Below are 71,253 nucleotides of genomic sequence, written 5' to 3'. Positions count from 1 at the left end.
GGCCCGCGGGGAGGGGCCGCCCCGCAGCGCCCCCTGCCGGTTGCCGCGGCGGTTCCGCGGGGCCCCTGTCGCAGAGCCCGGCCCTTGAGCCGCTCCCAAACAGCAGCTCTAGGCAGGGGGGCACGAGGAGAGCAGAACTCACCACTGAACCTGGGGCAGCAGGAGAGGTCCCTTTGTCTCTGAGGTCCCGTAGCACCCAGGGGGGAGAGGCAGTATCTGCTGGAATCCATGTAGAAACAACCCTGTGGTGTTAGTGGTGCCCCCCACCTCCCATGCCAGTACCAGGCACCTCCAAAGCAATCACATGTGTCTGAGGGCTCTTCAGGATGGTTTTTACAGCTGTATCTTAACCCTGTCTTTTGAAATACTTAGCCATGGAGGAAGTTTCTTTTACAGTTGAAGATATCTGAAGGTGGTGTCGTAGGTGTTAACACTGTATTAATTGTTCAATACGTACTTCACTTATTTTAACTAAAACCAAACCATTGATATTGTTGTACTCTTGTGTTTGGCTGGTGACAGGTGGATAGACCTGAGTACCTGAGAGCCACTCCTGGGATGAGCAGTAGTTAGGATAAAAAGTGGGAAGTGCTACCATCAGATTATTCCTCCTTTCCTGTTGGCTTGGAACTACTTAATTAAAAACAGGAAGAACTAGAAAGGATGTTCTGGGATGGGTTGAGTTACCTTTCACAGCAGATGTTGCATCCCATAACTGAGTTCATAAACTTACCATGCTTCAATCTAAGAGATACCAGATTTTTTTCCTTCCACATGCATGTTCACATTCTTCTGTTTTGAACTGGCACATCTGTTAAGAGAGCCTAGAAAATGGGTCAGACCCTTTTAAAACTACACACTTATCTCAGTTTGTTACTGACTACACGGAGCCATCAGTAATTATCTGTAGTTGCAGTTACTTGATAAATACAGGAGCAATTTAAATGAGAATCCAAAACCAAACTGCTGTGCCTTAAATTTAATTTAGGAAGTCAGACTGGGCTGTCACATACAAGTCAGGTTCTAAGTAACAAAAGACAGTGGAGGAAAAGTTAATAATGGCTGTTGATCTTTATTTGAACTCTGTCTGGTTAAGATATTTAGTAGGTATTTATAATAACAACCTGAACATTTACAATTTGTAAAGTTTATTCTTGGTTATAAATGCAGAATTCATTATACATATTCACACAACTGTAAAAGCAATCTGTACAGAGAGACCATTTAAAAAAATCTTAGTCTTTGCTTTTATTACAGAAAGCACAAGAAAATATATTTTTGGAGGTCTCTAGCTAATGTACTGTCCATTACAGCTTTAAACTAGAAATACATGATGCAGTACTAATTAATACCATTTTAACATGTTAAAACAATGGATAAGAAATACTGTTATTAATGCCTTCATTTTTTAAGTAGTTGTTCCCCAAAGAAACGAGTAAATAGAATACTTCTCATGGCACATACAGGATTAAAAATCACAAAAGAGTTTGCAAATAAGAGATGTTAAGTACGTTTTCTGTAGTTTTAGGATCTCTCTATATATTTCTTTTTAAGGTGATAACATTTTACAGAGATGTAGTCAGCTTTGTGTAAAATACCACATAAATACATTCAAAACAAAGCTTAATTTCTGCGAAGTGTCCACACAACACACACACCAACAGCCCTTTCTCCTCTGACAGCCTTACTGGAGTGATGCAACCACTCCCATAAATAAGGGACACTTGCATAACACAGTAGGGGATTAAGCCCTATCTGCATCATTTCAAAACACAGACAGAGAAAGCACATATTGCATGTGTTTTTCTAAACGGCATATAATGTAATTTAGATTTTAGATGCCATCAGGTGTAAGTTTCTCAAATTGTTGTTGTTTGAGAAGAGCCAGAGTATGTGCCAGTTTTTAAATATTTCTATGTTCAAAGTAATTTAATGCAACAGAGCAGGAGGTTTTCAGTTTTGACTGATACTTTGTGCTGAACATTCATCATGCTGAATGTTTTTGATTATTATTTTTTTAAAGATACCAGAGAAAAAGAATCCTAGATAGTAATGCAAAAACTTGCCACCTTATGAAATGGTAGGTCAGACTGCACTGCCAGAGAGACTAACCAGCCAACACCACAGGACTCAGCTCTTAACCTAGCTATTGCCAGTTTACTGCCTCTTTTGCTTAACTTGGAAATCCAGTGGGTAACCTGGGTGCTTTTGTTTTGTGAAACCAGATCCTAATTTTTTAATTTAATTGCAAAAAATGCAAGTTTGATATGCACCCACCTATACTTCAATACTATCTAAAATGCACTGTTCAAAGTTAAGGCAGCAATGCTGTGCTTAACAGCATGGAGAAGAGCAGCAAGTGGTTTCAGTGTAATTTACAGTGTTGGGACATTTCCATTTTAAGTTTCTATTCATTAACATCTATGTTATATAAGAAACCACACACAGACAAAAGTGAACATGAAGCTGTGCAGCTATGAGGCAACTTCTACCAGAACTTAGCAAACAGGGACCGATTGTTGTCCAAAGACATGAGGAAACCACAAATGTTAATAATGTATTCCTTATTCTACTCTGATGTCAATAATGCCACTTCTTATGCATTGAAAACTCATGTTTCCCAGCTTTCCAGCCTTCCTGTGGTTTTCCCCTAGGCTGTCTACAGTGGTACAGGGTCATACAATCTATTAGGTCCTTCTTCCCATTCATTTCTAAGGGATAGGTTTTCTGCTTCAGCTGCAGATTAGACAATAGTTTAGACATCCCTTCTGTTGTGCCATCTAATGGGACAGAACCTATGGAAAATCTGCAGTAGTTCACCTGGGGACGTGAAAATACTAGAAGTAATTCTTAGCTTACAATCATAAATTATAATCAAGGAAGACAAAGTTTAGGAAATGGGTTTTTACTCACTGGTTTGCTTCGGTGTGCAGCAAATTCCTCAGAGTGGAGCTTTGAAGTATTTAATACTGTACTAATTACAGTCAGGTTCACTGCAGTCCCAGGAACACAGTCAAAAGGGAGGTCACTCAGTGAGGATGAACTAGACTGAACAGATGTTTTATTTCCTCCACTTTTTTTTTTTTTTTTAATCACTATTGCAAAAGGGGTGCAGTACATTTCCTTACAGAAATACTGCCCTGTAAGGTTGCCACGGTCAGGATGTGCCAGTGATTGCCTTGGCAGGCTGAAAGTGGCTTTGGCCTCTCAAAATCTATCCAGATACTTCACCTTTCACATGAAAATCATCTTCCTTCAACAATGGGAAGGCTGGCTGTGCTCTTAAGCAAGTCAGCAGATACTTCTCAGGTAAAACTTAGGGGCTTTAAATGAGGTCAAGCCTGAGGTTTTTACTCCATCCACCCTCCACCCCAGATACAGTATTTGGCCAGGATAAGTGGTTTGGGGACATTTACATTCTAAAACTCTTCATCATTTGTTGTTAATAATATTTTTGCATATCTTAAATACAAATCTGTTCCCTGTAAAGAGAATAATTCAAAGCTTCCATTCTACAAAATTTTAAAACAGGAACTTGAGTATCTGCTACAAATAGATTTTACTTGTATAACACTTAAATTGTCTGGGCAACATTGGGACTTAAAAAAATAATCCAGTATACAATGATGTTTCCAAAAAAATACCAGATTGGGAAAGAAAGATTACAGTTTCTATCTGTGCACACCCATTTTACAAGTATCTTTTCAAAGTGCATAGTTATGCAAAACATGTACCTATCCCCATGTGTGCTGTCAGTTAAGAGACAGTGTTATGGCATAACATTTGCATAATTTATCTTGGCATAAAGTTTGTTTTCCTCCATTAAAAAAAGATCTCCTCTAGAGGGCAGCATTAAATCAGTGTTCAATGACCAGAAAACCTCAACTTTAAGACTCCTTTATAATATATACTAAATTTACAGGCTAATAAGGCACAGTTATACTGACCAAGGATGGTTATTTACCATTACAGTAAAGCTGAAAAATTCTGGCATCTTTATATTTTAATTAAGCTACAAATGCATTACAATGGTTGAGTTCTTTCCTTCTGGCCCAAAAGTCTGCTCTGTTTGGCTGATGGCAAAACCATGTGCTACCTACAAGAATTCACAGATTGATTCTTGACTGACAAGACAATAAACACTGCAGACTGAAATCTTTGCTGGTGTGACTGGGCACAAGTGTTGGCTGTAACTTGAACCAGTCACACCAGCAAAATGGGATGCTGAGCTTGCAGGAGGGGTGGGAAGAGAAACAAGCAGGCAAACGAGAGCACAGGCTTTCTGGAAAGCCTTGGTCATCACAAACATGCTACCTGGATAGTGGGTTGCTATGACGATCTTAAAACCATGGGTAATGACCTGTGTCACTGGCCATGGAATACTTTTGAATCACTGCACAGTGTGTCAAACTGCTGAAACCTCAGACATGTTTTGCTGGTTTGCTTAAGAATTTTAAATGCTGAATTTATGACATTACGGAAGACAAAAGCACACCTAAATATTTCTTTTTGTTTGTTTGTTTCCTAAAAAGAAAACACATCAGAAAGTCCCTTATTGGTAGAAGAAACATTCTTAAATACACAGGAGAAAAATCCATATGGAAATAAATTCATCACTATTCTATATACAACAAGCCTCAGAAGCAGTGAGCACAGGAAAGGCAGCTCCCCATGAGAACAAAACAAAGCATGTGGCAATGTCTTGATTCTTTTTTTTTTTTTTTTTTTTTTTTTTTTAAGAGAAACCATTAAATCCCAGTGCATTAAGGCTTGGAAACAGTTTCAGTTTGGAATCAGACCAGGTCTTCTCTACCACCTGTTTCATAACCCAGAGAAAGAATCCTTGGACTCACAGGCCCAGCTCACAATTCAGCTGCAAAACTATTAATTGATCTCACCTGCATCCATCAGCACAGGCCAAATCATCAGGTTCACCCTCTGGCAAGAGCCTCTCTGGAGCTGCCAGAATGCTGTCAGCACTGGAGTTACAGACACAGGGTTATTTGGCCATGTTTCCTTCCCCCACAGCAGCTTTATGGAGTCCTCCTTATGCTCACAGTGGGGCTGCATCACCCTGGAGCACCAGGGGCTGAACCAACACAACCACAGAGTGCTTGAGCGTTAGTCACCTAATGGATTTGTCATGTGCTGGGGCAAGGTGGTCCTGCCTGCAGAGCTTTGTGGGTGGAAAACTTGGGGATTTCAGTGAGTTCTTATGCCCTTAGGACTCAATTTGGGAACTTTACTTCAGGCTACAGTACGTTAGAGAGAGGATGTTGGGCCTACACTGTTAAATCGAACAAGCCTCCAAGAAAGCTGCTTGTCCTCTGCTTCTGGGCAGCAGGCAGACATGGTTATCTTAACATGATGGAAATCACCATGTCTTCGTAGTCAGTTAAATTAGGCTGAGGAGTTTGATTTCATAAACTAGAAAACAAAATGAAACAAGTTTGTCTGGGCTTCAGATTCCCCCAAGACCAGTAACTTAAGTGTGTTAACCAGAATGTCTATTGATGAACTAAATATTCTAGTGATCAAGCCAGATCAATTGCTCAGTCTCCAACTGACCTACATTTCCTAAACATTAACAGCCTGCCCATCAGTCATCTTTATTGCTACTGACATCTAGTGGGAGCATTTTGCTGCATTTCTGAATTCCTGTAAAACAGTCTTACATTCTCACAAACCAGACAAAAAGAGAGTGGTTTCCTAGAGGAAAAAATGCACTATACTTTGAGAGATGGAGATAATGACTGAGTTTTGAGGGAGACTGCCAGTACTACCTAGAAGTGAAATTTATCTTCATGAGCTATTTGCAAACTCCGAGTATTTAAAAAGACCCACATAAACATTTTCATATGGAAGGAGAAAACAGGCAACTGATCTGGTGCAGATTTGCTGAGCAAAGCACATAGTTTTTTAACTCTTCCCAACAATATTACAACTGCTCTGAAACAATTTAGCATTTAGGAACCTACTTTTCTAAGTATGTTTTTGTGGAAAGCATGTGGAAGTCTTAAACAGACTTCCCCTTAGACTTCATACAAGCAATAAAAAAAACCAACAACAGTGGTTCCTCTGATGCAGTTGGTCGATCTGCTCGATGCAATCGATGGCATAAGGCTCAGGTGGGGACTGGGAGGGACTTCCAAGTGCAGATCACAACCAACCCCCCACCCCAGCAGCCCTGCCCAGGAGTCTGTACCTCTGTTCCCAGGAGTTCTGCTTTTCACAGGCAATGAAAAAAGGTTGGTAGAGTTAGATGTCCCACCAGAACATCCTTGAAGACCTACTGGTTAATTCCTTGTAGCTGAGGTGGGCACAGGTGCTGTGTCCAGCAGGGTCTGTACATGCCAGTGTTTCTGATGGAAATGAGAGTGGCAGAAGGCCAGAGAAGCTGCAGCACACAGGCTGCTGATTGGTACATGCTGCATTCACCACATTTGGGATGCAGAATAAGCCAACATTGAGAGGGCATTTGCCTGGGACTTTTCACAGACGATCCCAAAAAGAGTTGGCAGCTGAGGCAGGAGCACTGATGGGTATGGACACCAGCCGTGGGCCTGTGCCAGGAGGATAATCCCAGCCTTCCTTGGCTGGCATGGAAACAGGGCAAGTGCTCAGGCTGTGCCTTGGGGGTGGGGATGAACAACCCCAATTAAGAAGTTTAGTCAATTCCAGATGAGCTCTCTTCCTCTGTTCCAAACAAATGTCTTGGGTTCTGTGGCAGCAGAGGCGCTGTGCTGGGAGGGGGACGGTTGCCGTGCAGAGTGAGGAGGGCAGCAGGTAAAGCACTACTCTGGTCTTCTGTATCAATGTTTTGCAGGCCTGGCAGTGGTCACAGTTGATGCCTACAAGCACTGGATATTCCACAAGTTGAAGACGGAATACTGACTTGTTTACCTGAAGATAATAGGACTTCGGGGTATTTCCTCAGAGAAAATATAAATTTTAATATAATTTCATAAGCTTTGGAGGTTAGCTTGTCTTGTAGCTTCAGTGATATCAGACTTCAAGTAGGAGCTAGATAGAAAGCTGTTTAGTTTTTGCCAGCGTATGTAAAACAAGACTTTTCTATCTGCATTGTAGATTGTTTGTGGACACTTCCAGATTCTTGTGCTTTTCTGCAGTCATTCTGGGGACTGAACTCTCATTGATACAATAGAGGTTCCATGAACAGGACACGTACAGGAATTTTGAGTGTAGAAACCAGCAGTGTTTGTGATTTGGAGTAGTGAATTGCTTTTAGTTTGGAGATTACAGGGGGAGATGGGAAGAGCAGCTGTCCATTAAGGGAACAATTACAGATCTTCTTCCCAGTGACATCAATGAGAGATTTGCCTTCAACCTTCCACAGAAGATTTTTAGCTTTAATTTGAGACAGTAAAAGGGGTCTTTCAAAAGCACTAAAAGCCAGTGGGAGCTTGTTTGACTGCTCCTTATGCCTTTAAAGACCCCTGCACCAAAAGTGATAGCTAACAACATGAAATAGAAGTAAATAAAAATGCATTTTCATTGCTGTTTTTGAGTTACATAATTCTTGTTTTTTAATTTGTTAGTTGATCTGAATTTACATGGATTTAATCTATGTGGTGACCAAAAAAATGGTCAGTAACTGGTAAAGATGCAAAGTAGAACCACAAAGCAAGCAATGTGTAGGTGTAGACCCTAAGCAGCTAACAGGTAACAAGTTCACTGCCTGCAGCCCTAAATCTTTGTGTCCACATCTACTAAGCTAGATGGCCATTTCAGCATTTACCAGCAGGTAACAAATGCTCCCAGCTGACTGAGAGGATAAGCTCAAGGACACCTAGGACCCAGCCACAGATAAGAACTCAAAGACACCAGTCAAACATCACCCTACCTGTGTGGAGCACTGAGCATGTTCCCAGTGTTCTCCAGAGTGTCAGAGCAAGAACTACCTTAGCACTAGGTCATCTTCTGCAGGGCAGATCACCCCTGGATGGTCACATCCCTTTCTTAAGTCCTCTCTGGCAGCCGCTGCTGTAAGAGATGCAGTGGAACAAGCATCTAACAGGGTTCAGATCTACTCTGCACCAAAAATTACTCCCATTTGTGTTCTCCAAGATCAAGGCCGATCTCACCTGGTCTGATATGGTCAGGCTTTTAATTTCACCTAAGACTCCTACACAGAGCATAGCAACTGGTATTGGGCTGAAGTGTTTCCTCCAGAAATGGTCTAGATCAAAACCGTTAGGTTAGATCTAGATGGTTAGATAAAAAATGCATTAAAGTGATGGGTATTGCATCACTGGCCTGGTTAGGATTAACCAGTCTCACCATTAAAAAAATCCATCACTTTATTTCATTTTGTGCAGCTTCAGCTTCCATCCACTGGACGGGTATGTGTACATCTTTCTCTGTTCAGTTTAAGAACTTGTTAATACAATGTATCTCCTCCCTTTAAAGGAATCCAGTTGCCTCTTGATTTTCATTGTAAGCTGAACAAACTGGGCTGTGGGCCATTTTCCTCCTCCCTGAAATAATTTTTTATGGCTTTTTAGTGCACAATATATATATTTTTTTTTTCAACACCTTTAAAAATGTGGACAGGAATAGTGTGACATGTTTAACTGATCTCAATGCCATATGCAGATCTCAAAATTGTAATTCTCCTTGTATTCATTACCCTGCTCTGCACAGGTAATGAATCAGCCCAAGATAGACGATTTAAAGCAACCAAAAAAGGAGAGGAAGAGGAGGACAAGAGGAGTGTGCAGAGTTACAGTGTTTACAATTAAAACCACATAAACCAAGAAAAAAACCAAACACAGATGTGCCCTACAAACCAAGACAATTAAATACTCCAAACTCCCAAGCTTGGGAACCCCAACAGCAACTTCATGTGCTCTGTTGTTTAAGAACAGACTTCAGCAGAGCCCTCCCTGTCCTGCAACTCTACACTGAAACCATTACTATTTTTTGTGTTCTGTAATTTTGCAGTGGAGGTTTCTTGTGGAATTGGGGTTCCACAGTAACAAAGTGCTTGCACAGCTTCAGCCACAAACCCCAGGACAAGACCCAGAGGTGTTTCCACTTGAGGGAAAAAAGTTTTTTGTGATAGTAGCAGAAATACCCACAGGTAGTCAAAGTTGTTCTGTTCAGAGTGTCTGTTTCCATTGTATTAACAACAGGTAGCAATGAATGGAGCTTGGCTTTGTTTCCTCTACAAGTCCTTGTTTGACCAGATGGTACGTTCAGCAGCTTCTCACTCCTAGGGCTGCATCCTTTTTTTTCTTCGTTTTCAGCCAGGTGTTTTCACTCTTTTAATGTGCACATGCAATGCAAATACAGGGTTGAGAGCCAAACGAGGACAGAGGTTTCTTCCTCCTCCATGCAGGGAGGCACACAGGGAACACACTGTCTCAGCACTCTTAGTTCACACAGCAGCAACCTTAGCTGTGAACACTGTTAATTCCCAGCCTCTGCCATTGGTTCCTTTATCAAATCCTGATGTTATCATGCACATCTAATGGGTTTGGGAGCTTTACAGTGTTTCCCAAGTCCATAAATGACAGAATCCAGTATAAAAAAAGGTCAATATATTACTGTTGAAAGTTTTTTTTCCTCCTTTTTTTATACAAAAATTTAAAAAGATCAAAATATATCACATTATTTACATATTGTGCATCATGCTTAGAGATCACTGAAAGAGAACACACAGACAAACATTTTCATCAGAGAGAAACGTTCCATTCATTACTTTTACTAATCTTCTTAATATTATAAGAATTGGCATTCAGATTTCTTATAGTATTAACAGTATATCCAAAGAACTTAAAACCTTGTCTGTGCTAAGGGTGTGCTCACATTCTAACAGAGGGTTAGTAACTGGTTAGTAACATGCTTGCTAGTAACTGCAGCTGTGTCCACACACCACATGTTTGAAACAGGGTCAGTAATTTCACTCAGCTTCAGTGTCATATCCTTGTTGGAAAATGAAGTTACAGCTTCATCCTCCATGTCTGGATCAAATCCTCATCTTAAGGGGGTTGCACACAAGTCTTTTCTCATTCTCCTGGGCTGCCTTTGGCACTTAAAGCCCCTGTTCTGAGTGCCTGAGATGGTACAGATTACCTGACCAGGTGCACCCAGACTTACTGATTTGGGCATAGAAGCAGTGCAGTGGTTGTGGATTATCACAACAATAGCAGGAAAGTCTTTGGAAATAAAGAGTTAGGTGACTCTGTGATAAAGAGATCACCCATTGTAAAATTCTCAGCTATGGGCTGAGTTAAGTCACACGAGCACATTTTGCAGTGGTGCAGTTTTGTTTTTTTGTTGCATGAGTGGTTCCTAAACTGCCTGGGCCATAAAGAAAGCCTAGCCTGAGCAAGCCTGGGGAAAAAAAAGGCATTGCTAATGGGAATCATCTTTTGTACTTAAGAAGTTTTTTGACTACAGCTGTGGGGAACAAGATAGGAAGCTAGATGGAATCCTGCTCTCCCATATGACTGCCAGGCATGTAACCTGTTGTTTAAAGGAAGTGCAGCAGTACAAACAACCACCAGGCAGCAAACAAAATTACTCAGGACATGCTCAAGGATATAATACTGTTATTATTACTGTACCTTATGCCAACATCCTGCTACTGGCAGTCCGTCTGGTCCCTGCAAATGAAGAAGTCACAGATTTAATTTCTGTTGACAGTGACTTAAGTGTCAGACCCAAAAACCTGAAGCACAGTCCTCACTACACTGAAAGGTTTAGCAGCACCATTAATAACCATGCAAAACCCACTTGCACAAGAAGAAATATGCAGGCAATGTAACGTGCACAACACAAAATCAAATACTCTCCAGGTTAAAAAAACCCCCACAAAATCTACCACTTTCTTTTTCCTTTGAACAAAAAAGAAAATGTGAGCAAAGCATAAAAATTTGGAACCACAGTTAATTAACTTTTATAATCTGCTTTATATGGTAGTTATTTTTGCAATCAGACATAAATGTGGAAAGCATGCTGTGGAAATGTATTTTTTGTTAATATGTGCTTTTCAGTCTGGTGGAGTTGATGTAATTTTTCTTGGGATGATAACCTAATTGTGTTAAATTTGATCCTGCAGTACTTAGTTTCTTTAAGAAATCTTGTGTTGCTGAACTGAATGAAATAGGATGAGTTGTGGACTATGCAAAGGGAGTGAAAACATTTGTATTTTTCTGATGGAGATAAAGAAATGTAGAGAAACCAGAAAGCCAGAAGAGTTACTTACCAGGAGGAAAACACTGAGAAGGAAGGAGCCCCTTAGAAGAGGAATGGACTATGTATGACCAACTCTTTCAAGACCCTTTAGGAGAAATAGCTGCCTTCAGCTGCCTTTTCTAACACTGGATTTTTTTAAGGCTTTGGGATCTCTGTTTGCATGAGTTGCTGCATGTAGAGCTGCAGAGAGCACACGTGCCCTGACCCTTCCCCAGAGCGACCTCCAAGTTACTAGGGCTGGGAAGCCACGAGGATGTGTACACAGCTGAGATAACTGCTCAGGCAAATACAGGTCAAAATGCATTTTTACATTTTTTACTGTAAATGTCAGTCATCACATTTTTTTGTATTCTGTATTGATTTTGTATGTAAAATAGCCTATGCCCAATAAAACAGATGCAGTGAAGTAAGGTGATCCCCTCCAGCTACTCGTAGTGTAACAGGTCAAGCTATTTTTCACATGCTTTCCTATAACATTCGTTAGAAAACAATGCATTTTCCTGCTGGCACCAGTCAATAACTAATTTATTAAAAAAAAAAAAAGAGTTGCATGTTTGCCAGAGTTGTCTGGGGGTGAAGGGACAAGGCACAGAGCAATTATTTGAGCAAGAAAGATCCTGACCTGCTGTCAAAGCACGTCCCAACACTGACAAGCCATAGAGTTGATTTCTACCCTGGGCTTTTTCTTCTCAGACACTCAAAATACTTTGGCCATCATAAAACTCCATGCCTTTCTACTACATTTTGCCGAAGTGATTCCAAAATGACTTGTCAATTTAAAAAGAGCTTTGCAACCTGCTTGCAAGGCTCCTGCTCCCAGACTGAAAACCATGGCTGAGAACCCAGCAAGGTTCTGCTGCTCTGTGAGGTGGAGAAGGAAGACAACACTCCCAGCCAGCAAGCAACCACCCCACACCTACATGAGCAGGAAGATGTGCAAGTGCTTTCCTAACTACTCGTGTAGTAGAAGTCATCTTGGAGATTGGAGAAATCAAGGCTCCTGCGGCATAACAGTGCCTTCAGCAGAGACAGGTCTTACATTTTTTATATAGTGAAGATGAGAAATGGTTGGTAAATATAACATCTCTGGGGAGTAAATGCAGAGAGTTGAAGTGGGTCTGCTGCTAGTAATTGGTTTCTTTGACACATATGAAAGTCATTTAACTTCTTGAGAGAGGGACAGCTCACTGCCCTTTTGTTTCTCTCAAGGCAACTGCAAATCATCTAACATGCAGCATTTTCTATGGTAAAAAACATGAAAATAAAACAATGACCTCCTTAGCTAGTCGTGCAGCACCGCGTTGGGGAGCAGAGCAGAGCACGAACCTTCCTGCACAACTGTGTGATCTCCCATTCCTTATTTGCCTTATCTAAGGTCATTTGAACTGGGAGGAGGAAGGCACAATACCCAGTGTCTTTCTGAGTGCCAAAGCAACACATCTTGTCCCAGCTCTGCTGCCTTGTCTCCTTCCTCTCCCTGGAGGGATTTGCTCCTCAATAGGGCTTGGCCACAGAAACACACACACAAGCCGTGCAAGAGAGAGAGAACAGATACCGTACCGAAGGGCAGGGCACCCTCAGCCTGTCCAGGTCTGGTAAACCTGGGTCCCCTTTGCTACCTCCAATGCTATGATCTCCCTGTTTGGAAAATAACTGCTTGTTGAGAATTATAAAGGACAAGAGGGTTCCTCAGACAGACACCCATATTTCAGCAGAGAAGGAGAGATCCAGAACTTTACACCTCTGTTTCTGATGACACAGCAAGTCAGCAGAGCTGTTTTATGGTAGGGAATTCACAGACACGTAGAATCTGTCATCTGGGAAAGATCTGCTATACATGAACCAGATACACACGTTTGTAACAGTGCAGTGAAAAAGATGAGTTAAATAATCTGGCATGTTGAGGAAGGAAAGGCAATCCATTAGAAATTAAATAATTGTATTTCACATTCAATCTCCAAGCAAAATAAAGCATATTGACTGAGGGAGCTTTTTGCTGGTATGGCAGAGCTGTGTGACAGCTTTGATAGCCATAGCTGTGCTGGTGGGGTGAGAAAAAGTCACACATTTAGAAGGGAAATGGGTTTTTTGGAGCAGGTACCTGGCACTACTAGTTCAGTGCAGCTGAACTGGCTTTAACAGCTTCATTTCAGTAGTTGAGCTCAACAGTTAACACAAAACACTGATCCTGCAACCTCAAAACATTAGAGGGAAAGGCTCTCTCTGCTTTTTACCAGGCCAGATAACTTAGGAACCAGTATAGATAGTTTTGTTGGGTTTTTTTTGGCCCTAACAAAGGAATGAGAGGTTTTGGAGATCGACTTGGGAGATCCACCCTTCTCAGGCTCAGACAGGAGGTTTCCTGGAAAGCCCTTCTGTGTACCCACAGCACGGTGGTGGCCCAGGATGTGTCTGAGAAGGGACTGGTCTGAGCCATGAGCTGCTTTCAGGTGGAGAAACTCTCAGGGAGGTCTCTTCTCCCAGAGGCACTTCTTGGCAGCCTGGGGAACTCCAGCTCCTACATCACTCCTCTTTGCCAGTACTAAGATGCTGTTGGCTCTGCCCCGCTTGCCTAAGTGGGACAGCTAAGCCAGGCTCCTCCCTCACATGGTTTGTGGAGATGAAGGGATGGAGCTGACCTGGTTTTCCAGTTGCTTCCCCTCCACTGCACTGAGTTTCTCCCTGATTTCAGACGTGCTCCAAAGCCAGGCTGGCAGCTTCCCAGGGCACACTATCTCCTGAAGAGCATTACTGAAGCCCATTGTTCCTGACTACAATAAGAAGGTCTTTACACAAAGATTCTTTATTTTTACTGCTGTGGCTCACTCCCATCTGGCCAGAGAGGAGCCCTTACAGCCAGCAGTGAACTTCCAGCAGTGCAGATAAAACAAACCATTAAGAAAAGTGAGAAAACAATAACCATCTGCTCTGATTTACTGTGAAATGAACTCCCAAATTCTTCCTCACTTTCCCTGGCTGCAAAGCTGTGTCCCCTTCCAGTCCCAACACCATGTACTTCCAGTGGGTGAAATGAGACCTACCACAGGGCAAGGCTGATCCAGTCCTGGAGGGCCTGGTTCCCCCTTCTGCCCTTTGGCTCCTTTTCTCCCTGGAATTCCTCGCTCGCCCTGTTGGCACAACAGGAGAAGTATCAGGAACTGCAGGGGAAGCACCTTGGCTTTATCTCACACGGCACTTGCAGGGTCTGACACCTCACCCAGGATAAGGACCTTTGCACAAGTGTAACTGCAACTGAATAATTAAATTACCAAAATTACTAATTTAAATCTGGGGGGAGATAATTAAATAGATAATTTTATAACAGAATGACTGACTGGTTTCTGCTAGAAACCAGGCTGGTATCTGACAGTAAGTGGGAGCACCAGTTTCCAGCTGCTCTTGCCTCCAAGCTGGGCACTTAAAATTTAAGGATCCCTGTAACAAAACCTTTGACTTGGATCCATTTTTACAGTTTATAAACCAAAACTAATTATTCCTCACAACCTGGAGCTGTCAGGCCACTCCCATTTCCCCATGGTAGTTGTGCCAGGGGGTGTAGGAATTGTTCCAAGTGAGTAGGAATTAACTGCACGAGGGCTGTGCAAGTAGCTGTGCCACAGAGGAGGCCCTGCAGCAGTGACCTGGGCACTGGGGCCAGGCTGGAGAGGGAACCAGCACCGGGGCCAGCATCGCTGCCAGTGCAGAGCACACCCAGTCCTGCCCCCCCAGCATCTCTGCAGCCACAACCCACTCACCTTTTCTCCTCTTTCACTCCTCTCTCCTTTCTCTCCTCTGAGGCCTGGGAAACCCTACCACGATGATTTTTAGGTGGAAGAAAAAGGTTTGTAAGTTCAGTGTGTGATTGTTCTGACATCTCAGTTCAACATCAGCAACCTCCAGTGATCAACCCATCCTCCCATGGTGAAGAATATAACCTTTTCTTCCTGTTGATTTGGTACCTCAGCAATTTCTTGGGAAGGCTAGTGCTTTACCTACCCCAGTAACATTTCATCTGTTGGAGATTTTTGTTTCCCTGAATCCAATACAAATATTTTCAACTGGAAAGGGAAACCCCCATAGCACCGTTAGCTGAGCAGTTACTGCTGTGCAGCAGAAGCAGTCTGGCAACTGGCCCTTTCCTACAGCCACAGTTCCATGGGCAATATGTTTAAGGGTCAGTACAGTGTTAGTGACATTTTTCTGACCAGCTCAAGCAATTTGATGGCCTTTATGTACATCTTGTTCATGTTCCTACATATCAAATAGTATTTTCTATACTCACATCCAGTCCTGGCTCCCCCGGCTTTCCCTGCAGTTGTAAAAATAAAAAATTAAGACATGTCATACTGGGTTTGATATTGCAGGCAAACTTGAATCCAGTCTGGGGAGATACTACAGGGTAGTGACAGGATGAGCTTGCCCACCAGCCCCTGGGACTGATAGGAGCTGCTCACCATGCACTGGGATAGTACCAGTAAGCCCAGCTCTACAGTTCTGGCAGGCTCTGCTGCAGCAGGGATTTTCCCAGCCCCTATTTTAGGCTTACAGCAGTGCCACCCCTCCTTTCCCACACTGGTGGTTACCTTCTCTCCTTTGGTGCCGGGTAAACCAATGAGCCCTGGAGCGCCCGGGAGACCCTTTCAGAGAAAAAGAACCAAGGCACTGAGATAGCTGCTCTAAGGCAGGTTTCTGTCAACAGCCAGAAATAAGACAACAGGAAAACAACTCACAGCAGGTCCAGTGTCACCGTGGTCCCCCTTCTCACCACTGTCACCTTTTTCTCCCTTTGCACCATCCAAACCCTGCATAAATGAAAGGGCAATCAGCCAAGAAGACATGGCAGCTCTGCCCAGGACAACCACCCTGTGCATCGCCCCCTCCTCCCACATCTCTGGGGTGCTGATACCCACGCTGCCATTCACATTTTCCTCTTAACCAGATCATAGAATAAATAGTTGAAAATAGATGTTTAAGCCTGTGGATTTGGATCCCCTGACTTGCATGTGCTACTGACCCTCAGGACTCCAGGCGGGAGGAGGATTTAAGATTGTAAATGTGTTTGGAAGGAAAAATGGCTTGTTCTCCCAAAACGTCAACTGCTGAACAGCACAACCAAGGGTTGTGTTGTCACAGTGACAAAAAAAATCAGTCCCCATAGCTGACAGGCCTTTGTGAGCCTGTAAATAATGCACTGGCAGCCTGGAAACAGCGGGTGACATTTAATTTACTGACTTACTTTAGGCCCCTGGATTCCTGGAGGACCCTGTGGGAAAGACAATGGTGCATTTGAATACCAGAATTTAGAAAACAAACCCTCAAGTTTGCTTCCCAAATAATTTCTTGCTCAAATTAAAGGCTGACAATGGCCAAATATTTCTTTTCAAGACAGGTGGCAGTTAATTTGGTTCTCCGACACCAAACTGGGGGGGAAGAGGAAGGGAAAAGGAGCACTTTGTGTAACATGCAACAACAAAGCTCTGCAACAGGAGCTTTGGGGAGCAAGGGCTGCAAGAGCTTTGCTGAAGCAAGTGACAGCCAAAGCCCCAGAGGGCAGCACCCTGCCACCACAGCCCTCAAGCCCAGGTGGGACAGGAGACACTTCCCAGGTTATGAAAGCCACCTGGTTTTGAAGCACAGTCTCAAGGTGTCTCCTGGACACACCGGAGACATCCTGACCTTCCCAGCGCCCTTGAGAGCTCCTCAGCCTTTTGGAGCATTGTAGGTACCAAACACCTCAGGTATCTACACCAAAACTGCACCATGGGTTCATCACCACCCACTTTATTTCCCACTGCAACTGATGGCAAAAAACTTACTGACTTGGGCAAATGTGAATACAGACACCAGCACAGTGGGGAACAAGTATTCCCATCCCACAAAATTTTATCTTTCCCCCACCCAAAGAAACAACTTAGATATTTGCAAACTGTGCCACAAACACTGATACAGGCTCCAAAATCAGGTGCTTCCATCTCTGAAGACTGCACAGAACAATGTAGGTTTTCCCTGATCTTTTTCCCAGATTCACAGCAGCCCACAATGATAAAGCAGAGCAAACCACCCTCACTCTTCACTAATCACATATGATAACAAATCAGCAATGCTCCACAGCACCAGCTGCTTTCCAGAGTCCTACCATAGGGCCAGGTAATCCGGGGGGTCCAGGTTCAGGTATGATCTGCAGAAAGGAATTAAATGGCACATTAAGAGGGCTGGGCACAGGCAGAAGACACTTCAGGAATGGAAACCTTTCAGAGCCCAGAATCATGATTTAATGCCTTCTGATTTAATGGCTTTCATCAAAATACCTGCTATTCAAGTTGATTGTAGGATTTATAAATAAATTAATAAGGACAGAAATCAAGCTACTAGCCTCTGAAACAAGGAGGGGTGACCCACACCATTCAGGGTATTTGTCAGGCATAAAATTGAAGTAATGCAAAAAGATGCAATTTTCTGCATGGACCAGAGGGAAACAGCCTTTTGATTAAAAAAAAACAAACAACCAAACACAAAAGAACCCCGAAAAACAACAGACAAAAATTAAGAATTCTCATATTAATAAATGAATAAAAAGCTATCAAAATTTAATTTCTTTTTTTTTTCCCTAAGCCAAATGCCTGGCTAATGACAAAACAATGCAGAAATCCTATAAAACTGTAAAGGGCCCTTTTAGAACAAAACATAATTATACCAGCAGCATCCAAAATCTCAACAGGCAGTGCAGAATCTGAAGTAACTTTGCAGTGCCAAGAGTGCAGAATGTTCTTCCTTAGCAAATAAACCCTGTTTAGATGCACCTGAAAGTTCTTGTAGAAAACAGTTTGGCTTTGGATGCAGAGGGATGCAGAGCTGGCAGCTCCAGCTTGCACACCCTGATTTCACCTGTCTTGGAAGAGGCTTTATAGTGCCAGCATCTTACATGATTATTCTGCAAACAAGGTGAGCCCGTGTCTCCTTTTTCTCCTTTGTCTCCTTGTGGCCCTTCTGCTCCCTAAAAGATAAAAATGTAATGCTGATGTGGTGCCTCTTCCAGGAAAGCAAAAACGAGAGAAAAATACATTTGTCTTCCTCAAAACTCCCATGTGGGTTCAAAGCAAAGCTCATGCTCATCCCCAGGGCATTCAGACAGGATTTTCTCCTTGCTACCAGCTTAGATCACCTTCTGAATAAGCTGTTACCATCATCATTAGCAAAGAAAATGCAAAGCTCCCAGGTCCTCCAGCTCCACAGTAAGATGGTGTGGAGAGGCTGTGGCTCAGATCAGCAAACTTGAGTGTCTGCAGAAATCCATGCATTAAAGAACCAAGCAGCAGAAAGAGGGACAGAAGGAGGGACCTACCGGCGGACCTGATAAGCCCATTTCTCCTGTCTCTCCTTTCTGTCCTGTGGCCCCTGCACTTCCCTGGTCACCCTTTGCTCCTTTGGGACCCTGGAAGTTTACAGAAAACAACCAGTTAGGAGAAAATGGTTAAAAACACTCCCCACAATAGCCATTTCTGCCTTTCGTTGTTTCTGTATCACAGCACGAGCTCATGAAAACATGTTTCACCATGAAAGTTACATACACCAGGTTTGTGGGCCCAGCAGAATCTGGCTGGGCTGTAGCAGGGGTTGCAGCCATTTAGGGCTGGGAAGGTTTATGACAAACTTTGAGACAGGAGCCCCTTTATCTTGGCAGATGTGACCATAAGCAGCATCTGCACACTCATGGTTGAACGCAGGGCTGTAAGCAAGGGGCAATGAACTCGAGATGCAGCTTGGGGTAGGAGAAGGGCAGAGCTTGCTCCTGGCAGGTTTTGATTGGCTTTTTACTGCAGCAGCCCTCACAAACACACAAGTAATCTCCTTTTAACTGGGCTCCTGCAACATCTCCCTCGACCCAGCCATGCCCCTCGTACCTTTTCACCATCCAGGCCAGGTGGACCCGGCAAGCCCAGCTCTCCCTGGAGCAACACAAAGAAAGAAGAGCTCATGGTAAGTTAAATCAGCAAATCATCTTGGGAAAGTATTTTGCAAGGAAATGTGTTATTCACATGTATCAACTGTTGTGGTTATGGGATTGGCATTACCAGGCTCTGCTGACATTACCAGCTCATCCAAAGTTGGGTGACACTAAGACCTTGAGAGGCACCAAATCCTGCCCCATCTTGGTCTTCCAAGAGATGCTTTTCTGTAAGTTAAATTCTTCTTTTAAAGACACTACAGCTGACTGTAGGTTACTGGCTATTGCAGGGGAACAGCACAGACCCACTCAGACATAGTGCAAGGGCACATGGGGTGGTAGGGATGTGGGGCTGCTCAGCAGAACCTTTGGGACCCCTGGCTCCTCCTCACAACTGCTTCTCCTCTTTACTTCTGCCTCCTGCCACATGCAATGAGGAAATCTCAGAGAGGTTGGAATTTCACCTGCCAGGTGTGGGATTGGGAGTAGATTAATTTCTGGGACAGCATCTCCTGGAAGAGGCTGGAGACCAGAGAGAGGTCAGCAAAACTTTAGCTTCTGTGTGAAAAACCTTTTTTCCAGCCAGAAGAAGGGTTAAATAGCATTTCCTTTACCATGGGGAGCCTGAAGTCCTGCGGGTGATGGTACATGGAGGGCCACTAGTGACCCCATCACTCACTAGGAAACACTGCATGGCAGAGGTTGGACTCACCTTGGGACCCGGGGCACCTTGGGGGCCTGGTGGCCCTGGGGGACCTGGTGAACCCTGAAACACAGCAAAGAAAACAGGCATGAGCATGAATAATAGGAATATGGCAGACCACCATGAATAGGACACTGACCTCATGCCAGGGAAGAGTTGGGAGCAGTTCCTGCCTGTGAGATACAAGACACTTGTTTGACTGGGGTTGCCCAAACACCACGGTGAGCTCTGCTGACATGAGGTAACCCAAGGGCCCCTCTGGCACAGGAGATGAGATGTTCATGCAAAAGAAAACACAACTGGAGCTAGCTGGGTGTGCATGTGCAGTGTGTTGAAGCAAAGTGTGTGTTGAAGAGGCAAAATGCCTTTAGCTGGAGATGCACCCCCAAATTCGGGCTCCTCTTGCTGTATTCTCCCCTCTCCAGCCAGGCAGGCTGGCGAGAAGCATCCTGCTCAGAGAAACAACAACCAGCTGGGGAGATGCAATTAAAGAGGGGAAACAAAGGAGTTTGTGTGAGTATTAGCAGCAGGAAAACTTTGCACACTTAAATAAACTATTTTAACTTGGCACCACAAAAATGCCTTGACCACAAAATGCCTTGAGATGGACAAGCACTTTGCAAATTGCAAACTACCTCAAACAGCAAAACTCGTGGTCTTGTTCAGCTGAAAAAAACAAGGCCAATCACATTCCCAAACACCTTTTTCCATGACTGCATACTCAAACACTGTTACACGGAACCTGTGTAAAGCCACCGTTTTCCAAAGCTTTATCAATCAGACAGACCAGTGTGCAAACACTGAAAACAGCAAATAATCAGAAAGAAGGCAGTCAGCAAGGTTCAATGTCATGCCCCTCAGCAACCTCTGCATGCAACACACAGGAGAGAGTCTGGGCCCAGCAGGTCAAGTCTCCAGACATTTGGTGGAGCTTCTTCCAACCACTGCACTCCACAAACACCACTGACAAAGCTGCATGCTGTGCAGACATCTGGCAAATGGTGATTACCATCACTTTGTGTATCCCTGCAGCCTGTTATAAAACAATTAGGACGGTTCTCAAATATGTCTGTAATTAAGTATTTATTCTACTCAGCTTCTTTAATCTTAACCAAAATGGCAGGTCAGGCAGGTTAGAGCTCAGGTGCCCTTTTCCCTTCCTCCCACATCCCAACCACTGCTAGCAGAGAAAGCTGCTCCGGAGGATGCACAGGGAAAACCACAGCTCTGCACCAGGCCTTGGGAATAACACCCTGCAGCCAGCAGTGCTCAAGCTGGGACCTGGCTGCTTACCCTCACTGAATCAGGTGTTACATGTCATGGGCTCCTCGAGTTGCTTTTACCCACAGAACATGACCTCACACCCACCAGCCTGATTTCCTGCCCGAGTTCACAGCCCCCAGATGCAATAAACTCTTCCCTCCCAGCCAGCCCTGTGCAGAGACAGAGATCTTGGGAGGAGAAGTAGGACAGGGACAGACATGGTGACACAACTCAGCAGTTTTCCATTCCCTCCCTATGAACCTGAAGGAATTGGCAGGTCTTGGTGCAGGACTAACCTTGAGTGCATCCTGGATCCGGCCATCATAGTCGATCACTACAGTGTCACCTTGTTCCCCCTTCAGGCCAGGGGGGCCCTGCAACCAGGGATGAATTCTAGTTAGATTTTGCAGCACCAGAGAATGAGGTGGTATGAAAATAAAGACTTGACACCCAGGTGTTTGGGGACTATCACCTTACAAGCTCCTTTGATTAAATCAGCTCCTAGTCTGACAGCTCTGTCACCCAAACGCCAAAAGAGCACAGATTTGGTTAAGTCCATCAAAATAATCACTTGACTCACTTGATTCAAGCTTTCCTCTTGAAAAATAAAGGTCACAGGATGGTCACACTGATAAGAAAATGGGACTTGGCTGTGTTTCCCAGAGCTACCTCCTGTGGCAGTGACTGGTGCCTACATAACGGTTTAAATATGTGTCACCTCTATTTTCTAGCAGTATTTTCTAGTGATTCAACCATGTTCTAAAGCAGAAAGAGGTGCTGGGGAACAGCTTTGGTGGAAGGCAACAACTTCAAACTGAAAAATCAAAACCCTGAACATCCATACCCGGGGTCCAATGGAGCCGATTCCTCCCTTCTCACCAGGTTCACCCTGAAAATCAAAATCACATTTGTGGTTCAAAGAGACCAGAGAAAATACAGGTTATTTTATCTTCAAGATACTGTAACTACAGGAGATGCCAAGATGTATTTTAGATTAAGTATGGCACCAACAAGGAACTGCTTCTCCTAGCAAAAAAACAGATTTGATTTCAGAGCAAATATATTTTGGAAAAAATACTGTCAAGTGTGAGGCAGTTGATAGTGAGAGAAGGTGTCATGGCAGAGGGAGCAGAGCACCCTGAGCTCCTGGTAACGGTGCTGAGCTGCTCCCTGGCTCTGCTCACTGCTCCAAGCCTGCCAAGCTCTGGCTTTTTCTGCTGGTTTCACGTGGCTCTCACTTTGCTTTAGGCTGAATTTTGCATGTGGAAAGTTTCAGCTGACACGTTTAAACCATTTTTGAGGGTGAGTTTAAGGAAAAGGGCTGTGCCAAATTATTCTTCTCCCCCTTTTTTTTTTATTTTTGAAAGTTGGGAAGTTTTGGAAAGCTACTCCTGCAGCAGTGACCTGACATTCAGGAATCAACTGTCCTTCTAGCCATCCCTATGGAAAACCTGGCCAAATTAAAGCCCTCAAAAAAGTAAAAAGTTGCATAAAACCAAAGGCACTTCATAGGAAAAAGCCAAATCAGCAGGTCCCAGGGGAACAGACCAGCACTGCTACTATGGTTATAGAAGAAAAGAAATGGCTAAGGGTCACCCATGTTTCTTCACCACACCCAGGCTCCTCCCCAAAGAGCCACGGGTGTTCAATACAGAAAACACAACTAGATACAGGTCCTAAGAGGTAAGAAGCAGCTGAGAGGGGGAAGAACAGCCCCCAAATGGTGTGTGGGTCTTGTCATCACTGCTTAATGTGTCAGGATGTCTGCACCTCGGGGGCAGTTCCCAAGGGCAGAGGCACAGGAGAGCATGGAAGCAACAGCACAACCATCGGTTCTGCAGGGCACAGCAGAGCAGAGGTTTGGTCTTCTTGGGAAGAGGAGGCAACTCAACGAGAAATATGCAGGGAGATGATTGTAAAATCTCATACTGATCTCAGCTTGAGTTGAATTAACTCGCCAGGAAGAGGTAAAATACTTAACATCCCATTGTTCTGTTACAGTTTGGGCATTTTATGAGCCTTTTAGAAAGCAAAGGCTTCCAACACCTACTCAGCTGAAGCCCCCTGCCCCCACAGGCTGTGCCCAGCTTCCCAGCTAATGGACTTCTACTTACCTTGGGCCCTGGCAGGCCATCTGTGCCATTCTCTCCTTTAGGACCTGCACTTCCTTTTTCTCCCTGAAAACAAGACAAATGCTACATGGGTAGGATGGCAAGCAGGTTTCTTCAGGTTAGAATTTTCTTACTTGACTTTTACATCTGAGCGAGCAAAGCTCTGCTTTTAGCCTGAAATACATCATGTTGCCTGGGTGCAAAAGGGGAGGGTTTGAGATTAAAATGAAGCTTTCAAGGTTTGGCTGTGGGTGCAAAGTTAGCCCCAAAACTGCAGGGGCTGGAGAAGGATCCCTCAGAGAGCCTGCTGCACCCTGACAAACCCACACCCCAACCCCCAGCTCAGGGCCACCTCAGCCACACTCCCCAACTCTGCAAGAGGAGCAATTATCTGACAAGTTACTTTTGCAAGCTGCTTCTAGGCAGAGCTGACAAGACAGAAGAGTGGGTTATGCTTATCAACTTTTTGTTTCTCCATGTCAGAGGAGAAATGTGCTTCTCAACCTGCCTCAGTTGTGATACTGGCCAAGGTACCAGATAGTAAAAGATGCTGCCAAGCACATACATTAGATGGACACAGTAGAACATACCTTAGGGCCCATAAGTCCTGGTTCCCCAGGGATGCCATCATCACCCTGATGAAATAAATTATAAAAAGTGAAACATGAACATCTTGTACATATGTATCATTAGGATCCAACACTTCATTTGACCTTACTGAGTGTTGCATAGACCTCAGACACACTCAGATTTGCAGGAGGATGGGGAAAACAGTGACAAAGAGACCAGGAGGCTTCAGCATGGTCTTCTGCTCCCACTCAGCTCTGCTTCTGCCTCCTCTGCTCCCAGTGAGGTGGTGAGCACCTCCCAGATTGTGCTTCCAGTAGGGCCTGCGGAAGGTGCTCTCCCACCTTAATAGAAATTAGATATTTAATCCATTTAGGCTTTCCAGGTCCCAAAGACCTCCTGTAAACTGCCAGCCATCCCTCACCACAAATCACCAGCATGCCTGTCTCCCAGGAGGTTTTCTTGTTTCACTTTTCATGCTCCATAATTCTCCACTTCATAGGTGTTGAAAAGGTTAATTTTCTGGCCAGTTATGAGGTTTTTAAGCCAAATTCTGGCCTGAAAAACACCACAGCCTCATCTGTTTTGGGGCAGAGCAGTAGAGGGAAAGGCTGGGCCCAGTCAGTGCATTGGCTTCAGCTACAGGCAGTGATTTATCCACTGCTTGATGGAACCACCAGAAGAAAATGTGGAGAGCTCAGATGTGTGAATCCCTCCCACAGCCTCCAAGGCCCAACCCAGGCAATGTGCCTGTCCTGGAGGGAATGGGCAATCCCCACGAGAATAGGGTGCAGCACCACCATGCTCATCCCAGGAACCTCAAACCCATCCCAGGGGCTGCTGGGCTGATAACAGCCTCTAGGCACCCCTCAGTTCAGCCTGAATGACTGGAGTGAAAGGGCTCAAGACCTACTGCTTTGTTTGGTATTTGCTGGTTTTTTTCTTTGTCTGTTGGGCAGATGTGATTGCAGCTTCTGGCTTGCTTGTGGGAATGACAAGCAGGCTGCAGGCACTGCTGTGCCCACACGTGGGGGCTGCATGGGTGAGAAACCCTGGGGAACACAAGGAAGGGCTCAGTACCAACAGGCATTGCCACAGCTTCTCCATTGGCCTCTGGCAATGGTTTCCCTAATCAAGCACTGAGTAAAAGTAAAGCAAAAAAAAAAAACCAACTGCATTTTACCTTTTTCCCTTGGCTGCCACGCTCACCCTTCAACAGCAACAATCACAGAAGAGAAAAAGTTTAGGGACATAACAGCAAATAAGACCAATTATGTAGATACTCATAATTGACTGCAAAGTTAAAAGACTTGGCTTGTGTTGATCATCTTTATACCCCCCCAAAATGCCAGAAAGCACAATCCTACAGGACACCAGCTTCCAGCCCCCATTTCAAGGATAACAGCCTCTAGGCACCCCTCAGTTCAGCCTGAATGACTGGAGTGAAAGGGCTCAAGACCTACTGCTTTGTTTGGTATTTGCTGGTTTTTTTCTTTGTCTGTTGGGCAGATGTGATTGCAGCTTCTGGCTTGCTTGTGGGAATGACAAGCAGGCTGCAGGCACTGCTGTGCCCACACGTGGGGGCTGCATGGGTGAGAAACCCTGGGGAACACAAGGAAGGGCTCAGTACCAACAGGCATTGCCACAGCTTCTCCATTGGCCTCTGGCAATGGTTTCCCTAATCAAGCACTGAGTAAAAGTAAAGCAAAAAAAAAAAATCAATCACCATTTTACCTTTTTCCCTTGGCTGCCAGGCTCACCCTTCAACAGCAACAAACACAGAAGAGAAAAAGTTTAGGGACATAACAGCAAATAAGACCAATTATGTAGATACTCATAATTGACTGCAAAGTTAAAAGACTTGGCTTGTGTTGATCATCTTTATACCCCCCCAAAATGCCAGAAAGCACAATCCTACAGGACACCAGCTTCCAGCCCCCATTTCAAGCTGTTAAGGTGGGCAGTGGCTGTGCTTTTTGAGTAGGTGACACATTCAGGCAGACATTTACAGCTCCAAGTCAATGGCTCATTTGAGTTCTGTTTCTGATCAATACAGATGAGCCAAAATCCACTGCAAAATGTATGTCCACCTCCACCCCCCCTTATATTTCAAGAAATATTTCAAGAATTCATGTTTAAATTAGACAAATTAGAAATTACTTGTTACTCACCTTTGGTCCTGGAGGTCCCCTGGCACCCTGTTGAATGTAAAAGTAGTTGGTATGCTTGTTTGACAAGAGTGTAACAGGATAAAAGCATTTCCAAGAGTATTTTAATTCCCATGAAAAAAATGACACAGTTGCCAATTTCTCTTCCCTTTCAAATACAGCTCTAAGTTATCTGTTCTCCCAGTAAATACTACATATGTTTTATGGCTTGTGTGTTTTACGTACAACAAGCACCTTTTATATCCAACCAAGACCTTAGTGAATTGGAGTTACAATGCCAGGAGGTTTCAGAGGGGCACAGGCTGGGGACACAGGAGCAGCACATCTATCCAGAACAGCACAGATTGGCCTCTTTTCTCCTCAGGGCACAGGTGCCCCTGGACAAACATCCATGTTAGGGCCTCTGTAATTTCCCATGGGGTGGTTTTTTTGGCCTCCATAAGTAACAACACAAAAGCACTTGTTGCAGAGAGCTCAAGAATGAAAGTGAGAGGGACGAGGGGCACGCACACACAGATGCTGCTGGGCAGTACTAACCATGAGGCCTTCCTCTCCTGGCTCGCCTTTCACACCCTGCAAAAATAAAAAGGCCAACACTGAAACTATGATCACTCATTCTCCAAAACACCCATGGGTAACCAGGATGTTCAGTAGCACAGTATTTCAGCCTTTTTCTTTACTACATGAATTGCCAGCAATCTAGAGATCTGCAACAGGTTGTCTGAAGGCTACAGATCAGGGAACAGATCCTTGGACTCTGAGTTACAACCAGCACCTGTAAGTACATGTTCCAGGTCCAGCTCTTTGCTTCAATACTGAAGATGAAAGGTGCCCTCCTGCTCCCTTGGCCCCATGCCCCAAAGCTTTGCTGTGTGAGTGAACATCAGAGCCCAACTGCTGGCCTAGGCTGGGAACTCAGGGGCTGGGGCCAGCCTTCACCCTCCTCTCCCTTGCTGGGCTGGGGACTGCCTGACACATGCTCACTGTGCATCTCCAGTTCTTACAGGGGGGCCTGAAGGTCCTCTTGGGCCATCCTTTCCTGTGTCACCAGGAGGCCCCCGGGCACCCGGGGGACCTGGAGGACCAGGGGGGCCAGTGGCTCCATCTTGACCTTGATCACCCTGGAAGAAGTTCACACAGACATGGTGAGATGAAGCAGCACTGGAAAGCGGTGGCCATTGGGTGCCTGTGACACATGCACTGCATCTCTGGGCCATCAGCATCCAGGCCTCCACTGTCCTGGAGGAATTTAATTACAGCTGCCAATTAGGAAGGCTGGGAGCTCATGGCTGCTTCACACCCATTGGGTCTGGATTCTTGAGCAGGATTTTGCTCAGTGCCTTCCAATGAGGTTTTATCTCATTAAGCCCTTGCCCAGTGACTGTCTGCACCCAGAAATAACCCAGACCCAACAACATGCTGGTGGGGAGCATGCACACACTTTCATAGCTTAGTGGACCACACAAAAAAAACCTCATTAATTTAAAAAAAAAAAAAAAGAGTAGCTTTTAGTAGTATCCTTAAAAACCAGCCAAGGTCATATATTGACATCCAGTGTAGCTCACACCCAGTGTTGCTTGGGTGCAAAGAAAAAAGCAGCAGCTGTATTTCTGTGTGACTGTGAAGCTTTGGTAGGTGCCCACTCCAGAGAGGAGCATCCCAGGGGGCTCCACTTCCCAGTTATGGGCTCCCAATCCCCTACCAACCACTGCAGCCCAGCCCCAGGGCCGGGCACAGCCATGTGGCTGCACAATGGAAAGCCTCATGGAAAGGCCACCTCATAAATCTTTTAGCAACATCTGCAAGGGTTACCACCGAGGCAGTAAGAGGACTTTATTTAATATGTGGTCCACCCTCAAATCAGGGACAAGTGTGGGATTTCCAGAAGTCCTTAAGTGACTTAGCAGCACAAACCCCACGGCCTTTCAACAAGATCTGTGCTCCTAAATCACTTGCAGAATTTTTAAAAAATACCCTGTTGCAAATGCTGAACACTGCATCCAATTATGTCAAGAGTCTCCCACTGAATTTTGCCTAATTAAAACGTCACATTTAAAGTATGAGAATTTAGACAACTCTAGTTTTAATACATTTTATTTAATAAATTTATTTCCAATGCCTGCACTGTTAATACCAATATTTATAGGATTTTACTGCTTGAGCCCCATTTTTCACAAGTGGCCAAATCCTAAATCCACCACTTTTATGTCTCCTTTGACAAAACTCCCCTGAAATTCCAACAGGGTTTCACTCAAGCACATTCCCGACAAGCACCTCTGAAAATGGTCATGACAAACAATAGCAACAATAATGCACTTCCAGCCAGAGAGAAGGAGCAACTCAAAGAATCACAGCAAACCAAGATCTACCTTGAGCACTCGCCGGCTAAAGACAAGCTGATCGTTAGCCAGAAATCCGTGATTGAGCCGTGGAAAAACCATCTAGTCAGGTACAGTGGGAGGCAGAGGAGGAAAGAGCAAGAATTTAAGATAAAAGCACAGCTGAAGAATGAGTTTGAAAGGCTGTAACCACATATAACAAATCATCTTGGTGAATTAATTAACGAGGAGGAAAATAATCTAGGTGGCCAACTGGGGTTGTTTGAACGTTCTGGACACACTGGAACTTGGTAAACAGACATAAGGGAAAAAGTATCTTTTCATGAGTTTACAATAGGACATTCAAAACAGCTGGGTACAGAGGATTCCCCTACTGCAGAATAAAAAGCATTATTCCAGGAAACCCCACAGGGAATATATCCCAGCATTTCTCCTGAGACCAAATATTATATTATTTTTTTTCAGAGGCTAAAATGAATACTGATGTATTCCCCAGCCTGAAAAATGAAGATAAATCTCTCAGATTTATATGATGCAAAAACAATGTATTCAGACCATGTCAATAGTCATTGCTATTGTATTTTAGCCTTCCCACTTATTTATCTAGGGAGAAGCAGTAAGACATTTCCTTTCCCAGGACACTGCTTGCCTCCCTTTCCCTCATACACCCCTGCACACATCAACAGGAGGACCAACAGGATGGAGCAAAGCCACAAGGATCCCTGTGGGAACACAGAGCACATCCCACCTGAGGATTTTGGAAGGTTTCTAAGGAACAAACCTCTTGTCCAAATTGCCCAGAGAGCTTTTAAACCTTTCACAAAAGTAACAGATAACCCCAAGCCTCAATTTGGGGGTAGATATTGCAGAATAGGCAAGCCCACCTCCTGCCCAGCCTTCCAGAACAGACTTAGCAGCAGGAGTGCACAGGTACAGTGAGCACAGATGTTGTAACACAGACATCTCAGAAAGGGAGGGTAAAAGCAAAGTCAGAAAGGAAAAAAAACAAACAAAAAACCAACCCTAGCAAATAAAGCCCTTTCAAAAAGCTTTTCCAAGCTGTAGGGAGAGTCTTTAGTTTGTCACTCACTTAAATCTCCCATTTTTTGGGAGGAACAATGCTGAAAAGCTGAGATTTATGAAAACCAAGATGCTGTCGCATCAAAATTAATTGGGACAGAGCCCTTGCCCTTCATCTGGCCCCCTGGATACTACAGAAACCACCAGAAAGGCTCTACTGAGGGCAAAAGGTTTTCTGGTAGACCCAAAGGACCTGGTTTTACAGCTTCTTACATGTGTGAAGATACACAAGAACATTAAGTGGGATTTTTCAGAAAAGCCCAAGGAGCAAGACAGGAACCAACTTTTTTCTTACCCCTCAGATTGCTGAGCACCATCCAAGTAAACACCTCCCAAGCCCAGCCCTATTTCCATGTGAAATGACAACTTCCATTTATTCAGAGGCCAAACACATTGTATATCCCACCAAATCCAAATGTTAAACAATCCCTGTTACAGATGGGGCTCTGAATGGTGAACAGCCCTAAGGGCTATTAAATGCAGAGACAATTTTTGGCCCAAGAAACATCCATGGATAACCAGGCTCCAGGAAAGCAGTTAAGTGTGGGGGGAATTACATATTCCTGCTCTGTATTTACACTCTCCTGATGTGTCTGCTCATGGGACACTGGGCTAACTGGCCTGTGGGTCTGACTCTGGATAGCAACAGAAACTAACGCACAGAAGCCTGGCACTTCACTTAGCACTGGCACTTCATTTAACCATTTCAACATAACGCTCCAAAATAAAGTAAAATAAAATAAAAATAAATTTAGTCCTTGTGCTGGTTAGCTGATGCTCCACAGCAGCCTCCCTGATGCTGTTTGCACACATTAGCTTCAGTGCCTGAGACAACCCGATGTGAATGCCTTCCTCAGCTCTCCAAAATCACCCTCCAGCATCTGCATCAGACATTCCCATGGGCAATCATTTCTTTGCTGCCCACGCTGTCAGCAGGTGTTTCTTGGAGACAGAAAGAGCAGCACTGCAGACATGAACATAATCAGTAGCTAATCTCTTACTGCCTTCATCTCACTTCCACTGCAAACAGTCCCTCTAAAGCTGCCCCAAGCATTATTGCCTTTTAATCTATCATCCCCAATGATAATATTTTTGTGTTCACTGACACACACTATCCCTGCTCCACTGCCCACAGACACGCACGCTTACAAGGGAGACAGCACTGGATTTATTCCTAGTCATTTATCCTCCTGTTGATGCGATGACTTGCTGCAACACATCTTTCAAAGTCAGCTAAACAAAGCCACCACTGAAACTTGAGGAAGGAGATAGAAAAAACTAAGAAATAAAAATAATCTGGGCCAGAAGGCATCAAGAAGTTTCATATCCCATCCACAACCCTGAGTGTCTGAAGACATAAAGGAAGCTATTTTCAAAGCCAGGCACCAGTTGTTAGACCCACTTGTGCATGGCTCTGCCAGGCTTGTTTCTCTCCCTTTCCTCTCAAGTGGTTTCTGAGCCTTTTCCTTACTCTTGTGCAAAAAGACATAAATAAAAGTAAAATGAAATCTGGACAAATGCAGATCAGGGGTGGGGGGAAAAAAGAAGCACAACTTCATTGGTAGATTAAAACACAGAACAAGCGTTACCTTGGGAGCTGGCACCTGCCCCTGCAAGTCCAGAAGGAGCCCAGAGCATCTCCCGCGGTGCCAACAGGAGCCGCGGCAGGAGGTGGGTTCCCACGTTATCCGGCACAGACCACCAGGGCTTGGGAGCCTGGGCATCTCCTCCAGCATTGGTATAGTCACCAGCCCCAAAGTCACCCACAGCCATGGCCAAGGAGTGAAAACTCACCCCCATGTGCCTCTGAAGCACCTCTTAAAGCCTTTTCTGAGGATGTGGGTGGGCTCTGTGGCAAGGTGGAGACCTTACGCCAAGCCCCTCCTTGACCATGCAGAGCATGGAGTCTATTGGAGAAATTTTAAGGGCCTTTTGAGCCTGAGAGTGAAAGTTTTAAATGTACCCAAGGCAGCTGGGAGCTGCTTGAGAAAACAACATCAACTTCAAGTGACTTAACAGCCTCTGGGGGAAAAAAAAAGAAAAATGTCTGAGGAATCCTGCCTGATGTTAACCACTGATGCCCAGGCCACATTTCCAGCAACCACATCCAAACCTACCAGCTGACCTTTGGGTGCCAGCTCTGAAACTGAGCCCTCTGAAGGACCAGTATGGCAGCATCTCCCAACACCCACACAGAGGGGTTTCTAGCAGGTGTCCATAAAACATGGCCAACCACACCTCCATTACTATGATGGAGCCCACCTCAAAGATACTGCAGAACTCGTGGTGAGCCCTCCTGTCTCTCAGCCCTGACACAGGAGACTTTGTGTTACTGCTGCCATTGCAAAAACAGTTTTCCTTAAACCCTTCATTTGCAATCAAAAGCAGCCTGTGCTCCCAGACAGGCAGCTTCCCGAAAGAGGAGGAACTTTCCATCCTGCACAATACCATGCTGGGTCTTGCCTTGGGACACCAGGTCTCACCACCACATAATGGTGCTCTAAAGACAATAAGCACCACAGCTTTGAGAGGAAGATGGAGTTTGTCTCTGACACTGGAATCAGGGATAGGAAAGTCCAGTAAAAGCAAAACCCTTCATGAGGTATCTGAAGGTCTTCAACTCTTGTTTCCCCATGGTCAAACATCTGGAACATCACCACCACAAAGAGTTCCAGTGGCAAAATTAAACATTTCCAGAACTGTTACCATACCTCAGTTTGCATCAAGAAAGCTGCATGAAGCCTTGTTTTGTGCAGGGACTGAGTACAGACAGACTGCAGAATAAATCATTGTGCCGTGTCAATACTCACCCTCGGGCCGACGTCCCCCGCTTCACCCTGCGCGTCAGGCAAAACAGCAAAGGTCAGCTTTGAGAGTTCAAATTTCAACCACAAAGGACTGAGGGCAGGGTCAAGCTGGACACAGGAACAGCACACAAGGGGAGTGGCAAGAGTCTTATTGCTTAATGTATTCAAAACCAGGGAGGAGAAGGGCTCGAGACAACACAATAGGGAAAGATTCTGCCCTGGCAGGCATTAAAATAGATAATAAATCAGAAATAGCAGATTGTTTCCAGCTCTAAGGCTCCCCTAGCAACTGCTTATGTCCTACATATGAGAGAATTAACATCACTTTCAGTACAGTAATGACCTTCTTTGCCTTCTCCAGTTTCATGGGAAAATGTCATGCAAACACAGAGCAATGGAGCCCACAGCTTTGCTCTTGGTGGAAAGCAAGGAGAGAGTTGTGTGCCACTCCTAACCCTTAGGGGGTTACTACACCATGGATGAGCTTTAAAGCCATATTTATTCCTCTCTAATCTTTGCAATTTCCTTCTTCCCTCCCCTTCCCAGGGCTCTTCCAAAAGCAACCTGAGAATACGTTGTCATGGCTCTGCATCCCAACAAACCCAGTAGCAACGCCATGCTGGAGTACTGGGTAACCCGAACTGAGAGAGTTACAGCAGGAAGGAGATATACAGTGCTTCCCCCAAAGCCACATATTAATATGATCTTTACCTTCTCCCCTTTTGGTCCTGGAGGTCCCTGGAAATAGAAAAGGATACAAGTTAAGAGACAGCAAATCATCAATGCACACAACAGCAGAACCAAGGAGACTGCATTCATCACTTTACACACCCAAGCCATGTTTGACATTGTAAGTTAGTCTTGCTATTATTTGAAGTTATAGATTGCTTCACATGAGCAGCACACTACCAAAAAGCACCAAGGAGGTCTTGCCTGCTCTTGCAGGCCAGAGAGGACCAGAGCCAGGCGTGCAGTGTGACAGCTGCCTGACAACATGTGACTCTAAATATGTGCAAGAGATTTCTTGTATTATTTTTTGAAAAACACATGCTCAGCATATCATTACAACAATTATTCATATGTTTGAAATAAACAAGGAGGATGGGCTGCTTTCTTTGGCCTGTTTGCTGAAGACATAAGTCATCTTGCCTCTAAGCAGCTTTCTGTAAGACAGGCAGGCAGAGACACTGCACCCCCAAAGAGAAGCTGCAGAATCACCCTCTGATGTCCCTGCTCTGCATCCTCTTTCCAGCACAGATACTGAATCTCAGGGTTCAGCCCCATTCAGGGTGTTTGCCCAAGCAGGACCTGTTGGGATGCAGGGGAGGAAGGTCAGCAGAGAAGCCAAGAGCATCTGCATCCCCCTGCAGCATCCCTCCTGCTGTTAATTTGGCTCTAAGCAAGGCTGCTGGCCCCTTGCTGTCATGGAACAGATCAAGATCAGTCTGGTTTGAGTCTGGCTGTTTGATAAAGTTTGCTTTTTCGTTGGGATTTTCCCTGCCTCTCACTCAGAGGTCTGGCTCCTGCCCACTGCACAGGCACACCTGGCAGCTGACAGCAGCCACAGGAGCATGTGGCCAGGACTTGTGCTGTTCTTCCATCTCAGGTTTTGCTAACTCTAAGCCAAGCCCTGAGCACAGGGCTGTGAGCTGGCCTTTCTTCTTTTCTAATGCTTTCTTTCTGGTTTTCTTATAATTCACATTTGTCATCTTCAAGGGTAGGATATAAACCAATCACAACAATATACAGCTATAGCAAAATACTCCCTAGCTGGCTAGAAATAAACATCTGCTGTAACATTTCAATTGCAAGGGCCAAATTACTTCTGTCTGCATTGAAAAAAAATCAGTTTAGGACGAGAGCTTGAAAAGAATTCAGATTATGCCCTCTTGACAGCAGCCACAGGAGCATGTGGCCAGGACTTGTGCTGTTCTTCCATCTCAGGTTTTGCTAACTCTAAGCCAAGCCCTGAGCACAGGGCTGTGAGCTGGCCTTTCTTCTTTTCTAATGCTTTCTTTCTGGTTTTCTTATAATTCACATTTGTCATCTTCAAGGGTAGGATATAAACCAATCACAACAATATACAGCTATAGCAAAATACTCCCTAGCTGGCTAGAAATAAACATCTGCTGTAACATTTCAATTGCAAGGGCCAAATTACTTCTGTCTGCATTGAAAAAAAATCAGTTTAGGACGAGAGCTTGAAAAGAATTCAGATTATGCCCTCTAGTAAACGTGGTGGAAGAGGGGTGGGGGGGGGAAGGCAAGACAAAAAGTTGTGACCTCCTGCAAACACCCAGCTGAAGGGATCAGATCTGGCTGCTGCTCAAACAGTTTGACAATAAAAGAAAAGTCAGTGGTTCTCTAAAAGAAGAGAGTGGAGCACCTGAGTACCTACAGGGCTTCCCAGAAAAAATGAAGTCAAGCAAATAGCTCATAAAATGAAGTCCAGGGTGTCCCAAAAATACTGTGTGGACACCAGGCACTCTCAAACACTTCCCGCTTGGTACCTTCAGAGGCAAATGAACCCAGTTTGAGAACAATTATTTTTATGATACCACTTCAGTGCCAGGAGCACACAACTGAGATTACTGAGACTTTGCTTCTTCCAGGATGCTATTGGAGTTTATTTCCCAAGTTTGGTCTGCTGCCCATCTGCAAAGCCTCCACTAGCTGAACTGGTGCAAGAGGGCAAGAAGCAGCTGAGGTGAGCTGACAGGTACAGAAAAGCTCACCTCTGGCTATGCTGGCCAGCCCAGGCTCAGAATTCAAACTTACTTGTGTTACAGACCACAGAATAATTTCCCTAAATAAAATATTGTCTCCTTAATCAGTTATATATGTAGTAATACACAAATAATAGTTGAGATTCTGCTTATCGGTTGCAGAGCCACATGAATAGAAACACGCTACATGGTACTTACTGGTTTGCCATCCAAACCAAGAGGCCCCTGAAAAGTGAAGGAGAAGACACTACTGTTAAAAAAAAGAATAATTTTTTAAAAATCAGTTGACAAACATAGCAATAAAAGTCATGCTCTGAAAGAGGCTCTACTTACATACAGTACAATCTTTGGCTACGGTACTTATAACCTAATCCTTCATCCATGCAATCCAGCAGGAAGGTTTCATAGAAGCATAGTAAGAGGTGTCAAACAATTTGCAGAGTATAAAGGAGCGTGAGAGGAAGCAACAGGGTTAGTGACAGGGACAGGGTGACACTGCTCTGGCACTGCACTCAGGGCTCCCTGAGGTTTTTAAAGGCTCTGAAAGAGCAGCAGTAAAACATGCCTGATTTGGCTAAACTGAGCAGATCTCATCAACCTCGGATCTGCACCATTTGTTTTCACAAAAGGACTTGCTGAAACTCTGCTATTTTACCCAAGACGTGGGGATCAACCATCCCCCTCAGGCTACAGTGCTAAGTGTCACTGATGGGACAGGGTGTTTTCCTACAGAGGAAGGGTCCATCTGCCCACAGACTGATATCTATGTGCGTTGCTCATCTGCAGTCTTAAAAAGCTGGAAGCACACTCGTATCTGCAGGACCAAGCACTTGGTTACCCCAGTTCTTCCCCAGGCCTCCCCTCTCTAGGGTTGACTGCAGGAGTGCATAGTAAATCAACATGATAAATATGATTTCTTCTCCATTTCTGACAGGTAAGCCCTTAACTAACATGAAGCCAGGGAACATACTGGGCCATAGTAAACCTTGATTTTGAGAACAAGTGCACATGGGGAGAGGAAGCACAGATGCCTTAAGGTCCACAGACAAAGCCAGAGCTGCCCCTGCTCTCAGCTAGAGCTGGCACACAGGCACTTGAGAGGAAGAGCAGTTCTAAACTCGATGTTAGAGTAAATCCCAAAAGAACTGCACTTCCACCCACTCGCAACCTGCCACTTGAGACCATCAAACCTTTCCTCATTTAAACCCAAAGAAAGCTCAGCCCTGCAAACCATTCCTGCAGAGACACAGCACAATGGTTATGAGTCAGCAAAGCCCTTGGACACCACCTTCTACCCTCAGATGTCCAAAAGACACTAACAGGCTTCACTGGGCAAAGGTCCTCTCCAGACAGAGCCACAGACCTCCTGGCTCCATCTGCAGACATGCTGGACTGAAACATCTCCTCACACTACAGCCCTGTTCACTGGGACAACCCACCAAAGCAAATGTAGTTTGAACTGTGTTTTTTTCCTAAACATATGATTGTTTGAGATGGGTTCCCTGAAGCCCCCAATGCAGCTCTCTGGTTTCCAGAGGACAAGACACAGGACTTGAACAGAGAAATCACAGCACATTCCACTCCTCCAAGGAGTAGAAGTCCCACATTTATTTTATTTCTTAATTTGCAATACCAATTAATTGTCTTTTAGCTATTCTTGTATCAGTTGACAAAGGAACATCCAGAAGGAAAACAATGGCCTATTCAAAGGATGTTTCTTTGAGGGAAAGCATTTAATGCTTGAGAGAAAAAATATTCACTGGGCTCCCAAAGAGGCTTTTGGCCAACCATGCCACTGAACGGGCAAGACTAACTCAGACTTCTCAACACTTGGTTAGTTTGGGCTGGAGATTTAACTGACTCTGCTCTACCTGCCCAGCCAAACATCTGTGTCAGCAAAGGCAGGGTTTGGAGAGCAGGCAGAGGCTTGCACGTGTTAAGGAGGAGGGAGCATCTGAAATCTGGGCTCGCTTACTTGATTGCCTGCACCTTTCCAGAACACCCAAGTGTGGAGATCATTAATATCCTTTATTTGAATTCTGCTCTATGTAATTTTAGTTAAAGACCAAGCAGTCTTTAGTTTATTTGACAACTGAGGAACAGGAACACAAGTAACACCCTATTCCCCCAGTCAAAAACCACCTTTGTACAAGTTTTCAATTTGTGGAGACAAAAATCACTCCCACTTAAATTAACAGCACAAAACATAAGAAAACTGAGCTTTCTGGACACCCCATTACAGGGCCCAGGTAAGAGAAAGCACCACAGTGGCTTCATGCTGTGCTTTGTGCCCAGGAATAAGTTTCACTCATGCCTTTGCCCTCTCTCAATTACAAGCCTTTTGCTCCCAATCACACCCAGCTCTTTACATCATTAAATGCTCATTGCATCAAGAGGGGATGAACTGTCTGCCTAGGACAAACCCTTAAGACAAGGCAGAGAGAAAATTAAATCAACTTTCCCTTAAACTTGGTTCTGACCAAGACTTCACTGCACTGGCCAAGCAGAACAAAACCCATGGATTCCAGGTGCTTTAAGGCAGATGACACTGATGTGATTCCAGCCAACACCAGTGGATGTCAGAGTCCTCTCCCAGCTGTAATCAGCTCAGATCTCATTTTCTGACCACACACTGGTAAGGACCGTCACCATTTGATGCTGGGCCAGCACAGCTCTGCAGGGCATCCTCCACATTTGGAGAGAGAAACATTGCTGTCAGTTTGATAAAGCCAATACAACCACAACATCCAGCTGGAACCCTCAGGTTACCAGGTTGGGAGGAGCTGGCAACACAGAGCAGGGGTGAGTGGTAACTGCAATTACTCACCTTGCTTTAACCCCTCAACAAACAGTAATGTAGACACATGGTGTTCCTGCAGGTGTAATGACCCAAACCATGGTGTACCCCCTACTGCCATTGCCTGCTTGAAGACATTATTGATATAATGCTACATATTTTATGGTATCCATTAATAATATATTATATAATGATACATAATTATACAATGATGCTGAGAATGTAGACAGGGGCTAGATAACATGTTGGGTCCTGAGCAGAACTTGTTACTACATCATGTACTCTTGCTGCACACCTTGGTTTGGCCACACAACATGGTAGTTTCAGAAGAAGAGGCTATGTTCAGATAAGTTGTAAAACAAATTATTCTTTTTTTCAAAATTTGTTTTGTTTCACATCAGAAGTTCAGAAGTTTTGAGCTATAGCACCAAAATGTCACCTCTCATTGCAAAAGTGAGATTCACCTGATGCAGGAAACAGCTGAAGGACAGCAAACAGTTCTGAGGGAACTGCCAAAGAGGGAAGATGTAGAGCTTGCAAGCTCTGACTCATATACAAAATCTCTTCCAATAAATACTAAGAATTTCCCCCTTAAATTCCTTACCCTTGCTCAGAACAAGCCTGGTTGCCAGCCTGGCTCACTGGCCCTCTGCCTTCCTCCTCCAGTGCTGTTACTGCTGCTGGCAGGGATGTACTTGCACTAAGCAGCATTACAGGAATTTTAAGGGGAGAGGGGAATATCTAGTGAAAACTAAGCCAGAGATTATTAAGAGGACAATCCTTCTGAGTTGGGAAATCTTCTCTTATGGTTATTTTTAATGTTTCCTGCTCTGCTAAAAATTAGCACAGGGGTCGGAAGGAACCCTGCAGTCAAATTTTGACAAATTCAAAGGGCTGCCTTCAATCTCTGTCTCTGTGGTTTTGAAAAAAATGGTAAAATCTTACATTTGAAAGGGAGGAAAGTGTCAGAACAAAAGAGCACCACAATATTTTAGTATCCCTGCAAAGGGCCCTGGGTCATTAGGCAGCAGGGTTTGCAGTACAGCCAGGGAGCAGGGCCCAGCCTTTTCTATAGGCTACACTGTAAATCTTCAGCAGCAGGACAGTGTCTGCTGGCAACACAGTTCCTCAGCACAATTTTGTATAAGAAAGCTCTGGCAAAAGCTGTGGCCATGCATGCCCTGCCAGAGCCATCACAAGGGAAGTGGAGAAAGGCAGCCAGGTTGCTGTGGCTCCTCTGAGCTTCCCAGCTGAAGGAAAAGAGAAGAGGGACTGAGAAATGAAATGTGAGATCTAAATAGCAGCTGAGAACCACTGGCACTAATGCAAGTGAATAGAATACAAGAAGTGCTCTGGGATGGCACCTTGTCCTTCTCTCCAGTTACACTCCTTCCTCCCTCCCACAAGTCCTCACTGCTGTAAGACCAGGAGCCCTTATAAAAAAGCAAGCTTCTATTCCACTACCACTTCAGCTACAATAATGATCTGCCTTTCCAAACAACAGCATTTAAATATCTGTGAAGAGAGAGACTCCACGTGTGAAACTGGTCATATGAGGAATTATCCTGCACATACACCTACTGCAATGGCTGTGAGCCCAGACAAGTCCCCAGTGGAGGTTCCTCCTGCACTTCCCCTGACTTCTGGGGTCCTCAGTGCAAGACTCTGAAATCATGCCAGCCTGCAGCATGACACAGTGGTGGAAACATTCCTACATTTAAGCATTAAAATAATGATAGCTTCATTCAGCAGACTAGATGATCTTTTGAGGTCCCTTCCAACCCCTAAGAGTCTGTGATTCACATTTAACTATATATAGTGTGGATGGTCTCCCTGGAATGGGATGGGATTGCTGCACAGGGAAACATTTTTCAGCATTAATATAATTATTAACAATCCTTCACTATTAATTTTCTCTGTTTGGAAAAAGCTATTTCAGTGTTGTCCAACACAAACTCCCTTTTCACCCATGTCTACATGCAAACCTAAAAACTACTTTTTCATTACTAGGAAATAGTTGTTTCTTCTTTTTTTACAAAAATCAAATAGCTCTACAGTTCTCTTACAAGCACAAAACAGCAATGATGATGAGACATTATTTTAAAAACATTTTTATGTCTAATTGTTTTACTTTGAAAATAATTTACACTTGTCATGCCATGCACTAGTGTATTTGCTGTGAGAACAGATGATAGAAATAACTCAAAAAGACAGGAACTTAACTAGCTTGGCTGCCCCATAAAGGATACAGGTCTTTTAAATATATTTTGGTAAATCAATAAAACTTTTTCCTTATTTTCAAAACCACTAAGAGCAGAGCTCCAAAGCAAGTCCTAATAAATATCCTGTTGCCAGATTTAACAAGAAAACCATTTGTACGTGGCATTCATTGAGGTTTTACACGAGTTAAACTTCAAATACATCCAACTTCTGTTGATTCAGCCAACACCTTTTTGCAACCACCAGTCCTTCCAGCAGGGTAGGTCCCCTTGGCCTGTGGTAGGTAGCTGGGGGGCTGCTCTAACTTCCCGGGGGCTGCTGCCACGCCCAGATCAGCCTTGATGGCATCTGCATCCCAAACAAGGCTGGCACTGAGGCCATAGCTTTCTGTACCCATCTTTCAGCTGATTTATAGTCTTCTCCAACAAGACAGCAAGATGTCACAGAAGTAAAAGATAAGCCAAACATGAGTATTTAGCCATTAAGTTGTATTACTGACTGAAAAAAAACCCCAACAAATGTCAGGCTTCACTAGTTTATTTATCACGAGAGTAGCAGGTAAGGGAGCTCTCCAGACTCTCCTTGCTTGCCTAGAAAACTATTTCCTTTCAGGGCAGAGGGCAATTAGAAGTTGCCCAAAATCCTTTTTCTCTCCCTGAAAACCACAGCCCTGCACGTAACACCAAACTCCAGTCTTGGGGGGATCCCAAAGGGGCTGTGGGGTGAGCTGAGCAACCCTTGCCCACTGAGCCCCACCTGACTGTGGCAGCTCTCACACCTCTCCCAGATTTCTTTCCAGGTGGCCACCTGAGCACATGAGCTGTTGCCCACAGCATTTGGTGGGGCTCAGCATCACAAAACCCCCAAAGGCTCCTCTGAAACACTTATTTGGGAGGAACTAAGTACCATAACCCAAGCTGACAGCATCAAATCCCCCAACAGAGGAACCAGGCAAATGATGCAGAGCAGCAGCTTGGTAAGAGCCAAGCATGTGTTAACAAAGCAATCAAAAAACACAAATCTGGGCTCTGTTCAAAAACTCTGACTGCTGGGAAGCCTCTGCCCATTCTTTGATGGAAACAGAGCAGAAAGGAGCAATAATTTGCTAAAAACTTCACCCATAATGCAAACCAGACTGTAGGGCTCTGCAAGAGAGCAGCCACCTCAGAGGCTGGGTCAGTCCATGCTGGGCACCTGGTGGCCACGAGGCCATCTTGCCTCTGCAGCAAGAGGCCAGCACAGGGCAGGAATAGTTCCAAGGGTTTCTGAAGTCCTTGGGAAAGAAAAAAACTCAACACAAAAGCCCCTGACCCCTTTCTGAGAATATTGCTAGGGCAGCACCAGGCCCTGCCCATTGTTCTGCATCACCACTGTGGGCTCACCAAAATGCTTTGGTTCCCAGCTGTCTTCTTAGTCAGGCCAGCTACATTCATCAGGACTTTGTTGTGGAGATATGGGACCATTGCTCCTTTTCCTTAAACTCAAGATGCACCTCTTCCTATTTGTTTGCAGAGCTCTCTCCTTGCTTTGCTGAACATCTTCTCAAAGTTGCTCAAGAGAAACACCTGGAAGCAAGTCTAAGAGCCTGGGAAAGAGAAAGCTCCAGGGATACCTCAGTGACCTTCTAGAATCTGAAGAGGGCCTACAAGAAAGCTGGGAAGGGACATTTTAAAAGGGCATGTAGCAAGAGGACAAGGGATAATGGCTTAAAACTGGAAGAGAGGAGATTTAGGTTAGACATAGGGAGGAAATTCTTCAATGTAAGGGTGGTGAGACACTGGAATAGGTCACCCAGAGAAGCTGTGGAGGCCCCACCACTGGAAGTGTTCAAGGTCAGATGGGGCTTTGAGCAACCTGGTATAGTGGGAGGTGTCTTTGCTCACACAGGGGGGGTTGGATCTAGATGATCTTGAAGCTCCCTTCCAACACAGACAAGTATGGGATTCTATGATTGGTCCAAAGGGGGGGAAAGCAAATTCTGGGCTGGAGCTGCTTGGGATGGCGAGCAAGGTTACTTGGATAAGACACAAAGAAATGCCAAACAGGGCCAGTTTGTTTGCTCCTCCCAATGCAAAGGGAAGAGAAGGAGTTGCTGCAGCCAACTGCCTCAATTCCTTGGCCAGCAACATTCTGCAAGCAACACCCTGGCACGTCAGATCAGCTCATCTGCTGCTCAGCATCATTTCAGAAGCAAGAGCTCACTCATCTGTGCATCACATTGCACCAGTTTTCTTCCAAAACAACAAAGTGAATGGAAGAAAGAGTCCCCCAACTTACCCCAAATTTCTGAGGCTTAAATGAGTTCCACATGTTCTGTGCAACTGCTTGTTTCAAGCACTTGGTACCCAATTGGGTTTTGGATATTTTTTGTTTAATGTCCAACTATGAGAGAGATGGCCTCTGTGGTGGGAATGCGAAAGTCAGTAAGCAATTGTTTTGGAGGAATATTGACATTTCAAGCAAACACTTCAGCCTCTCACTGCCTTTATATTCTTCCCCCACCAGTGCCATTCCTAGTTGACAGCTGCTGTTTGGATTACCTCTCTTTGGTGGTTAATGAGCAAACTTCTTGGTTTTCCTTAGTCTTCCTCTGCCTACAGGCCAAGCCCCAGTACCACAGAGCTGTGCCTGAATGCACTGGAAACAAGATGCAGCTCCATCAGTTGCACTTGCACCCAAAGCAAGGAAGCTGAGGAAAAGCACAAGAAGCCAAAAAACAAATTCCTGCTTCAGACAGACATTGGGTGGTGAAGGACCTTATCTACCATCGAGCCTCATTGCTAAGCTTCCCTCTCCATATGCCAGCTCAGAATAAGGTGACCACCTAGGTCTAAGTCATCACTTGAGAAGCTGTGCTTGTCCTGTACCAGAAATCTGTCTTCTGTGCAGGAAAGTTCTCCTTGCCATTGTCATTGGCACCTTCAACAGGCCCTCTCCCCTCCCTGGCCAGAAACACTGGAAGCACAGAAGATAAACAAATGCCTTTGCAATTTCCCTACTGGGTGGGACAAAAGACAACTTTTTATTTTCCCTGGGGAAGAATTACCTCTAAATCAAAAGAAAAATAAACTGCTGCCTGGAAGAGCTGGTCTTTACAAAATCATTGTTGTCTCCACATCAGAGACCAAGTAAACAGACATAGCAGGAAAACACACTGGATCTGCTTTCCCTGCTTAAAGAGGTTTTCCCTTCTAGGCAAATAACTACGTGAATTGGCCACAAAACTGATAGTAAAATAAAATTAAAAAGCCTAGAACTACAAAATTTGGATTGTAAAATTAAGATCTGTTACTTCTGTCTTTTGGGCTCTTACTGGGAGCAGTATGTGAGGAAATTACTTCGTTCACAGGAGATGCTCCTTGAAGTCTGAATATTTATGGGTAAAGCTACTCATGAGAGCAAACACTGGACTGAACCCTAAATTATAGTTATGACCTTAACTTATGATCTTATAGTTATAACCTTTAGTTAGAAAACTAAACAGCCAGCTTTACCAACTGAAGCCTTAATTTTGGGGATGGATACTGATCACATGACAGTGTTCAAAAATATCTAAGTCTAATGATGCCAGATGTTAAATATGAATTTTTTTAATCCTGTGCATGCACAACCAACCAAACCACCCATGCAATGTGCAGACACTCCGTGTCTGTTCATGAGCTACCACCCGGGGTTTGGAAAGCATCCACCTACTGCAAAAAAACAGGCAAAGTCTGAGATCCACACAGTCTTCCCTACAGCCCACGAGATCTGACCACGTAGCGTGGTCTCCCGTGTCTCACATGGGATTTCTGGCAGCCCTCCTGAAGAGTTAAACCACCGCCTGTTGCTCTGGTTTGGCACAGAGCAACCTCCAGCTACGCACGTCTCCCTCTGCGACTCCCCCAGGCTGCACCCTGAGCGTGCCCAAGCAGGACTTGGAGATAACTGCATCGACGGAGGGAACTCATCAAGTCATCAGGCAGCCCAATTCCAACTTACTTCTAGAGTTCTTCTGCAAAAGTGGTTTACTATTAACGTCACATCTGGTTTTCTGGTGTTGCTGTTTTCAAAATGCCTGGCTAAATGCATGCCTTGGAGCTTTCTGGTAAACTCTGAGGAACCACAACAGGATGGAGGAATTGCCACCAGGAATGGGCTTAGGCAGATGTTCCTCAATTGCCGCACATCAGCCTGTCTGCATTCATACTACATTCACACACAAGCAGCTTGCACAAACTTTCCCTTGCTAAGTCATCCACACTAATTGAAATTCTTAATTGCTGAGGGAAGAAAACCTCTGCTGGCTATAGCCAAGGTCTAGAGCTGCCACCAAAGCCCGTCATGCTGCTCCACTACCCCGGAGTCTTTCAAGTCAAGAAACCAACTTCTCTTTTGCAGTGCTCATCCAACCTCTCTCCCAGACATCAACTCAGAAAATCACATTTAGCTTCATTTCATGTCTTGAAAATTAATTTAAAACAGAGATTATAATCCTTACAAGCTGATTTCTAGCTGTAAGCATTGCAAGTGACTTCAGCGGACAACTTTGGATCTACAACTCTGTGGCCAAAGGAAGATATTAGCTACCTGTGCTGGGCTCCCAAAATAAAGTTTGTGAAGACACTGAGTTGCTTGGCTCCAAACAGCTCTGTAGCTTGAAGCGGACTGTAAATAGAGGAGAATGGCCTGTGCAAGAGTATTCCAATTTTGACTGAGCAATTATTCCCCAAAAGGTGTGCCAGCATTGAGCAATGCCTGGGTTGTGCCCCTCCTTTACTGCAAGTCCATTAATTGATTATTTATTCATGTAGCTCCCCATCATTAGAAAAGGATGTTATTGCTCAATATTGAATTATGTTGAGTAAGAAGCTGCCCTACTTTTAAGTAGGTAGAACTTGAGGCCCTTTTCTCCCTGCCTTCCCAAAGAGTTTCCACCATTAAGAGGGATGGGCAAGACAATATCTGGGCTCTTTCAGGCAACACACAAGTAATTTACAAAATTCAGAAGGCAAGTATGCACCAGAGGAATGAAAAGAATAACACTCTGCCCAAGTAAAAATAGATGCTGATAATGTAAGGAAAATGTATAAAATAGGAGATAACTCTTTCATATACTTTTTTTTTTCTGCTAAGCCTCTTCCTTGCTCTGCTTTTTATTAATGAAAACATGCACATGCAGTAATTCCTCCCATTAATCAACTTCATTCTTTTGGTTTCTCCTTACTTGACTAGACAACCCTTCATTTGGGATGTCACATAGCAGAGACCAATTTTAGGGAGGTTATGGTAGCAGAGGCAGATGAAACTCTTGAGAAACAGAGACTTTGGCTTCAAAAAGCCTCTCCAATAGATAGGAAGAAGGAAAGGAATGAGTTCTGGCATCTCACTGGGAAAGAGGAGGACAGCTGAGTAGTTTGAAGACCAGTATAAGACCATCCCCACATAGGGCAGTGGAACAGATGGGGACACAGCTGCCAACATCACCACCCAACCATTGCTTCTCTCCTCCATACATAATTTGCCTCCATTAAACAGCTACACAACAGGAAGATCCTCCTGCAGGGAAAGGTCAGCTGCAAAGCTCTTCCATCTGCTCCTCATTTTCTCTCTTCTCCCTCCTGCCCATATGCAGCTGCCCGCCCTGCTAACGTCAGCAGCCCGAGGCCCGGCTGCATCAGCCCTCTGCAAAGCACAGCCCCCTACCCCCTCTCCCAGCTCCACGAGGACAAATGCCCCCAGCACGCTGACGCACTGACAGCACATGAAGTGGAGGAAACTACTCGGCAGTGCCTGATGCTCCTTGCCACAGAGAGCACGGCTTGGGATGAGTCCCAAGGGATCCCAGCGCCTGGTCCTCCCCAACAAGAACCACATTGCCAGTGGCGCGGCAGCCACACATCTGCTTCTCCTCTGCTCCAGCACGTCCTCGTGCAAAGCCCAGCTCAGGCTTGGGGGCTGAGCTTCAGCTTGGGGATGGGCCAGGTAGTCATTTGGCAAAGGCTAAAGGTGTCATCCAAGATCGTCCATCTGATCTAAAAGCTGCTGTTGTTTCTTCAGAAAAGGCGGTGATGGGAAGCACCAGAGCAAAATAATGCAGCGGGGGTCAGTGGCCCCCTGCAGCAGCACCTCTCACAGCACCAGGCAGACCTCAGCATATATCTGGACCTGTGCAAAGCCCAGAGTGAGGACAACCAGGGCTGCAACATTGTCCCCACAGCCACTGGGCAAGTCCCTGAGCAGGGGGCTGCAAAGAGCAACACCACCAGGCAGGGCTAACCAAAGGGAGGTCAGGTTGCTCAGGTCCTTGCTTAAAAAACTGTCATTTTCTCTCCTGAACTGCTCATTTTGCAGCATTTTATCACTGTTTTTTTCCTTAGAGTCCACCTCATCTCTAATGAATCAATGAAGCCCTATAATCACTCTGTAATTCCCAATTATTCTGGGATTTCTCTACAAAGGCAGCTCTCATCCTGTAGTTTTCAGTCACCAACACTGCTGAGTGACCCTAGGATGGCACCCACTACACACCCCCATGTCACTTCAGCCCACCACCACTAGCACAAAGAGCCAAAGGAACATCATGGTGTCCTGCAAGATGGACCGTGCAGATGTCAGACAAGAAAAGTGACCTTCTGGTTTCCCTCTGCCTTTGGGGCAAAGAATTCTGCTTCCCCCAGTAAGTTGTTTTAGGTAATTTTCTCTCAAAAAGACATCCAAGATTAGTGTTTTGGCACCAAAGAGAGTTGAAGCCTCCTCATTCTCTGGCACCTTCACTTGCATTCTTGCAAGCTCAGGAAATGTAAGGTAGAATCTCAAACTAAGCACATTTGCACCCCAAAACTCAGGACCTCATGATGTTCACTGCCGCCACAACTGTATGCAAATTACAGAGGCAAGATGGAAAAATATGAAAAAAAAAAATTGCAGCTATTTTGGACACTAAATAGATGTACTTTCTTTCTCTGCCCACAGCTCTCCAAACAGCACACGTATGACACACATGGAAGCCCCTACCTGAGTGATATTCAATAGAACAGCTCTTAAATTAGCTCTCAGAGACCTTTCTGCCTTCCAAGAACCTGCTTTCACACAGCTAAAGAAAGAAGCACAGCAAGTCCCAGGCTTTTTCATCTTTCATCAGATTCCAAGTAAGCCCATGGGAGCCACCTCTGTCTGACCCAGGCCTACCTGCAGAGGAGACTTTTTATGCTGCAATTTTTGTTTTTCATTAAATGTTGTTACAAATATGTCAGAGCAAGTTTTACCTTTCCAATATCAGCTTTCCTCATCTATTACAAAAATTAGATTATTGACAGGGGAGGGGTGTGTGCGTGTGTCAAAAAAACATTTTAAAAGCCTCCCCAGCACTGCAATCAGAAAAGAAACAAAATCTCTGAAAGGACAACCTTCAGACAACCTCTGAAGCAGGTGACACAGCAAACACCTGTATGGCAGTGTGAGCTCATGCCTCACCACAGATATCAAAAGGCTTTTTTCCCCTTAACCTGCTCCAGATATCAAAAGTTCAGATTTAGCTAAAAAACTGCACTGTCTTTTACCTTCCATCAAATTTGGTTGAAATGGGCCAAGTTCAAAAGCTACAAGGGAATGGGGAGATAAGACAGATCCATAGGAACCTACACTGCAATTCAGGCTGAGGTCTATACTGTGATCCATGTTCGATGGCGTGTCCAAACCAAACATAGAAACTAAGTCTCAAAGGTTTTAAAAATAATAATGAACCTACAGAACTTAATAAAGAAGAAACTGTTTCAGCTGTAAAATTTTACTGCAGTGCACAATCCCCTCCTCTTAAGATGTTAACTATCAAAATATTTAAAGCATCTTATAAAAGCTGTTTTCTCTTTGGGCTCTGTCTCCAGATCTCTGGCTCCCTTCATCCCTTTAAAGCTTCCACACTTGCAATTCAGTTATACACCAGCAGCTCACAAGAGAACCTCAAAGCACTGCTGGCCAAGAGACACGTGTTAGCACACCTATCTCTATTAAACACCATTTAATATTCACTTGTTACTTCTGCATTTGCACCAAACCTACCTCCTGAAACAGCTCAGAGTTTATTTTATCACCCTATAGGAAACTAAATAATTCAACTGATTTGTTTGTGCAATGGGATATAATGAAGCCTGTCCATGTGCTTCTGCTGAGTAAGACACTGTCTGGCTTCATGTATAGTTTCCTTTTCCTTCAGGTATACAAATTCCTTTGGAGATGAAAGTGTTATCACTTTCTTATTGGATAAAGCTAATTAGCATAGAACCAGCTCTGTGGATGCAGTAATTAAGTGTTTGCAGGGTTTTGTTCAGCAAGTTTTACAAGGTCAGGAATCAGACCATCTGCTCAGCTCACCTGGAGTGCAGGTTCTGGGGGGAAGGAGAGAGGAAGAAACTCCTTTTTGGCAACGTGCACGCTCCTTTCCCAGTGCAGATGTGGCAGCAGAGCTGGAGGATCACTGCTAGGCCCCAACATCACCCAGCAGAGTTGGAACAGCACCAAAATCCCTCACCAGGAGCTGGGATAGGCACAGCGCTGGGCTGCCCACTGCGACAGGCTGCGGGGGATGCTCATCCTAGGCAGGGAGAAGTCACTGCACCCTCCCAGCATCTCTGGTGTGCAGGGCTCTGCAGCTAAACCACACATACAAACTTTGCCAGACTATGACACACACAGAGAAGAAGGGGGCAAACCTGTCACGGGCACTGCTGCTCCAGAAGTGGTTAAGCCACATCCCTCAAGACCACAAAGCCACCCTTAAACTGCCATTAAATGAAGCTGCCATTAAACAGCCCAAGTAAAGCAAATCTTCATTTCTAATGAATTAAAACCTTAATTTCCAACAAATTAAACTCTCCATTTCCAGCAAGCCGTTCCCTGCGTTGCTACGCAGGTCTCACTCCAGCACCTCCGCGGGCACCAGGGCCGGTTCCCGGGGCCGATCCCGATCCCGGGGCGGGCAGGGGCCGCCGGAGGGAGACAAACCACCGCGCTGGGCCCGCGGCCCCGCTGGCTCCCGCCCCGCTCCCCTGCTTCGGAACCTGAATTCACGCACATCAGCTGGTGGAGCCCGGAGCGCCTCCGCGCCGCCAGTGCTGCTGTATTCCCCAGGGATGCTGTATTCCCCAGGGGAACCGGGAACTGCAAACTGCTCTGCAGGTCCCTTCCAATGCTCCTCCCTCGGGCTCTGTGCACAGGACATTGAATAGATGGTTCTATGGTTTGGGGGAGTCCAGGGGAAACCGGGCCAGGGCACAGCGGCAGCAGAGCCGAGGAGTCAGTTTTATCGACACATTCCTTCGGGGGAGAGGAATTAAAGAGACACAAAGAAAAAAAAGAAAGTAAGGGCATCAGCCGCAGGCAGGAGAAGGCTGAGGGCCCTTTTACTAACCCGGGACACTGAGCTCATGCACGGGAGTCACTCCCCCCCGGGAGCGGGAGCGCCGTGGCCATCCACGTGCGTTAGTGTGGAGTAAGGGAGCCCCCCGGGAGGCTGCAGTTTGGGACACAGCCAGAAAAAGGACAAGGTCACCCTCTTCCTCCTAAAAGCAGCTCAGAGCCTTTAATTTTTCCCAAATGACCAGCTTTATTTCTCCCCCAGAAGACTGCTCCCTCTACCACAGGGACATTTCGGTGGTGCCCGTGGGCATGGATGGGCAGAGCACCCTGAATTACTCTTTCCTCCAAGTCTCTACCAAATCTCCCCTTACTGACTGGCTCAGCAGAACTCCTCTGCTCCCAGGGAAGAATTTTTTGGAGACAGGAGAACAGGGACCTCTCTCAATACCTGAAACTCACTATGGTCCCCAAATCTGGCCACCTACAGCTACACTTGGGACAATTAGGCAAGAGTATGACCAGTACTGTGAAAGGGCTCCCTTAATAGAGAAAAATTGCATTGACTCCTGAGTTTTAGGGCTGAATCCCTCAAAGATCCATCACTGATAAAGAGGGAGGGAAGAAAAAAAAGAAAGATACCAAGACAGCCAAATAAAATCAAGTGTCATGGAAAAGACAGATAGGACCACAGAACGCAGCTTAGAAGAGAATAAAAATAAAAGGAATAGCAGAGTTACCGGGTAACCATCACGTCCTGACTGCCCCTGTGGTGGGGGAACAAGTGAGATAACAAGTCAGTCAATGCACCCATAGCAGTGTGACAACACATAGCAGCAGGCAGGAGATGGGATTATCAGCTCTCCAGCTAACCCCGGGACTAAACTCTCTCCAGAGAAACCTCTCAGGGCAATTTTCCCATCAGAAAGGTCACACCTATGGCATATTTTTCCCAGATTTTGATCTCGTGCTTCCCTTTAGTTACTTACCAAGGCTTTACCAACTCCCAGCCATCCCTGCTGCCTGCACTTGGTGCCTGCTGCCCCCAGAGCCATGGATGTGCGGGATGCACACCGGATCCTGGCTGTAAGCCTGCTCTGGGATGCGGGTACCGAAAGGTAGGGGCACACCCGGGAGAGGCGCTGCCGAGCCAGCAGCCGGAAAAGCCCGTCTGCTCTGCCTCAATCGCTGGCCTTCAAACTCCTATTCCAGCCCTTGATTCCGTGAAGATTTCCCCCTCCTAGATCCATTAAGGTCCTCACAGGGTGCAGCTCTCCCAGCTCACCTCTAAGCTTTGGTTTGCAATATGCAGAAAGAAAAACTGATGCTACAGGGAAAGCCTTAAGTTGCTAGTAACACTTGCAAAATCAGCAGAATAAACCACAGCCCATTCAGGGTATTTCACCTTTCCTGCTCTCCTCAGGGGCTTCCCAAAGGCGTTTATAGCTCGAGCTGCTGTTAAACATGCCGTGAGCTACAGCAGAGGAGCCTGCTGCAAGCCAGACGTAAGGCAGATTCCCCAGGAAGGAGCTGTTAAGTATTAGCTGGTACACAAGTAGGCAGTAAAGCATGTGTCTGGTACAGCAATGTCATCTGCTACCATAAACATAGGTTATGTCAGCGTGCTGTGGAGAGACAGGCAGATCCATGCACTTCTTGTGGCATGAAACAGCTCTGACAGGTCCCTTCATACCATGTACGGTGGTTCTCCCATCCTGCTAAGGGCTCCTGCAGCTTTTAATGCCTCCTGCAAGCACTATTGATTTACCCAGAAATAACATGGACTTCAACAACCACCTATTTAACAAATTACAGTCTTGGGATAAAGTGTACAGTGAGATTTTTATGGAGATGTATGGCACTGGTGCAACCCAGATAAATAGGAAACATTTGTAACTCACAGCCCTCGCTCGCTGCTGAGTTCCCCAGCCAGCTAAATACTAATACATAAAGTGTTTGTTAATATCTGGGACTGTAAATTTTTAATTACAGTCTGTGGTAAGTCTATCCTTCCATTGTAGAAATTTCCTACCCAGCATGTGACTTTAATACCCTCCGTAACAGAGGTTTTACAGCACATTTGAGCAGAATACCCCTTACTCACAGACAGAACAATCACCCGACAGCCACAAATCCTGTACCACAAATTCTAATAATTTCATAGACACAACTAGCTTATGACAGCCAAAAAACAAAATACCAGAACAACTGCTACTAGGGAACAACAGAATTGAGGATACAGTTTTAGCAGAGTGTGATGCTGTACATGTAAGATGTAATCGATTCCTTATGGCCAAAATCAAGAAACAGAAGAAACTAATAGAGTTAAATACAGTACTGTTGAAATAAAATAATATTGTGGTTCTGTGGGTTCTAGGATTATTATTATTATATATTATGTTTCAAGAAGTCTCTGGCAAATGCTGTTCATGCTAAAAATGCAGGAATTTATTATTATTTTTTAAGGAACTAAAGCAGGAGTTGTCTTTTAAAGAAGGGCAAGGAGAGAAGGGGAAAAAAAAGGTCTTGTTTGTGTTAAATCTCCCCTGTGCTCCGTTTGCAATTCAATAGTGCCGTGGGAACCAGGAAATGAGACCAACTAGAGACAAAGAAAAATTAATAGTGCACCATATGTTGCCTACCCTGAATCACATACAATAAAAGTGAGCAGACAACACACGTGAGGAAGAGTAACCTGGGCGTGTGGGCTGGTAACAGCCTCTGAGCAGGAGCAGAGCCCAAAGGGTTAAATAAATCCATTTCAGATCAGTTAAAGCACTTTAATGAAAACTTCCCTTGAAAGGTGTATATATGGAGTTTTAAACAGGCAGTAACCTCTTCATTTGTGACCTGAGAGTTTTAAAAATTATTTTAAAATATGTAATAAATAAGCTAATTGCAGGAATTGCAGGGAGGGAAGAAAAAAAAAGAAAAATCACCTTGCAGAAGCCCTGCAAGAACCAGCTGTAGCACCCAAAGGGCTCCCCTGCCACACACCTGAGCTCAGCCTCAGTGGGTGCTCTCCATGACCTCAGGATTTTGCCCAAGGAGGGAACCATGGTGCAGGTTTTGGTGGAGCCAGGCAGGTGGGAATTCCCTGATAATACTCCCACAGCCAAGGCCTAAGTCACTAATATTTCAAAATCCCACAGAATCACTTTTACTGTGTGGGTTAGAGAGGTTGTGTTGAAATTTTTAATTACAGAATATTGACAGGAAAACAAATTTTTTTTATCAGACTACATTTCTGAAAGAAAACTAAATAGAAAAATTCATTTGTTTGCCTTTCTTGAGCCAGACTCTTGGATTTGTTGCTAACGCTGGGCACAACTTTTAGAGCAAAAGCATTCAGATCTCCTCTATGAATGGTTAAGCCAAAGCTGCCAAGTCCTAAATTTTCCTTACTTGTTCATTCAAAATTTAGCCAAACAATTTTGCTCAAGCTCCTCTTAAGCCTTTACATTAAAAAATGAACTTGAAATAAAAGGAAAAAATCAAGGGCTGAAGGCAACTAAGTAAACCCACAGGCAGTGCTGCTGATCCCAGGAAAACCACCATGACAGCCCCCGTGCATTTCCTTGTCACCCTTTGGCTTTTAAACAGATTTACAGAACTGGAAATTAATTAAGCCAGGAATAGTTAGCAAACTTCTTTTTCTTGAAATCACCTCTTTTCAACCCACTGAGGCTCTATAGGGAGAGAATCACATGAAGAAACTTCTCTATTAGTGCAACAATGGAAAAGGACACACGTGGCTGCAAACAGCCTGTGCCTCTCCTCCTCCTTTGGGGGAGGAAAGGTAGAAAACCAGAAGCACTTACTGCCCATCATTTCTTTTTTTCCAGTGCCTCAGCAACTTGGAGGGCACAAACAAAACACTTTTCGCTCCAAAACCACTGGGAGAACATCAGATTTGGACAAGGTGGTGGCAGAGCCAAAGACACGTCTGAACATTTCTTTGGAAGGAGGAGCTGACACATTTTCAGCTATCACCCCTTCAAACAATGAATTTCCCCATAAATTTTCTGCTTGTGTTGGTAGGAATGCTTGTTATTCTCATCAAGACTTCAAAGAGAGAAGCAAGCAAGCAAGCTATGGCTTTCCCTCTAGCCCCCCTTGTGAAGCTACCAAACCCATGTTAAATAATAGAAACACAACAGATAAGAACAAGACAGTTTTAGAACTAAAAACCCACTAAAACATCAGTACAGCACTCTTTCTGCTAAACGGAAGTGGACTAAACATCTCTTTAAAGAGAAAAAAATTGTACTGAATATTTTGCAGGCTTAAAATTACTGGAATTCCCTCAGGGCAGCAAGTTAAACATTTTAAAACTTTTTCCCCCCCTTTCTATTTGTCTCCAATAATGAAAAAAATGCAGCAGCATCTGGTATCAATTTTGCTTCCAGAGACACCTCTACCAAAACATGCTGTGTTCTTGCAATGACACCAAAAGGCAGGGGAAGGGGAAAGGTGAAGCCTTAACTTTGTTGATCCAACAGTAAAATCCACGATACTTACTGCAGGTCCTGGAAAACAAAAGAAAAACAAAGAAAAAAACAGTTAATTACAACAAAAAAGCATCATCTGATAAACCAGCTCATAGCAGGAAATCAGAATGATTCCATACTTTTCAGCCCAATTCCAATGTGGTGACTTTCCAGATACACTGAACACCATCCCCATCCTCCCACTGCAGGACCTGTCCTGTTGGCATGGTAGCTCTCACAGGGGTGTAAAAACACCGTTGTCCCACCTTATCCCCAGTGAGACTTGGTTTATTCTCCCTCTGTGAGACCCAAGATACCTATTCACCTGTGTTCAGGGCCTGGGGATCACATGCAACTGCAGAGCAATGCCAGCAAAAAGCTGACACAGCTGGAAGTTTATGAACAAAAAGGGCATTTTCACTGCGGAGCTTATTTTTCTTTATGTCATGCAAGAGGACATGGAGATGCACTTGAAAAAGCCAAAGGAGGAGCACAGCAGGTCGTTCTCCACAAGCAGGCACCTGACAAGGATGTGGCAAACTGCCACAGATCCCAAATGTCAGTGTCATTTGGTCCCCATCCCTTCCTGCCCTCAAAACACATCACACAACCTCATGGTCCTGTGTCACCTCTGTGCAGCCCCTGCTCAAGGGCTTTCCTGTGGGATGACACACGGTGCCTCAGACCCAGGGGAAGAACACAACGTCTACCATAGCTTTGGTACTGGTGCCACAGTCTGAAGCTGTGGTAAAAGGCAATGGAAGAAAAATATTCCCCCCATATTCCCCTGCAGTGCAGAGGTCTCCACTGCCTCCTGCACCAGTTTCTGCAGCTTCCCCACCACTGGCCCAGGCTGGTGCTATGGAGGTGAATGCTGAGCTCCTGCTCTAACATAACCCACATTGCCTGAACAAAACAAAAAAACTAAATCACAATTCAAAAAATACTAAAAAGTGGGAAAAATTCAAATGGAGTGGAAGGAAAATCAGCTTGGTTCATATTAAAGTGTTCAATCACATAAAACAAGAAGTGTATTTCAAAAGCCAATGCATTTTCAAGGTTTTTAGAAAAGGTTTAAAAATTAAAATGTTGGGAAATTGTGTAACAAGACCCAAGAGAAGGCTAAGAACAAGTACTGAAAGCAAGGAACAACAGGCAGTGTCTGCTGCCAGGAATGAACCCCTAAAACTGTGTTCATCAGCTCAACATGCTCAGCTCTGCAGAGCCAAGGGTGTGGAGGAGAGGAGGCAACCTCCAGATCACCACCCATGCCCACAAGCCTCTTCTCCTTTGCAGTACAATTCACACAGGCTCTAAGCTCACTTTCCTTGGTTTAATTTCTTATGAATACAGAAGTCAATGGCTCTGAGCCAATTTATTAACTGAGAATCATAAACCTGATTTATTAACTCACTTATGCCAAGCTACCCACAAAAGCCCTTTTGTAGAAAAGTCCAAACTAAGTCTCAAATAAGCAGCTGTCAGGAAACTATTTTAATATGGGATTTCAATCATGTACCAATTATAACCTCCTCAACATTCTCTGCCTTTTTCCTTTTCTCAGCTACTGTTTTCTTCAGACACGTGCAGACAAAGGCTCTTTTAAAATGCTTTCCTCTCAAATCCAGAAGTCCAAGTGGGAAGGGGGTGGGTCTGTAAATGCAACATGGGATGCTCTCCATCCACATCAGTGGAATTACACTAAGTTTTAGCTGAACTGTCAGAGTGAGGCTAAAGAAATCATCATTAAAACATAAAGTTCAATCTATTGAACTGATCTTTTCTCATCCTAAGAACAACACAAGTTTCTGGCTTGCTGAACATGTTTTTCAAAAGCCTAGCCACAAGGCACTTGCTTCCTGTGGAAGAAAGTAAAATATTTTGCAAGTCAACAATAAATTAAAAAGTTATTAATAAATTATGTGTCAAAGGGCTGCCCCCCAAACTGGTCATCTCCTTGATGTGGGCATATTGCATAAGAGACACTATTTCAGAGAAATTTGCTAGAATTTACTGTTAATAATTTGGACTAGTGAAAATAGTTTTCTTATTACAATGAATAAAAGTTGCAAATAGCTTTTGTGTATTTCAAACTTGCTAACAAATTAACATGGGGGCTTATTGCAGGAGGGAGAGGAAGAAAACAATATAACCTGCAAATACTCAGGTTTTAGTCTACAATTGATTTGCTCTAAACAAGGGAAACCTGTCCTGCTTTTCCATGACCTGCAGCATACAGTACTGCTGCACTGCTGAGTGAACACCTAGTACCTGAGCCTGCCAGGGCATGGAGATATTTGGAAATGCTAAGATATTCCTTAAGAACAAGAACAATAGTGCTAAAGTGGGGTGAAAAAAAACTCATTAAAAATACATGACCCAGATTTCCCAATCAACTATTATTAATGTTATTTTGTATATCGAATGTGCTGTCATCCCCAGCAGTACAAAAACATGCAGGAATGACAGGTCACAGTCATTTATTTCCAAGTATTTTTGCAGCTTGGGAATTTTGGGATAAGCTACTACTTCTCTTTAATCTGTAAATGATTTATCATTCAGGCTTTCCTCCCATGACAGGAGAGAGCACCACCAGGCAGATGAAACCAAACCAGCCAGACATTTCTGACAGCCCAGGAAGAGGCAGAAGGCACTTTGCTGCTGGCCTTAATGGGCAAAAGACCCATCCCCAAGGTGGTACACACATATCTGCAGCCACAAAAACAATCACAATTTAAAATCCATATGTATACATACACATAAGTATCTAGATAAAAATTTGTGTATTCAAACACACAATATGTATACACACAGAGTTATTGATCCAGGATGCTGTAACCAAGTCATGGGCAACAAGGAAGGAAGACAACTGCTACAACTGTAAAAAGTCACAGCTCTACCTCAGTCTGAAGAAGAGTATTTGTCACTGCCTGTTGACCTCAATAATTCCTACCTGTGTCTCAGTGCTGTTGTACACGGGGAATATGCCCTCCCAGCAAAGGCTTGTTATTGAGAGCAAAAGTGGGACAGACCTGACGCTTCCTAAAGTTCAGTAGAAGCAAAAAAATTCCTGGGTATGAGGGCATATGTATGCAACTCATCATGTGAAATACAGGGAGCAAAGAAAATCCCAAATAAATACAAGTTCTGCATGAGTTACCCACATGCACACACACAAGTGCTCTCTTTGTAACAACAACTGTATATTTACACTTGTCCACACAACCACACGGCCAAGGGGCTTGAAAGAGCCTTAATGGGTAAAATATGGGGTTTAAGTATGTGTGGGGCTGGGAGAGAAATAACATTGCTCTGCATAGAAAGTGCTTTGCTTTTCTGTAGAAAGAGCTTTTGATTCATCCCTGTTCCAAACCAGAATCTTTCTTGTAAACAGAATAAGAGATGCAAGAAAATGTAAAAAACAAAAACCAACTAAAAAAACCTTAAAGTGTAAACTTTGTTAGAAGTTCAAACTAAAGAAATAGTTGCAGCGTAATGTAAATTTGGAAACAAAAAGTCATGGGTGGTGGGACAGAGGACTGTTTTATCCCATTTCAACAATTTCAAAACATCTTCCCTAAAAGTGTTTTTGAAGTGGCAAATTTTTGCAAACAAAACTTTTACTGGCAGAAACAGCAGTTTTGCCAAGTCAGCATTTTCCAATGAAATAACAGTTCATCAAAAAATGCCCCTCCAGGCCTACCTGTAAGTGCAATTTTGTGCCTGAAGTGCCCAGTGTTTATTCCTCCCTGCTGAAGCTGTGCACAGTTAATAGAAACAGGCACTGCCCAACACCAAAGCCATTAGTTGGGTGGGTTGGTACCTAGAACCAGATCTTGCTTCACGCAAGGAATGCAGAAACATACTCAGAGACTTCCTAGACTTAACATTTCAGGTGTATTTTCTCCCTAGCTCTTCTGAGGGTTCAGAACAGTTTTCAGACCAATCTTCAAGCCAGGGAAAGAAAGCAGCATCATCTCCAACCATCTAGTTGTGCAGAGACTTTGAACCAATATTTAAACCAACTGAATTCCCAAATCCTGGATCTAATTTATCCATCCTTTAGGAACACCCTGGTATAGATTGATCTTTAAAAAAATAAACATAAAGCCCCAGGAGGGCTGCACGGCTGTACCTCATCCTGCTCACAGAGCACCAGCTGGCAGCAGGAGGGGAAGCACACCCCCCCAGGTCCTGTGCTAAAATCCGTGTTATTTCACAAACACTCACTACAACAGTTGAGCTGCATCCTCACTGGGACATATCATGTTTAAAAAAATAAGCTAACATGACACTAAACATGATTTTGCCTTTGGCATGGAAAGGGAACTGTATCCGAGACATGCAGGCTGCCTGTCAGGACCAACCACAACAGCCAGTGCTGCAAAACCTTGAAAACCTTCCTTCCACCTCATGCTCAGAGAAGGCTGCAAATCCCATGTAAAGTTGTATTAAAGTATGTTGTATTTTGTTTGTTGTTTGTTTTTTGTTTTGTTTCTTTTTTACACACCAACTGCTTCCACAGGTGGGTGCTGCCCTTGGGTGAATGCTGTGCTCCACCAAGGGCTTTAAGGGGCACAGTGACAGTTAAAAAACAAACAAACAAAGAAGCAAAGCTACTTGGTGGCTATTCCTTCAGCCCAATTGCTATGAAAATAGAGTTAAAGGAAGCTGGTTGGGCATCCATCACCACCCCCTCAATTGCAGTATCCACTCCTCCTTGGCTATGAGAAATCCCTGACACTTGAGGAGCAAACACACAATGCACCTTAAAATACCATTGATGGAAGAGAGAAGGGAAATGCCTGCCTTCCACAGAGATCATTCCACAGCCCACAGTCCAATCCCCTGTTTTCCTTTCAACAGAGTTAAAAAAATGTTTAAAATCTTGATTGGAAAGTTGCACTGCTTTTTTTGAAAACCCAGCCAGGAATTTGCTATAACAACAGGCAGCAGAGAGCAGCCTCCTTGATGCATAGAAGTCTACCAGGTCCCCACTAACCCACTCAGCATTCAAGAACCTAACAGCTGAGGTGTGTAAAATTTCACCTGCTGCCTTCTGAAGTGCAGAGGCAGTTGCAAACTATGTGGCTTTCTAGGTATATTCCTGCCTGGTTTCCTTAGAAAAAGCAAAGCCAAGCATGTCTTTCTTCTTTCCAGCAGCACTTCAGACCTAACAACAGAATGTAAACAGTACTTCTGCCCAGCTGAAAGGGGATTGGTGCTTTCCCATTTCACAAGAGACGGGGAAAAAATAAACATCCTACCAGATACCAAAATGGCAGAGGCATATAATTAGAGTAAACAGCTCAAATAAAAATCCCCAGCAAGGCTGGCCTGTGGTTTCGGCTGGCCTGAGGTCACACTGAGTGCTCAGGGATGTGGCTGAGGTTTGGTTATCCCCAGTCCTGAAATGCAGACACGATCACACGTGTGGGATGGTAGGCAGTGTATGGACACATCCAGACATCAGGAACAAGCCAGTGCACACCCCTCATCTAGCACAGCTGTGGGGTTTCTGTATTTTTGGGCTAATTCACAGTCCCACTTCATTGTTGCATGGGATAATAACGGGTCTGAATATTATAAGGGAGAAATGGAATGACTGATAAAATGCGCAACATTAGTTGGTGGTTTTGGTTTGGTGGAGTTTTTTGTTGATTTTGTGGGTTTTTTTAGTTTATATAAAACCCTTCACATCCAGCATGCAGGGATGCTGGAAGTCCCTGTCCCACAGCCTGCTAGATGAAGGTGACCAGCACTGTGATCACAAGGCTCCCATCCAGCCCAACAACACCTATGGTTCATGATGCTTACCAGGTTCTCCACGCCGGCCGGGCTTCCCCCGCCTCCCTGGAGGGCCTGTGGAGAACATAGAACAGAGGGTTAGTGACACCCTGCAGGATTGAGTTCAGGAGGGGACCCTGTGCCTATCCTTACCTTCAGACCCTGACCACCTCATGTCTTCTCCCCTTTCCCAACTATCGAGGAAAGAGGAGACTGGACATCTTAAACATGCCTTTTTTCACAATATAAGCTGTTTTGGTGGAAAAGCTGGGGCCAGGCTACTAGGCAAGCTGAAGGCAGGTTTTGAATTTATTGGTGTTGTCCATTTAGTTGAAGGAACCAGGTCTTAAATGATGTAAAATACTGCAAAGAACTTTGCCAAGCAGCTGGCAGTCCCGCACAGTCCATGCAGGCTGTACATGGCTGGTACAGTCTTGCAAGTCACAATATTTCAAGTACTAAAACAAAGAACAAAACCCTTTTGCTACTTATCTTTGAGTCAGAAGTTGTTCTCATGTGGACTGCTAAAACAGCTGATCAAACAGCTACCATGACAGCCCCAGGTTTCAGATATAAAACACTCACTTGTCATCTTACCCTTTCGGGTAGCAACAGCTTAAATGATGCATAAAATACTGCAAGTGACAAAATACCTTGAACAAAAAAAAAGGCATTTAATAAATATGGATGCAGAACACCTCTTCAGCACATCTGGGGAGCATCCAGGTCCCCAAAGCAGCCATGGTGCTCTGTCCTTCATGTTGTTGCCTGATGTGTTGCAGTCTTCCTGCTGCAGCCAAGGCTTCCCTGCCCATCCATACTCCCACAATAGGCATGTTGCTCAGGGGGACAAAAAGCCACTTTTCGTAGCCTTCTGCAGCAGGTCAGTCAGCTCTGGAGAAGAATTTGCTGGGTGACAGAAATATTAACAACGAAAGCAAGACCTCACTTTTTATCTATGAAACTACACTGCTCCTTCTCCTTTCTGCTGCTTTTTTTAGCTTTAAGAGAAAAGGATGATAAGCAAAGATCAGTAAATATTTCTGTCCTCCTATCAAGGTTTCCTTCTGCATAAACATCTCTGTGCCCAAATGTGTAATTGCATCTCCAAGCCATAGCCTGGAGTTTTTACTCTTTAAAGTCAGGATAAACTCTACAAGTGCTCCCCCTCCCCACCTCTCCAGCAGACACCCAGCCCACACAGGCAGCTGCAGCAGGAGCTCCAAGCCCCATGCCCTCCTCTCGCTATGGGCATGACAACTATGCGGGTTGCCTTGTAAGGGCTTGGTAGAAGGCATCTATGAAATCTCTGAAAGCAGCTTGCTTGCAGTTTTCTATGGAGGAGAAAAAAAATCAAACCATTTTCATCCTCCTTAATTCTCAATGCTAGGTAGATGATTATACCACATTACAACCAGGAGGAACGTTTACTCCCTCCATCCTAAAGTCAGACTGCTCTGGTGGGGAACCACAAGTCTAATGAAGTACCTTTTACAACCCTGAAGACCAGATATGACTGAGGAATTAAAGCTAATCTACCTGTACCACTTTCTTGGCTAACTGTGGTGATCTGAGCCCTGTGCACCCACCTTTAAACACCAGCCTCACTTCATCCTCCGCTGTCTTTTGTTAGCCTCCTCCTGGATGCCTTTAATCTAGAGTGATTACTTCACCACTTCTGCCAGGAGTGGTGAGAAACTACAGGGGTTTTTGGGCAGTGGGAGGGGTCCTAATGAAGCTGTAAGAGAGGGAGGCTCAGTGTTTAACAAGTGACTAATGAGTTGGTAGCGATGCTCTTAGGCAATTTAGAGGAAGGCTGATACCGAAGAGCAAGTGCATGGAGCTCACACTTAAAGCTCAGGTTGGAGCCTTTCAACCAAGAACTTGGGAAACCTGAGAGAAACTAAAGGTTCTGTTTAAAAAAGAAATTTAATATTCATCTTTGTATTTTTAAAAATTTAAGGATTTCTTAATACTTCATGTCAAAACGGAGAAACTGACTACTGCCTCCACCAGTACAGGTTATCCAGAGTTGTTGCAGATGCCCCATCCCTGGAAACATTCAAGGTCAGGTTGAACAGGGCTCTGAGCAACCTGATCTGTTCAAAGATGTCCCTGCTCACTGCAGACAGGTAGGAATAAGATGGCCTTTAAAAGGTCCCTTCCAACCCAAACTATTCTATAATGCTATGATCTTGCAATTTTTTTTCCCCTACAGTCTCCAAGGAAATCTGTTAGATGAGTGCAGGAAATGGAATTACAAGTATAACATGCTCGTGGCAACCATAAGGCAAACCCAAGTTAAGACAGAAAAAAAAAAGATAAAAATTCATTCTCATTTGTTTTACTTGCTGTTTTTATCTGAAAGTAATTTATTTTAAAAAAGTATTTTGAAAACAACACCTATAATCCTGCTGCCATTCAACAGCTGAATACAGAAATGTCTCTGAGTAGAGAAAAATTTAGTGAGCATTAAAAGGAAGAACATCACAACCACTATCCACTTTGGGCAAGACTTGTGAGCCCCAATCTTGTAATGTAGATGTGGGGAAGTGGAAAGACAGAGACCTCCTGGCTCCCTGCCACAAGAGGACAGCACACAAGAATAATCCAGGAGTTGTTAATGACATATGCAATATCATTTTGTGCAGATGTGATTAAATTCATGGTCTGCACAATTGGAAATTATTATTTTAATGATTTCTAACTAGGAGGGTACAACTTTGCAAACTACTTAAAGAGCTGGGCATAAAGTGAATCTATATTACACCTCTTGTTTCCAATCCCTTTAAGAGAGTACAAAGGAAACTAAGGAGGTCTCAGAATTTGTTTGAAGATGAATGTTCACTGTAAACTTACCAAATGACTCCCTCTCCTAAGGCCTTGCAGTTTGATGCTTGTTCAATGTAATTAAGATTTATGTTGCATTAATGTCAATTGGGTAATGGCTGAGCAGTTTCTGCTAACAGCCCCAGCTCCACTGTATCAGTGCTGGGAGTTCTTCATTTACATTGTTATGGAAGACAATTTTGGAGAGGAGAATGAATACAAAGCATAAACTAGTCTATTTTTAAACAACTTGTCACTTTAAAGATAAACAGTCTTAATCCAGGGCATAATATGCAATTTCTGACAACACCATAAGCCTTTCAGTGAGATGATAGATTTAGTAACCCAAAGACAAAGGAAGAGAATGAAATATATTGCTATTTGGAAGCAGTATGAGAAAGAGCTGATGAGTGTATCTAAAGAATAGCTACTCAGAAAGAAGGTAAAAAGTTCACAGTAAACAGACCCAATTGACTTGGCTGTTCTGCTGGGCAGCAGCCACTTATGTCATCTACTATGGGTGAGTAAATGAAATATTGAAAACCATCACTTAATAGTTCACATAAAATACTTTTAAGAGCCAAAACCACATACTTGTTCACAGTGCAGTAAATACTCCTGTTTGAACCAATTTACCCATTGCAAATTGGGTAACTGCAAATGGCTGCTCAATGAACTCCACAATCCATCAGTACCAGGCAAACAGGTCTGTAGCACTATGTGTGCTTAACTTCTTTCTGTCCATCATAATTAAACCAAAGCTGGTCCTTGACCCATTCCCTGCCTCTTGTCCCTTCAGCTGGGTGGGCAAACTGCTGCCTGCCTTACTGTTAGGTAAAATAAGGTAAATCAATGCCCATTAAGGATAAAGGGAGTTTCAAATGCCAGCAAGAAAAAGAACCTGATACCACAGCCCAACAAAATCTCACTGAAGAAAGCTGATGCTTTTTAAATGTTAAGTCAGTGAAGCACATTTTTACCCAGGAACTCACAACATCAGGTTTGCACTTTGTGTATATCACCCTTTTCCACTGAGGACATTTACACAGAAATATGAACCATAAATCTGTGCCTGTCTCTTTCTTCAAGCCATGTGCTGCTGAGGCTCTCAGGGATTTTGCTTTTTGGGGTACATTGATACAAAGAAGTAGTTGGGAACAACATTCAAGTAAAATCCTTGGTCAAGTGAAATGAAGACCCTGTCCTACTAAACATCTTCAAATCAGAGGACCTTTTTCCCTTGCAGGCATGACAGTGATCTGATCATGTTGTGACCTGTTAAGCATAAATGTTGGGCTTACTCTTAGGGTCATTTTCCAGATGAACTCCTACATAACTCATTGTGCTCTAACATAGGATTAAGTTTTACACCATTTTGGAGGTTCTACCCACTCTCATGCTTGCACCTATTTATTTTTGTGAGCTTGGAATGGTTTAGATTGTTTCCCCTTCTTCCCTTTCAGCATTTTTCAAGTTGCATTCAATATATCAGTGGGTTTTTTTCAGTTAAAAAATGAGTCAACCAGAATATCTTGAACAAATTGGTTGGTTCAGCCATCTCAGAAAAATGGATTTTATTTTTTCTCATATGGCTTCACTTAGAAAGCAGAAGGACTTCGCAGAGCCTACTGTAGGGTCTGGTATTGACCACAAGGAAACCACAGCCCTGGTCTAGCTGACTGTTCCTGCACAAAGACCAATTTACTTTCTTGTTCCCTGGGGAAAAGGTTTCTGGTTCATGGGCAGATGTCAGATTCTGCCATGCTTGCTCAGCTGATACTCATCAGGTATTCCAGTTGGGCTGTGGGCTCTGAGACCACAGATGTAAGATTAAATAGTTTTGGGTCACAACACTTCGCATGAACCTTTTTGGCTTTGGATTCCAATGGACCCAAAGATTCAAAGCAAATACCAGACGTAGATTGGAAACATGCAGCACATATAGTCTAAAGTTTTCCAAATAAAATAATAATATCCAGATTCATTAGAAATTTAGCTAAAGCACCCCAAAAGATCTCTGAAATCCTGGGTTACATTTTATGTAAGTAGCAAAGCCACCCAGAAAGCAACCTCTGGTTGCTAGCTTGGGAGAACTCCTTGCTATTCAATATATGACGTAGTTGCTTTCAAGATGCAGAACAAACAACAGCTTTCCTTCCTATATATCCACACAGCCTTTCTGAGTGGGGATGCACATGAGCATCGTCCTCATGATGTGTCAGGGAGCTGTGCTCAGCCTCAAGGAAGAAACCTCTTGTTCCTCAAACCAAACTACAATATTGCAGTTATTATGGAATAATAAAGGGGCAGCATTTAAAGTATGTTTTGTCTAAGGCTCCTCAGGACTTCAGCACTAAAAGTTTACCACCTCAAACTGTACCTACAAAATGAGGGATATCCAGGGAGCAATAAAACACAAAGTATATTAGCTCAAGGTGACACAACATTCCAAGACCAGAGAAAATTTCAGGGTGTCTAAATGTTTTTCTTAATTGTAACCAACCAAGGCCCCTCTTCCCATGGGTGGAAGCTTGTTGCAAGAGCAAAAAAGTTAATTCAACTCATTCAAAGGGTGCAGTGAGATATACCTATACGTTGATACCAAACCACTGATTGTGCTCCACTTAAAACAACCAAGATGGTGCTGTTCACTCTGGATTCCACCTCCCAACCCTTAAATCATTTTGTCTTCTTTTTCTCCACACCCAGAGACAGTTTCTTCAAACAGTCAAGTGCATACAGCTCTTTTGTTTAGTTACAAGGGCACAAAGATAAACTGAATTTGAGATATAAATTAAGAAGTGACTGGAATAAAGCCACAATTGCACTTACATCAAACAGGGGATTTTCTCCCTAATGTTATGGCTGGTCTTACTCAGGCCATTTCCAGATAATACATTGGCACAGCTGCAGCACAGTGCAGGGCAGGAGCAGATGTGTGCAGTATACACCCCCCCTTAGTTTTAAAACAAGAGGATGCATATTTTGGCAGCTGTGGAGGCTGCTATATGCAAGGTAGAAAGGTTTTCATGGCATATTTCAGTTTCCCACATCTGCACTGGGACAGCTGCTTTGTTATGAGTCCTGGACTGAGATGGGAACTTTGAAAGTCTTTCAGAAAATCAGCATTTATGTACAAACATGCACACATGTTTGGTTTCATGTTTCTTCATGAGAACAGTGACCATCTCTGTGCATCATACCCATATGTTCCTGTGCACTTAAAACACCTAGAAAGGTTAAAATAACATAAGCAAGGCATTTTCTTCAGAAGAGGTTAGGCAAGTCAGGCACAGGTTAATCAACATGAATGTGTAAAATTAGCCGACCCCTTTTTCTGCTATACATACAAACTAGGAGTCCATGTAGTGTCAGAACTGGGTAACAGAAGTTATCCCAAACTCACACTGGAATCATCTGGTAGCATTTGACTGAAATCTATCCCCCTTAGACTATCTTCATCATTAGGTAACTGAAAGCATCCCTAGCTGGACCAGACAAACAAACAGGTATCCTCAAGGTCTGCTTTCTCAAAAAACATTTGTAAATAAGGCTTTTTCCTGCTCAAATGATTGCTGACACAAAGCCACCTCCAGGAAGAAGTAAGAAGTCACCAGTGACCAATTTGCATGGAGTTATTCAGCACTGCTCTATCCAAATCACTACATCTGCCCCAAAGGAAGACCAGCCTATTTACAAACATGAGGAGCACATGCACATACTGGGAACACTTCGACAGTGTGAGACAGTTGTGCGCTGCTTGCAGAAATTAATTTTCTTTTTTTCCAAGAACTGCAAGACACTTGTATAAGGTAAGCAAGATAATGAAGCACTTATTGCTTCCTTTGGTTTTCAGTTACAATCTCATATTTAAACAAGCATGGCATGTTGGATTACAAAATCTCTTGTGAAACATTCAGATCTGACACAAAGTACTTGGGGTTTGATTAATTGCATTTTTGGACCACAGAAGTACTCAAAGCTAATGTATATTATCTACAATCACATTTAATCGTTCCAGAGCCAGGATCCCACAGCAACACATTAAAATATTCATTGTAATTTTCAAAATTATTCAATATGCAAAAATTGCAAGAGAAGAGAAACCAGCAAGTCAAGACTTTGACAGCAGCTGAATAATGTGATTTCACATATATCCAGAAGAGATCCCAGTAACTACAGAGAAGTGTACACATTGGAGACTTTAAGCAAACAATCACATACTTTGTATTTAAAAGTTATTCTTGCATGAACACATTTGTGGACATAGCCTGTAGTTAATGCCCATTTTGGCAGGATTTTCCATCCTCTTTGCTTCTCAGCTTCCAAAAAAGGAGAGCACAAGCTGCCATGTGCAAACCATAAAGCATCTGAGGGATGGGGCCAAGCCCATCCCAAGAGCAAGCCCACAGCCATCACACTAAGATCACCAACAGACTTCACTTCCATGTTACAAATCAAGCTTTCCATAAAAATCAAAGTTCTCCTGTTCCGAAACTCATCCAACACTGTACTATTACATGTCACAATTCCGGCATCTTTAAAATAGCTGTTAAATTCTTCCTCCTGTGGTCTTTAAAAGAAACGTTTTTCTCCTGTTTAATCCTCTCTCCCCAGGCTTTCTGCATGCAGAAGGCATTTCCTCCACCTCTCTAAGAGCTACCTTGTTTTCTACACGCTGCCCCACAAGAAACATCATTTTTATAGAGAGAAGATCCAAAAAAGCCTGTCAAATAAATACAGAAGTCAGCTTCTGGACCCTGGACCAGGGCTCCACAATGCCATATGCTTCAAAAGACAGAGTAAAAGTATATCTTAGTGAAACAAAATCCAAGCAAAATAACACAGCAAAACCATCGATTCACAGATTTTGGTCAGAAAAGACCTTTAAGATCAACTCCAATCATTAACCCAACAGTGTCACATCCACCACTAACCCATGTCCCTCAGCACCACATCTACAAGGCTTTTAAATCCCCCCAGGAGTGGTGACCCTGCCAATTTCAGCTGGCCATTGGTAGGATGGAAGAGCAACCAGAAGAAACGCAGGTAAAAGTACCATGTGAATTGAGTGGATGGTTTTATATACTCAGGAGACTGCCCAGGTAACTTGAGACATTTTTCTCATTTTCCTTGCACACCAGTTTTTATACTGTGCTTATCATATCAATGCTCTTAATCTCTTAAAAACAGTGATTTTTTTTTTTAGGTGGAAAAGCAGCTCAGTAAAAATGTAAACTTCTAAATACAATGCCTACATGCTTCAAAAATCCTGATTTTTAATTTCTGTTTTAGAAGTGTTTAGAACAAGCATGTAAAGTCTTTTGTTTTTTCCTCTGATGAACAAAGCTGGGATTGCACTGAGATTTGTTTGCATCACTGGGTGCCAGCTAAGGCTGTCACCATCATGGGAGAGGACATTTCTTGGCTAAGGGCTTTTTATCTTCCTTTCTGCTGATACATTTGTAATACATTTTACAGGCATTTATTCTCTAACTATACACTTCCAGCACAAACCAAATTCACTGGAAATTGAAACCTTTTGTGAAAGGGCAAGTGCAAAACAGCATTTTTGAGAGATACAGCCTGTGCCCAACAGGGTTGTTGGAATTATTCTGCCTTTTTCATAGCTGGGCAAGTTTCCTTCTTAGTACTTCAACATTTTTTTTCCCTAGAGTATAAAAATCAGTGGTCTAAATTTAACCACCACTGGGCCACAATATTTTTTTAGTTATTATAAACGTTCTCTCCATCCTCCCTATAAAGTACAAGTGTGGTTATACGGAGAATGATCTCAACAGCTGAAGAATCAAGTGGCCCATACATACTAGCTTCTGGTTATCTCCTGTATTTAGGAGCACCCAAAGTCCCAAATTAATCTCTTTCCTGAGAACTGGGGAAGTTTAATCATGACTAGTGTTCTGGATGAAGGTCTCCAGTTCAGGTTATGGTGGTCACACAGGCCCTTGGGGAGAAGTTTCACCTGGCAGCAGGCTGACCCAGGGAAAACCTGGAGAGCAGCTGATTAAGAGAACAGCAGAAGAGGTAGGAGAAAAAGCATGAGAATAGAAGATCTGAGGAAAAATAACAAAATAAATCAAAACCCAATTATACTAATGTCCAAAAAAAAATAATCTTCAGGTATATTAAAAAAGCCCCATACATCATACTGGATTAGCCTTGGAAAGGAGGTATTTTCCTACTGGAGGTACATCCTGAAGAACTGGAGATGAGAAGTCTCAACCTTGTGGAGACTTTCCACAACAGAATTGAAATGACAATTAAAAAAAAAATACAATTATTTCACTCCAAAAGCAGTAGAAACAATGTACTTTGTTCTCACAAACTGGGACCAGGTAGGTTGGCACAAGGTCTCTGGCAAGGAAACAATTTAGCCTCAAATTTGAGACCAGAGCAATAGCATTAGATCACTTACTCTGACTTAAGTTGCAAGCAGCTGTTTGGCTTTTATTTCACACAAAAGCTTATACTGCAAAAGGAATTCCTGGCCCGTGTTCAAATGCTATATTTGCTCGTAAGCAGTGTTTCTCATTTGAGTCCTGATAATGCAATGAAATCAGTGATGAAAAATGTTTACAGGAGAGATGCAGAGAAAAAAGTATCTTTTTCAAATAATTTAGGTTTGTTGGATATCAAAATGCAATATTTAGACATTGAGTTTTCATCATGCTCGAGATTTAATCCCTATACTTCTCATTTTAACTGAGCATATAATTAAAGATATAACAGTCTTCTGTCCCTGACAACTGTAAGCAAACACCAGATTTGCTGTGTACAAACAGGTTGCTTTCCCACCCATCTGAGATCCTTCCAACAAAGGAATATACAGGAACTTTTATGGACAATATAGTTTGTGTTATATAGGCAGAATCAGCACATGCTACAGTCAAATTCACTCCATAGAAAGAATACAGAGTTTCCTGTAGCAAGTGTGAATGATCAAAATAATATAATCCTTTTTACTGCCATGTACCTGACCTGCACCACAGCTTCCCACAGGAACACACTGAGGCAGTTGCAGCTAAAATTGCTGGCTGAGGTCTGAACAGCCACACTTAAGAGCTGATAAGTAAAAGCAATTAAGGACTAACTTAAGAGAAGTGTTTGTGTCTGTTCAAAGCATTTGGCTTCCAGCCATAATAATCCACGCCAAGTCTGAGTTCAGCCAACCAGAAGGAGCACCATGGCTAACACAAAGACATTGATGAAAAAATAATTCAAAAATTAAAATAAAATCAAAGAGCACAAGCATTTTCAGAATGGACACAGGCAACACTTGCACAAGCCTTTAGGCAATCCCATGAAATCTAAAAAGCCACCCCAGAGATTAATTACAACTACCATCAGAAGGAAAGACAACTCAAATCTAAGATGCCTGGCCACAGAGACACAGTCTCTCCCTTTGGTCATACCCAGCCTAAAGTGATCAGATTGCAAAGATCAGAGATGGGTGAAGGAGAACTCATTCCAGGCTGGGAATATGGATGCTAAAATACAGTGAGCAGTAAGATTGAGTATAAAACAGCTGTAGGAAGACCAGGGCCAGGAGAGGAAGGTATATTGACATGTATTAAAATATAGTTGAGATACCAGAAATCATGCTGACATTTCTCTGGCACACGCCATGTGTCAGGGGCAGTTGGCATGAGTTGGGGAACAAGCACAATGAATGAAATGACACCAGCCAATACTCACAAAAGCGGCAAAGGTGAACTCTGTTGTAGCCCCTTTCTAGCACATTTTGGGCCTGCTCTCAACCAGAATTCAGTGACAATGTTGGGTTTTTTGTGGGTGTTTTTTATTTGTTTGTGTGGGGTTTTTTTTTTGTTGCTTTTTTTTTTAACTCAGGTGCAAAGAGGAGATGATATATTGCTCTCACATCTGGGGAATGCTTCAGTAACAAGTACATTTTAGACCCAAGTCTTCTCCTGGGCCAATGGTGTTGCACCATGCTGTTTCCAGGCACGTGGCTCAGCTGACAGCTTTCCAAGATGTGAGGCACTCTGTTGAGCTCTGCAAGGGTACATTAAACCTATGAATTGCCAAAATCACCATTGTGACTTGTTTAACCATGTTAATTTTCTTACTCCATGCATCTTATTTGATGAATAGTTTGGTTTATTTGGCTATGTCAGGATCAGTAGTCTTGCAAAGAGCTCAGAAAAGCTATAATGGAGAGACTGACTGCTCAGCTGCTTCTTCCAGATGCTTACTTTGTTACCAAACAGTCAAATGCATCTTTTGAGGTACTTAGACCATTTTTAGCTCCAAACTTTTAGTTGTCTATAAAACAGGTCTATAAATCTTTTGACACAACAGCTAAACACATTCTCTTTCCCCATTTTAAAGTATTGATAATATAAAAAGGCCGCCATGTGGGAGGTGCAGAGGCTTTTACTGTTGTTTTTTTTTATAACATCAGAAAGCATCTCCAAGATCAAACAGGAAATTTAAATTATTTCTGACAATCCTGAAGGTGCAACTTTCTACCTCCAGATACTTGAATTCCTATCATCTGGGCATTTTGGAGATCAGCTAAACAAATGCTGGATTGACAGTTTAACTTACTGAACAATATCCAGGAAAGGTTCAAGGGTTTAGCAGAGATGAGGTATTGTTCTTTAAATATTGAGATAAGATGAAAAGAAAGAGGCAATTATTCTGAGCAAAGCTATCCAATATGTTCCTAAATTTGGATACCACCATCAGTTTCCACTTGTATCTTAAAGCATCCAAGTTTGAGAAAGAACAGTGCAAAATATGGTGGAAGCAGGAAAGAAGGCCAGAGAAATATAAAAGGTAAACACTCAAAAAGCATCCAACTTTCTTTTGGTTTGGTGTCAG

At 43.9% G+C, this 71,253-nt stretch overlaps 2 protein-coding genes across 2 annotated transcripts in view; one reads left to right on the top strand and one right to left on the bottom strand.

Annotated features, from left to right (window-relative positions):
• HNRNPAB (heterogeneous nuclear ribonucleoprotein A/B) overlaps positions 1–7,537 on the top strand; it is a 22,670-nt gene extending 15,133 nt beyond the window's left edge. Inside the window, exon 7 of the mRNA XM_009995235.1 lies at positions 6,827–7,537. The gene's annotated coding sequence lies outside the window, so the exon portion shown is untranslated. The remainder of the gene's footprint in view (positions 1–6,826) is intronic.
• A 3,046-nt stretch (positions 7,538–10,583) lies between these two features.
• COL23A1 (collagen, type XXIII, alpha 1) lies at positions 10,584–41,412 on the bottom strand. The gene is made up of 24 exons (XM_009995630.1): positions 41,332–41,412; positions 35,131–35,157; positions 32,918–32,944; positions 32,210–32,236; positions 26,985–27,101; positions 26,518–26,553; positions 25,984–26,010; positions 25,547–25,573; positions 23,836–23,880; positions 23,249–23,311; positions 21,979–22,023; positions 21,431–21,508; positions 19,881–19,934; positions 19,125–19,169; positions 18,566–18,655; positions 18,146–18,217; positions 17,360–17,401; positions 16,460–16,486; positions 15,954–16,025; positions 15,807–15,860; positions 15,506–15,532; positions 14,979–15,032; positions 14,265–14,351; positions 10,584–10,631 (listed from the first exon to the last, which is right to left on the bottom strand). Exons 1-24 carry the CDS (start codon positions 41,410–41,412, stop codon positions 10,584–10,586), a joined length of 1,272 nt encoding a protein of 423 aa, XP_009993932.1.
• Between the last annotated feature and the right edge of the window lie 29,841 nt (positions 41,413–71,253).

This window comes from Chaetura pelagica, unplaced genomic scaffold (assembly GCF_000747805.2).
Source record: "Chaetura pelagica isolate M959 unplaced genomic scaffold, ChaPel_1.0 scaffold420, whole genome shotgun sequence".
In the NCBI taxonomy this organism is placed as follows: domain Eukaryota; kingdom Metazoa; phylum Chordata; class Aves; order Apodiformes; family Apodidae; genus Chaetura; species Chaetura pelagica.
Note: the sequence above shows the minus strand (reverse complement) of the source record. Positions and strands in the feature narration are given on the sequence as shown.

Bases quoted from the DNA above. Each gene is read 5' to 3' on its own strand.
- COL23A1 (XM_009995630.1), bottom strand. From the start codon at position 41,412: ATGGTCCCATATCTCCACAACAAAGTCCTGATGAATGTAGCTGGCCTG. The intron at 35,158-41,331 runs GTGAGCCCACAG...TTCACTTTTCAG, and splicing joins CTGGGAACCAAAGCATTTTG to GGGCCTCTTGGTTTGGATGG. The intron at 15,861-15,953 runs GTGAGTTGTTTT...TTTCTCTGAAAG, and splicing joins ACGGTGACACTGGACCTGCT to GGTCTCCCGGGCGCTCCAGG.